Source organism: Panthera tigris, chromosome D3, assembly GCF_018350195.1.
Source record: "Panthera tigris isolate Pti1 chromosome D3, P.tigris_Pti1_mat1.1, whole genome shotgun sequence".
NCBI classification, from domain to species: domain Eukaryota; kingdom Metazoa; phylum Chordata; class Mammalia; order Carnivora; family Felidae; genus Panthera; species Panthera tigris.
Genome location: NC_056671.1, coordinates 17,861,369 through 17,922,757, shown reverse-complemented (window position 1 = coordinate 17,922,757; position 61,389 = coordinate 17,861,369). Strand labels below are relative to the sequence as shown.

At 50.1% G+C, this 61,389-nt stretch overlaps 3 protein-coding genes across 5 annotated transcripts; 1 reads left to right on the top strand and 2 right to left on the bottom strand.

Annotated features, from left to right (window-relative positions):
• Positions 1–16,411: 16,411 nt before the first annotated feature.
• UNG (uracil DNA glycosylase) lies at positions 16,412–26,411 on the bottom strand. The gene is made up of 7 exons (XM_042961613.1): positions 26,212–26,411; positions 25,365–25,571; positions 24,685–24,780; positions 22,335–22,432; positions 21,581–21,669; positions 20,094–20,272; positions 16,412–17,466 (listed from the first exon to the last, which is right to left on the bottom strand). The coding sequence occupies exons 1-7, from the start codon at positions 26,341–26,343 to the stop codon at positions 17,326–17,328; spliced, it is 942 nt and encodes a 313-aa protein (XP_042817547.1). The 5' UTR covers positions 26,344–26,411; the 3' UTR covers positions 16,412–17,325.
• Positions 21,666–32,404, top strand: ALKBH2 (alkB homolog 2, alpha-ketoglutarate dependent dioxygenase). Its single transcript, XM_015542125.2, is given in 5 exon segments — positions 21,666–21,835; positions 29,329–29,760; positions 30,743–30,941; positions 31,985–32,109; positions 32,112–32,404. Coding segments are annotated over 4 exon segments (780 nt in total). The 5' UTR covers positions 21,666–21,835; positions 29,329–29,483; the 3' UTR covers positions 32,291–32,404.
• Positions 32,405–32,480: 76 nt separating this feature from the next.
• USP30 (ubiquitin specific peptidase 30) lies at positions 32,481–61,136 on the bottom strand. Of its 3 annotated transcripts, none has more exons than XM_042961611.1 (13): positions 60,581–61,136; positions 56,922–57,031; positions 55,615–55,797; positions 50,650–50,753; positions 46,983–47,081; positions 46,133–46,178; positions 45,065–45,159; positions 39,291–39,350; positions 38,721–38,807; positions 38,034–38,114; positions 37,719–37,938; positions 35,450–35,570; positions 32,481–34,900 (listed from the first exon to the last, which is right to left on the bottom strand). In XM_042961611.1, exons 1-13 carry the CDS (start codon positions 60,661–60,663, stop codon positions 34,636–34,638), a joined length of 1,554 nt encoding a protein of 517 aa, XP_042817545.1. In that variant the 5' UTR covers positions 60,664–61,136; the 3' UTR covers positions 32,481–34,635. The 3 variants fall into 3 exon arrangements, with proteins under 3 accessions (XP_042817545.1, XP_042817544.1, XP_042817546.1); XM_042961610.1 differs by lacking the exon at positions 60,581–61,136 and adding an exon at positions 58,360–58,634 and having other exon boundaries at positions 46,133–46,175; XM_042961612.1 differs by lacking the exon at positions 60,581–61,136 and adding an exon at positions 56,553–56,703 and having other exon boundaries at positions 56,922–56,988.
• Between the last annotated feature and the right edge of the window lie 253 nt (positions 61,137–61,389).

Genomic DNA, 61,389 nt, shown 5'->3' with positions numbered 1-61,389 from the left:
GGGCCAGGGCACTGTGCTGGTGAGAGGTCATGTTTCCCTACCCCGGGGGGAGAAATGCCCAGGGAGAGCGAGAGAATTGTAACCTTCGTCTCAAACAGAACCTGCCGCCTGTCACTCTCTAACCACAAACGCTAAAAGCACGGCATGCTGATATATAACAACGCCTTCCGTCGTCGTGACTCTTGCATTCGGGTTCTCATTTACTCCTCACAGCCATCCTGTGGGAGTAGTATTCTTATCTCATTTCACAGATGGGGCATGAAAATCCAGCGCCCAGAGAGCGGGGCGTGACCTGCCCAAAGTCACACAGCTTGGAGCTACACGGAATTCAACGCTGCTCTGCCTCATCCCAAAGCCTACGTTTAAAAAAATAAATAAATAAATTTATTTATTTTTGAGAGAGAGAGAGAGAGACAGAGCACAAGCAGGGGAGGGGCAGAGAGAGAGGGAGACACAGAATCGGAAGCAGGCTCCAGGTTCTGAGCTGTCAGGACTGAGCCCAACGCGGGGCTCGAACTCGCAAACCAGGAGATCATGACTTGAGCCGAAGTCGGACATTTAACCGACTGAGCCACCCTGGTGCCCCCAAAGCCTACTTTTGTAGTAAGTGGAGGTGAGCAGGCTGCTGATTCGGTGGATGAATTGGCTACCCTACCTTCTGGGACGGCTGGAATCCAAAGCCTAGAAATGAGAACCAGAGCGGTTCTCAAACTAATCACTCGTCAGAACATCTGGGTCTCCGGAGAATCCCGTGACCATCAGAGTAAGCACACGTTACCTACATGTTGGTGGGTTTGTACCAAATCCCACACTGCCTTGAGAGTCGAGCAGGTGTGCAGCATTGGGGGCCACCAATTTGGGGACAACTTTGGGGAGGAAATCCCTTTTATGAAAAGCCTGTGAATTTCAGTTTTCCCTGGCAAGCCACCCGTGCTCAGTTAACACCTGTCAGCCAAACCCAACTTTCGTTGGGGTTAATCTGCTGGCCCAGGCACAACTGGCCTGAATGGTTCCCGCTGGGCCCCCACCCTGGAGAAACGTAAGAGGGGCACGTCCCCACCTCCAGTGGAAAACCTGCTCCGCGGTCTCAAAGGCTCACCGGGCTCACCTGTCCCGCTAGGGTCTCACTTGAGCCATCTTGGTAGAAACTGCCAAAGTCAACTGTCACACACGACCTAGGTCTGCCTGCCCAGGCTGGAAAATCAGTTCTCCGCAGGCAGACCGAGGAAGCTGTTCTCAGCTCTGGGCCCTGTAGCTCCCCGCTGCTCCAAGAAGGAGGCGTGCATCCCTTAAGTGTCTCATGATGCTGCTTAGTAATTTGTCCCTGTCTGCTGCCCCACCCCCTCTCCACCCTCTCCCCAGCGCCAGGCAGGCTGTTTGGTTCCTGGAAAGTTCCAGAGTTCCTGGTTCCTCCTCCGTTGAGGCCTTTGTGGCTCCTGCACCATAAGCCTCCGACACACTTCCTCCGCCTTCCTGCATCAGCCCCTTTGCCTGGCTATGTCACACCTCCTTCCAGAAACATCCTTACCTGCAAGACCAAGTTGTGTGCTTTTTTTTTTTTCTTCTTTTCTTTCTTTTTTTTTTTTTTTTTTTTAGTGGCACAGCAAGGGCTTCTCCTAGATGTGCCGTGAGATTTTAAACCCTGCCTGGGAGGGCCCCTCCTTCCTGTGCTGTCTGCTCCGAGTCTCCTGGAGCCAGCAGCCACATCTGGCTGGTGCTCAGCAATTACCTGCTGATGAACGAGTGGATGATGGAAGGAGACAAAATCCCGGGTCCAGAAGGAATAGAGAGGATAGAATTCCATCTGCAAAGGTGGCCGGGGCCCGCCTCCTTCTTGGAGCAGTGGGGAGCTACAGGGCCAAGAGCTGAGAACAGCCTCCGCGGTCTGCCTGGCTGGGCTGGAAAATCAGTTTTCCCATCTGTAAAATGGGGACAATAACCCCAGCGCCCCGAAGGGCAATTCAATGCACTCCCGTAGGTTGATTGCTTAGCTCGGCCTTAACAAAGCGTGCGATCAGGAGCGGCTGCTGTCATTCTTGTAGTTCTTTTCCTCATTAGTGTTGCTACTTAGGTGCCGAGCGGCCCCTGCCTTGGAGACCAGCGGGCTTTGTGCAAGGCTTCTCCTTGATATTGAACCGTGACGTGGTGGGTATCTCCTCCCCAAGTTGGCTCTGCTGGCTGAGGCCTCCCCGACGCCTAGTGCCCGGGCGGGGCCACGGCACCATCCTGCCTTAACGACAGTGTGACGTGACTCCTCCCAACCTGAGTCAACTTGACCTTCTGGGGACGGCTGCTCTCCTTCAAGGCCGGCCCAGCGCCTCCCACCAGCTTTGGAAATCTGGTTGCAAATGTCGGGAGGAATCAAGAGAACCCCACATGGGTGATTTGCTTCTCTAAAAAGGAGCAACCTCTCCCCTGTCCCGTCCCTTCCAGAAGTCAAAGCGAAAACTGCTCTAGACACAGAATCAGAGGCCTCGGCACCGTCAGCAGCTGGGAAACTCCGCAGCGTCGGTTCCGTATTGGAATCTTTGGACCTCAGTTTTTCAGTTTTGAGTAACAACGCCAACCTCACGAGGGCTCCTGTAAAGACTAAGTAATGAGAAGACGGGCTCAGAAGAACTTATAGGTTGTGTGGATAGAGGGCACCAGGAGCAGTCTCGAGGGCCATTTTAAGGTTCCGCAAACCTCTCCGGGCAGGGAGAGGGTCTGCAGGGTGGCCCAGGCCCTCGGGAGCCTCGCCAGAATCCCAGCTGACAAGCACAAGCAGGCCAGCCTCGCTGACAGATCACGTTTTGTGCCAGAAACTAATCTAGGTTAGTTAATTAAGTTAAATTAAGATCTTGTGGGGGTGCCTGGGTGGCTCAGTCGGTTGAGCGTCCGACTTCAGCTCAGGTCACGATCTCGCGGTCCGTGAGTTCGAGCCCCGAGTCGGGCTCTGGACTGACGGCTCGGAGCCTGGAGCCTGTTTCCGATTCTGTGTCTCCCTCTCTCTCTGCCCCTCCCCCGTTCATGCTCTGTCTCTCTCTGTCTCAAAAATAAATAAACGTTAAAAAAAAAAAAATTAAAAAAAAAAAAAGACCTTGTGTACCGGTTGGATTACAGAATCTGGAGTTGCTAACTCCAGGTTCTATTTCTGCTCTTTATTTCCTGTGTGACCTTCGGCAAATTCCCTCACCTCTCTGAGCCTTGACTTTCTCGTGTGTTCAACGGGGATGATAAGAATGACTTCCTCAGAGAGATCTGGTGGGGTTTAAGTGAGCTAATATAAACAACACAAATGAAGAGCGTTCTAATCACTCTCCATGATGCACCCGGCTTTGACCTGAGATCAAGGTCAAGCCACTGCTGACACTTATTTGAACCACTGCATAAGTCTCCTGACCCAGCTCCCTGACCCTAGTCCATAATGCACAGAGAAGCCAAGAGGAACTTGTAAACCATTTCTTGTCCCAGATTATGATTTTTTTAAGTTTATTTATTTTTGAGAGAGAGACAGAGAGAAAGAGAGCATGAGCAGAGGAGGGGCAGTGGGAGAGAGGGAGAGAGCGAATTCCAAGCAGGCTCCATGCCACCAGTGCAGACCCTGACGTGGGGCTTGAACCCATAAACCTCAAGATCACGACTGGTGCCAAAATCAAGAGTCCGACGCCTAATCAACTGAGCCACCCAGGCGCCCCCACATTGTGATTTCTAAGTATATTTCGCCTTAAAAGGAAGCATGACTATTGGGGAAATGAACGGCTCATTCCAGAGCTGGGGCAGAAATGTACAGAAATGAACTGTAACTTCCTGTCCTGCCTGAACGCGAGGACCCGGTAGCGGCTTGCTCTGCCAAAGATAAGATACCTGGGCCCGTAAAACGGTGATCACGGCAGTGGACTGAAATATGTCAAAGCAGTTTCAAAAATCATACGGTCCTAATGTTCCTCAAAACAAAACCTCACAGACACCTGGGGAACTCCCAATGGTAGCACTCATGACTCTGAAATTGACTTACAAAAAAAAAAGGACACAATCAAGCATTTATTCTGCCTTTCCTGTACTTCGGGGTTGCCAGACGGTGGGTGAAACTTGTCCATTACAGAACAATGACAGCTAAGAAGGGAACCGGGATGGAGGGAAGTAGGAAGCCACATTTGCAGCCAGTAAGGAAATAATGTTGACCTGGGCTCGGATCGCCCATGGCTTGTGAACTATTCAGTGAAAGGCTGGCGAGGACTTCGCAACGGGGGTCAGGCTAATAATGTTCCCACGCTCACTGATGAGTGAGCATCACTGAAGGTGGGATAACCCAACGTTAGGTTCTTCTTCACGTGACACAATAGAAAGCCAACAGCGGGGGCGCCTGGGCGGCTCGGTCGGTTGAGCGTCCGACTTTGGCTCAGGTCATGATCTCGAGGCTCATGAGTTCGAGCCCCACGTCAGGCTCACTGCTGTCAGCCTGTCAGCACAGAACCCGCTTCAGATCCTCTGTCCCCTTCTTTCTGCCCCTCCCTCGCTCACGCTCTCCTGAAAAATATTTAAAAAAAAAGAAAGGAAGGAAGAAAGCAAGAAAGGGAACGGCACCACCTGTGAAGTGGTCTTGGACCAAGGATTTGGACCCGAATTGATTCAAGCCTCTACACCTATGTACTTATGTATAGGGACAGAGAGACATGTTAAATTGATGCTTGAGAGATGCGTAATCAGGATGTGGGAAGTTCTATGGGACAAACGACCTGTTTTCCTAAGTAACTGGCACTCAATAAAGGAGGGGGGCGGTTATTACAGACGAAGTGAGACCTAAGAGGACCTTTTGTGGGTCCTGATTGGAACAGGACAACTGTTCAAAGACTTCTCTGACACAGTCAGAGGGCACTGAGCGCAAACTGGGGACTAGGTTAAGGAAACACCGTTAACTGTGTTGGAAACAATCATGGCAATGGTTTTGAAAAAGTCCGCCTCTCTTTTAGAGATACCTACTAAAGTATTTATCCGGCTCTGAGATTTGCTTGAACAACTCCAACACCCTCCCCCCCCCCCCCCACCGGCCTCCAAACTCTAGTTAAAGGGAAGTATGCCGAAGTACTCAGGGGGAGAAGGTACCGATGTCTGCAACTGATGTGGAATGCAGTGGGTGTTCGCTCTACTGTTATTTCAACTTTGTTGTGGGTTTGAAATTTTTTTTTAATGTTTTTATTTATTTTTGAGACAGAGAGAGACAGAGCATGAGCAGGGGAGGGGCAGAGAGAGAGGGAGACACAGAATCCGAAGCAGGCTCCAGGCTCCGAGCTGTCAGCACAGCGCCCGATGCGGGTTGCTCGAACTCACAAACCATGAGCTCATGATCGGAGCTGAAGTCAGTCGCTCGACCGACTGAGCCATCCAGGCACCCCAGCGCCCAACTCTTGGTATCAGCTCAGGTCATGATCTCGCGGTTCATGGGTTCGAGCCCCGCGTCGGGCTCTGTGCTGGTGGTGTGGAGCCTGCTTGGGATATTCTGTCTCCGTCCCTTGCCCGCTCCAGTGCACATGTGCTCTCTCTCTCTCTCTCACTCTCAAAGCAAACATTAAAAAAAAGTTAACTTTTTTCTATAGCAAAAAGTTAAAAAATATACCCCACAAAACGCAAGGCACCCTGTCTACTGATTAAAACCTGTATATTAGCACCGATAGTTAAGATTTGTATAGTACTTCCTGTGTGCCAGGCTCTGTACGAAGCGTTTTATAATCATGATCTCATTCTACTCTGTGAGATGAGTATCATGAGCAGCCTTTTGCTTTGTTTTTAAATGAAAAGGAATCTCAGGGCTCAAGAAGTTAAACTTGCCCAAAGTCACTCTGGCAGTGAGCAGCTGAACTGAATTTCACATTCTCAGTGGCTCCTTCATCATACTCCTTTGTGGTCCACATGGCCCTGGGGATCTGGCCCCGGCCCACTCTCTGGCCATTGGTCCCTGTTCAGCCCATGCTTGTGGGCCCGTGTTCTGGAATGTTCTTTCCCACCACTGCTCCCTGGCAGAGTTATCTCTTGCCCCTTTTTCTGTCTTTGCTTCCATGTTCCCACTCCAGACCCACCCTGACACCCACGGGTCTTATTCTCAATGACCCGTCCCTTTCCTTCGTGTCGCTTACCATATGCTGAGCTGACACCATGTGTCCCTGTGAGCTGACGCTATGCTGATATGCTCACTCATACCCCTCCGTGGAATGTAAGCTTCGTCGGGACGAGGGCTGGCTGTGGCCTGCCCCCGGCTCCGCAGTGCAGCGCCTAGCACCCAGAAGGGTAAACCCACGGGATGCATCGATGCCTCCACCTAGCTCAGGTCCGTCTCAGTGTCCGGGCCGTGCTTCCTGCCTCCCTGGAGGGTCCTCCTGCCCCGACGAGTCTCAAGGGTGTGGGTGTCAAGGTCAGGCATCGGGCAACCACCTGGACAGGCGGCTGAATCCCCACCGCATCCTGCACTGGACGCCAGGCTCCTGCTCGATGCCCTCATGGCTCCCCGTCCTCTCCCTCTGCATGCGCCCTGGGTGTAGTTATGTGTGAGGTCACTTTTACACGCACCCCTGTCTTCCCCACTAGAAAGTAAACCCTGTGAGGGAAGGCGGGGCCTAAAACCCAGACCTGTTCGAATTTCGCAATAACTCCCGATACAGGCTCTCTGACCCCTTTCCCCAGCAAGCGAGAGTTAGAAAAAAATGACTCTGGACACAGGGCTCTTTTGGAAACCGAGGGCAGATACAGAGCGAGGCGTAAGCGATCGTCCAATGAGCCAAGGAAATTGCTTAACGATAATACAGCTTAACGTTTGTCGGGCACTTGCTGGACACCAGGTCTTAAGCCGTGCGCTTCAGGTTTGTCGTTCCTTCACGTGTCCACGAAGGTTCTAGGAAGTATGTGCTCCCGGTTTTGCCAATGAAGAGACGAGGCACAGGGGGCATCTGTTGCCCAAGGCCCCACCATGGAGTGGCAGAGCTGAGCCGTCCTGGACCTGAGCCGTCCTGAGGGGTCTGTGCGTTTTCTTCACACTCCCCCTACGCCCACCACCACCTCCCCCCACGGTTGAGTTAGTGCAATTGCCTGCTGGCAGATCTCCCTGAGAGCCTGAACTCTGACCACACACACACACACACACACACACCCGCCTTGGAACCCTGCACAAGAGCTCAAACCTGTGACCCTGATCTGTTGCAGGATCATACTTCCGGGACTTCGAAGGAAAATTGAGAAGGGCAAGAAATGAAACGGTTCCGTGCTTCTCAAGAGGTGGCTGTGGGACACCGGCCCTGAAAGACGGTCCCCATCGCTGCCAGATCCCAGAGTCACATTTTGGAGACTGCCACCGCAGCTTAGTGTATTCAGGGCTCTGAGAAGTCCCGCTGGAAAGGGTTTGGGCTCCCCACAGGCAGCCCAATGTTTCCCGAACCAGAGCCCCTCTTCCTCCATACGTGGGTTATTCCTCTAAACGGGAGGGCCCCCAAACTCCCAGTGTGTTGGGAATGTGGAAAAACCAGGCCCCGGCCTTCCTCATAACATGGAAGGAAGGTCTGCTAAGGGGAGCATTTCCAACAGCTAATTATTCAAGTTACTACTGGAGCCGGAGACCCATTTACTTCCAAATAGAAAGGAGAATGTGTACCGGGAATATCACTCTCGCCCATGATTTGGCCTGATTTGATCTGATTTGATTTGATTTGATTTGGGAAGGTGGTGCTCCAGTGAGCCCAACAGGAGTGGCACAATCCCAGGGCTAACTGAAGAGCGAGGCTGTTTCCCGGGGCCCCAGTGCAGGGAAGGGAGCTAAGGTACGCTGAGTGGCCCAGGGACATCCAGAAAGCAGCGCTTCTGGCATGGGGATCATCTGGGTGAGCCAAATGGACTCTGCCATTTGTCATCTGATTGCCCTGAGCCAGTCACGGGAATTCTCCAAACGTTGGTTTCCTGGTTTGAGGAATGGAGTAAACAGGGACTCCATCCTAAGATCGTCCTTGAGCGTAATTCAACACTTGACGCGTGCCAACCACGAAGTAACCTTGGGTTCCCTGTGGTGCCCGGCCCACGTTGTCCAGCAGGAGGGGCCCTGAATAAACAAACATGGCCTATCTTCCTGGAGAATCCTCTTACTCTATGGCAGGAAGTTTACTATTATTATAACAAAGAGATCTCTTAGAATAGAATGTGAGGGGCGCCTGGATGGCTCAGCTGGTTAAGCGTCCGACTTCGGCTCAGGTCACGATCTCGCGGTCCGCGAGTTCGAGCCCCACGTCGGGCTCTGGGCTGACAGCTGGGAGCCTGGAGCCTGCTTCCGATTCTGTGTCTCCCTCTCTCTCTGCCCCTCCCCCATTCATGCTGTCTCTCTCTGTCTCAAAAATAAATAAAAACATTAAAAAAAAAAAAGAATAGAACGTGAAACGTGCATGAAGTTTTCAGATAAAATGCAAGATTTCTGACCATGCTTCCAGGCGCGCCGATGCGTGCTTCTCTAAAGATCCTGGAGTCAAAACTCAGAGGAGACTTTAGATTAAGGTATCCCAAAGTTTACACAGGGACAAGACTTTGAGGGAGCCTCCATTTGAAAAGATAAAAATTTCTATTGCCCCCTAAAGATCAAGTATCTCATGTAATACTTTATGTCTCAGATTTAAAGGTGATAAAACAGAGCCTACCCGGCACCTGAGCAGGGGCAAAAAGAACTCCTTTGCATAAAAGAAACTATTGGGACTATATCAAAATAAAAAGCCTTTGTACAGCAAACTATCAGCAAAACAAGCAAACAAAAAACTTACTGAATGGGAGAAGATATTTGTAAGTGATAGAGTATCCAAAATGCGTCAAGGACTTATACAACTCAACGTGAAAAAAAAAAACAAAACAACCTGATTTTAAAAATGAGGAGAGGACCCGAACAGAGATTTTTTTCCAAAGAAGGGTACAGATGGCCGACAGACACATGAAAAGATGCTCAACGTCACTCATCACCAGGGAAATGCGCGCGGAAACCACATCACCTCACACCTGTCAGAATGGCTAACATTAACAACTCAGCCAACAACAGATGTTGGCGAGGATGCGGAGAAAGAGCTCTTTTGCATTGTTGGTGGGAATGCAAACGGGTGCAGCCGCTCTGGAAAACAGCATGGAGGTTCCTCAAAAAATTAAAAAGAGAACTACCCTACGACCCAGCAACTGCACTACTAAGCATTTTCCCAAGGAAAACAAAGACACTGATTTGAAAAGATACACGCAGCTCTGTATACACTGCAGCATTATTTACAACAGCCAAGATACGGGAGCAACCTGGGTGTCCGTCAACAGACAAATGGATAAAGAAGGTGGGAATATATACATATATGTGCACACACACAACAGAATATTACTCAGCCGTAGAGAATGAAGTCTTGCCATTTGCGACAACAGGGATGGAGCTGGGGGGTGTTGTGCTAAGCGACGTATGTCGGACCAAGAAAGAGAAATACCGTACGATTTCACGCCTAAGTAGAATCTAAAAATACGAATAAATCAAGAGCAGAATCAGGTCAATAAGTACAGAGAACAAGGGGATGGTTGCCAGAGGAAATAAAATGGCTTCCTCCAACTGAGGAGGTCGGCACGTCCGGTCACATGACCGAGGATGGGCTGAGTCTTTCCATTTAAAACCCGAGTCAGTAAAGTCGTACCTTCACCTCCCAAGACACTGTCAGAAGGCAAAAGCCATTTATAAAACAATGTCTCTACTTTGCAGTTTTTAACTGGAAGGACTGGCTTCCCAGGAGCTCCCCCTCAGGCCTGGGCCAATGTTGACGGTTGGTCACCCAACTTCTATGGAAGCCCACTGATGTTAGAGTAATCATCATCATCACTGAGAGATAATTGAGTACGAGGTGAAGGCACAAAATAGGTCTTTAGGAAACTATATGGGAAGTTTTATACCAAACTGTGCATAGTGGCTCCCAGCAGGGAGGAGGGGCAGATGGAAGGGTGGTGGTGCAGGGAGACCTTTTTACTCTGTGCCACTTGACTTTTACTCCCTAGAGCCCTTAAAAAAAAAAAAAAATGATGCCTAGGGGCGCCTGGGTGGCTCAGTCAGTTAAGTCTGACATCGGCTCAGGTCATGATCTCATGGTTTGTGAGTCTGAACCCTGCGTCGGACTCTGTGCTGACAGCTCAGAGCCTAGAGCCTGCTTTGGATTCTGTGTCTCTCTCTCTCTCTCTCTCTCTCTCTCTCTGCCCCTCCCCCGTTCATGCTCTGTCTCTCTTTCAAAAATAAACATTAAAATTTTTTTAAAAAAATAACATCTTTCTAGCAATGTGGGACCACTATAAATGCTTGACTCTTGGAGTATGCTTTCTTTCTTTTAATTTTATTTATTTTGAGAGAGTGCAGAAGTAAGGTAGGGACAAAGAGAGGGAGAGAGAGACTCCCAAGCAGGCCCCAGGCTCCGAGCTGTCGGTGCAGAGCCCGACATGGGACTCGAACTCACAACTGTGAGATCGTGACCTGAGCTGAAGTCAGACGCTTAACCAACTGAGCCACCCAGGCGCCCCCCCTTCAGAATACACTTAAAAATATACATAATAATAATAGTTTGAGAGATTGGACATCTGTGAGAAACCGAATGGTTTTCCTTAAGGACAGGAGTCTTGAGGGCAAAAAAAACCCCCAAAACAACAACAACAACAACAAAAATCACAGAACTACCTTTTCAGTAAACCTAAGCCCAAACCTAACCCTACCGTTTCGGTTTGTGGAACGGATGGAAGAGTTCACGCAGAGATTCCCAACAACGTAACCATTTACAGAAGCAGAGAGAGGCTCTTCTCCTTGATCTGTTACATTTCCAACCCTCACATCAGGTCCCGGTAAACAGGAGTGACCGTCCCCCTCTGGAAAGCCCGCATGCACACTCCTGCACAGGGGCTCAGCTCGCCGCGCGTGAAACCCCCATCCACGTGGGCGCCGGCTTTATGGTCAGTGACCCCACGGAGGGGTGAGCTCACTTACCCCCTGTCCCTCCGCCTTTCCCGTGTCCTCCCAATTACGCGCTCGGGGTTGCATTTTCCGGGTTCCTTGTCTGCCGTGTGCCTGACTCTAAGCCAGCTAGCTTCTCACCACCGTGACTGTAAGCGTCACTTTCAGAGGAACTGGCCTCTGCCGTTTAAAAATGATCCCCGGAGCACTTAACCTTCAAGGCACTGAAGACCAGGAACAGCCCAGGTGAAGTGGGGCAAGATCTCGCACCAAACCACTCGTGTGGCCCCCTGCCACTCCGGGAGGGACCCTGCCGGCCACCCTTCAATCCCAGCCCTCGCTGGGTTTCACAATTGTTACGTATCTAAGCCATCTAAAGCCCAAGATGGGGCATCTAAAGTCCAAGTTGTCGTAAGCAATACGGACAAAGTCATCCCGGCCCTCCTGAGACATGCAGGAAATTAATTGCACACGGGTTGTGGGGTGTTTGAGAAAGGGCTTCTGGAGCCAGCCTGCAGCGAAAGCTCTGATGGGTTTGCACAACTGCTGTCAAAGGACCACCAGGCTTCTTTCCCCAGATAAAGATTTGGTAAAACCTTCCGAACGAAAATGCCACTCACGCTCAGGGAGGAAAAAAAAACCCAAACACCCCAACAGCTGGGTCAGCTGGCTCTTGCTAGGGCCCGGCGGGGAAGACGGGGAAACCCGGCACAGGCTGTTACGGAATGTTCCGCGAGGAGGGGAGGGCTGCGGGCATATAGGACAAAGGTCGCCCCCAGGTCCAAACCAGAGCCGGTAAGGCAGAGGCCACACGGAAGGGCGTTGTGCTCTGACAAGAGGTAAGGGGAACAGCAGCTTGGCGGGCCTGATCTCAGTAAACCAGGAGGGAGCAAGTGGAAAAACCCGCCAGAACCCGAACTTCTGCAGAACAGTTTAAATGGCAGGGGGACAGGGGCAGCCAGAGAGACTTCCTCTGCGGGCTTGTTTTCCAAGAAGGAAAAGTGGGCAAACGGTGGACTTCTTGGAACTTTCCCCCCCGGACTCGTAAGCGGGAAGCCACTTTGTGCCTGTCCTCTGGAAGCCTGGGCACCGTCAGCTGTAAGCCGGGCCAGCCCCACCTACGTTTTATAGGAGCGGAGGGCGAAACAATGCCGGTCAGGGGCTTGGCACGCTGCCTGCCCGCCTGCAGTCCTCCCCAGACCGCAGCCCCTGCACCGTGGGGCTTCGGTTATCGATCCCAATGACTTCACTAGAGGGTAGCTCGTGCAAAATTTTCAAAGAGGCACATTTCAGACTCCGGACACATCCTGGTTTTTTCCTGGGAGAGCCGTGACTCCAGGACGTTCTGTAAACTCCATTTGGAAGTCCTCCCTGATGACAGCCGATAACCGTGATCTGGGCAGAGTGTAAACAGTGGCAAGACGACGCGGCTTTGAAATCGGGCTGCCGTGGGTTCGAATCCTAGCTCCGTTACCTGTGGCTCTAGGCAAATGGCTGAGTCTATTTGTCCATCCAGGTACTTTACCACGTGGCTGGGAAAAGTGAAATCAAACGACAAACACCGAGCTTCTAGCATAGTGGCTTGTTCGTGACAGGCACCGAGCAACGTCTTTCTTTTTTTTTTTTTTTATTTTTATTTTTATTTTATTTATTTTTTTTTTTTTAATGTTGATTTTTGAGGGAGACAGGCAGACAGAGTGTGAGCAGGGGAGGGGCAGAGAGAGAGGAGGAGACACAGAATCCGAAGCAGGCTCCAGGCTCTGAGCTGTCAGCACAGAGCCCTACGCAGGGCTCGAACCCACAAACTGAGTTCATGACCTGAGCCAAAGTCAGATGCTTAACTGACTGAGCCACCCAGGCGCCCCCCTCCGAGCAACGTCTTTCTAATGAAACTCCTTACTTCCAAAGAGACTAGAAAAGTTCCTCGCTACCCCTACTCACACACACATGGGGAACTCGGTTCTGGTGCCTCAGCTATCCTCTGACACTCTCTCTCTACGGCCACAAGTAATTTCCAGAAGCTGAATGGTTGGCTGGAAACCAATCGTTCATAAACTTTTCCTACCCAACATAATAGAAAAAATAGATTCCTTCAAATACCTCTTACATGCAGAAAATCCTATTATCTGCCGAAAAGAAAAAAAAATGAAGTGACCACATGGCGTCAATGTTGGAGAAGTGGATAAATTACGCCAAAGATGGCTGATGGGACTAAAACAAACTCTGGTCTCTAGCTTAGAGATGCCGCCTCCGGTTTCTTCTTCCTTTGTTTGCTGTGCATCGCAAACCGCCCCCACATATGGAGGCTGTTGGCTATAAATTACCCTCCCCACTGGCATTCCGGGCTCAGACCTTTGGAGAAACGGTCTCCTCTGAGCCCGCCAGCGTAAAACCAATCTGCAATCCACCAAGATCTCCGAGGGCCGCTTGGTTTTTCTGCCAGCGTTCCAGCCTGGTTCCGTAACATACAGAACACAGGGCATCTGGTCAAAGAAGCTGCTGGTTGGGCTGCAAACCTGACCCTTCATAAAAACGCCCATGTCTCCTTTTCACCCCAAGAACCACTTAAATCACAATTTCTGGGAGCGGGCCTGGCATTCATGTTTTTGTTTCCCCAGGAGACAGGGAAATGAAATGGACCCCATGAAAGAAAAAGCTGGGGTTTTTTTCCCCCCTTACTTCTTTTCCGGCTTCTATTCTCGTTAGGACCTGCACCCCCACCCTATCCATGGCTTCATGTATGTCCTCCTTGCAAGGGACAGGGAGTTAATGATATCTCTGGAGTCTTCCAGCACGACAGAGAACCTCTCAGGCGGGACCGGGTGAAGCCTTCATGCACACATTGCAGACCGCTCGTGTTGGACATCGATGCCAAGACCCCCTGGCTCCAAGGAATAAGTGATTTATGAGGGACACCTGGACCCTGTCCTGGTTCTGACCGGTCCCCAGATGCCCGGAGGGACACGCGCACCAGACCACAATCCTCAGTAAAAACCCCAGGCCCCAGGCAAAGACGAGACTTCATGCTCTTCCTTCCCAAGTCTTGCCAGATGCTCCCTCGGTCTCTGCTCTCGCTTCCTGCGGGCTCACGTTTGATTTCCAACTTGCCAAGAACCCTCTTGGCTGGTCCCCAGGGACCTCTTCTGGGTCCTCAGACCCAGTCTGCCTGCGTCGCACAGGTAAGCATCCATGGGGAGTCTTAAGGCATACAAAGGGCTTGTTTGAAGCCTGTGGATACCACCCCCCGGACCACAAAAGCCACTAGCTGAGAGGGACAGGAAGACACAGGAAATATACAACTGAGTAGCAAAGACTGCAAAGTATCGAACTCCTGGTCTGACCTCAGGTTGTGAGACTCAGATTCAAAGTGTCAGAAGGACTCTAAGTAGGAAGAGAGGCCACTGAAGTTCCAGACTTTTCTCAGCATGCGTCACCACCAATCAACATGCCAGGACCCTCTGAAGTAGCCCAGAGCCTCCTACCTGTTCTCCCTTGTACATCTCGAAGGTTTGACAAGGATGAAAAGTCTGCTTTTCTGCCAAACACTGAACTGTTTGCTTCCCCAAGTCCGAAACTCTACTTTTTTATACTAGGTGCAAACTGAAGCAGAAAGCAAATTTTAAGATGGACAGAATGTCCCATGTAATAATGGGGGCATCTTAACAACATGTCTAAAAAAGCAAAAACAAACAAACAAAAAAAACCCCACATTCTCTTGACTTTGCCCTGCTGGACTCTGTTCAGATAGTGACTTTCACATAATTAGTTTACAACTCGGGGTTCCCAGGTCATTTTGCATTGCGGACTTCCCGGTTTCCAAAAGCCCTCGACAAATACTCTTCCCCTTGCCTGAGAAGGGAGACAGAACCATTCTGGCCGGGTTCTCACCTGTTCCCACGGTGAGCCACGCAGAACTGACCGGTGGCAGGATGCCACAGATGGGCACTGCCACTGCAGACATCTGAGTGGGAGTTCCTAGGACAGGTGTCTTCGACCTGTTTCCCTATGGCAGTCAAACTAAGAGCGGTCTTTACATGTTAAATGCTCAAGGGGGGGAAAAAAAATCAAGATTTCGTGACACGTGCAAATCATATTCAGCTCCAATTTCAGTGTCCGGGAAGTTTTATTGGAAAACAGCCACACCTGCTCATTTACATTTATCACATGGCTGCTTTGTCTGCAAAAGAGAGTGGAGTGGTTCTCACGGACGGAACCAGGGCAGACCCTAGAATACGGACTACCTGACCCTTTATATAGAAAAAGCATGCTGACCCCTGACCTAAAAGGCCAAGATTGCCTTTTATCCATTTCTGCAAACCTAGTGCTGTGATCATAGCAAATCCCAAAACGTGAAGGATAACGACCACTCCAGAAACCAGTGATCAAATCTGCATTTCCTTTGGGGGAGGGGCGGTCATAAACCACTGAACCCACAGCTCTGTGTTCTGTTTAAAGTATCACTAGATGTCTAAGGCTCACTATTAAACAAGAAAAAGCAAAGGAGTTCACTTTTTGAATGATTTACAGTAACCCAGAGTTCACCGCCTCTCCCCTATGGACAGCATTGTGTCGGGAGCCAAGCATCAAAGCCTAACTGATGTAGAAATATCACCTCGTCATTCCTCACTTGGATAAGGGAGCCGCCCCCCCCCCCACCCCAAGTTACCAGAGGGCAAACTGAGAACGCATCTTGGTTCTGGATCTTCCTTCTGTTGAAAGCCTGCTTGCCCATGGCAGTGTGGGATCACATACCCTCCTTCTGAAACGTTTAGAAAACGAAGGCCTAGATGGGAAGCAATGTTCTCGAGCAAAAGGTTTCCAGATCCCTGCGCAGAGAGGAGGTGGGGCCGTGAGCACTGGATGCGTTCTCGCCCACTTAAATACTAGCACGTGTTAACCAGGCCCTTCCGTGTACTTCTGGCTTCCTTCTTCATCAGACACCAGGGGAGTCCAGGCTTTGAACGTGAGGGTCCACCCTCCACCCCGACTGCCAGCCAAGTGCTGGCAGGTCAGTGGGCCATCAGGGCTTCTTCCTAGCGCCCTAGCCTCACACCTCCAGTCCAGAGTCCCAGGGAAGGGTCTGCAAACACTAACGGGATGGGGGCGGGGGAGCTCCCCTTGCGCTGTCCCAAGGCTTGGCAGGACTTGGCAGCCACGATCCCCGGAGAAACGCTTTTCCGGCCCCACTCGGCCTCTTTAGGGTCTCCGCAGTTCCTGACCGCGTACCTACGGCCCCATCGCCATCTCCCGGCTGGGGTGAGGCCCAGCGGTCGGTGACCCTCCCGGGAACCCGCCCAGGGCTTACCCGGCCTGGAGAGGTGGGCGGCTCCATCCGAGGGGCGGGGCGGAAGGGTTGTGTGTGGGGGGGGGGGGGGGCAGCACTTCCTGCCCACAAAGGTTGCTGCGGGGCAGCCGGAGCGCGCCGGCCAGAGGGAGCTGACAGAAAGGGCACTGGGCACGGAGTGAAACTTCAACTATCTTTTTATTGCCAAGCTCACTTGGAGTTAACGCCCCCTTTCCCCCAACTAACACAGCAACGGCATCTCTAACAGGATGGAGGACGGAGGTACAGACCTAACAAAAGACCGTCTCCCCGACAAAGGATTAAAAAATATATATATACATCTGCAGAAGTATTTTTAAAACAGCAAAATTCACCAGTGTTGAAAAAAAAACCCCCATGTGATTTCAGTCCATAAAAAAACAGCAAGTGGCACTCTGTGCTTCCTGAAATCCCCCAACTCGAGATACTCCAGAGAAGAAAAGCATTTCCTCTTTAAAAAAATAAAAAAAATAAAAAAAAAAAACTCCCCTTTCTCTTTCTTCCAGTTCAACTTCCACTGTTTATTCCTAGGAACACCCATAGAGTAACTAGAAAACAAGCCCCAGTTCACTTCCCTCTCCTGATCTGTTGAAGGCTCACTCAGAGATCAGTCCTCAAGAACTTTCAGCCCCAAATTTCTGGGCACTTGCAAAATGTCCCGCTTCCTGCAAGGAGGGGCCTCGGGGCTCTCAGAAGGATGCGGGGAGCAGTGTACTTGGCCAAGAACGGGAAGCCAAGCTGGGCAAAGGAGGGCCTTGCTAAATAAACACACCCAACGCTACAACCTAAAGTCCAACTAAAGTAACAGCTGGCTGTACCACAAGGTGCTTCTGTTTCCTGTCCCCTTTTACCATAAAGGTGACACAGAGAGCAGTGGTCTGGAGTATTTGACCGCCTCTCTCTCCCAAATACCGTGAAGGTATATTTTAGTCCAAAGGCGTGTTGCAAAGACAGACATGAGGTCCCAGAGTAGAGCCTTTGCTGCCACTCTTGGCGAGTAACTTCACTAGCAGCTTCTAAAAGCCGGCCCAGGGACAGCCTCCCCAGTTTAGGGTCACAGATCCTTCCAGTTGATGGGCTCCTTGCCAGACTTCTGCAGCAACTCATTGGTTTTAGAGAAGTGTCTACATCCAAAGAACCCTCTGTACACCGACAACGGGGAGGGGTGAGCGGTCTGCAGCACGTGGTGACGTTTCTGAAAGAGAACGAGAGAATCAAAGTCGGCACGTCTGGGACCGGAGGCACCGCCTACGCAGCGGTCACGTGCCCGTATCTTAGGATCTAGCGATCCCACTGCTAAGAATGCGTTTGCCAACGGACCCCACGGGGCATAGACCCACGTGGAGATGCAGGCATGAGGTTCCACGGCTTGGGTCAGGAAAGACCTCACATCATAAACCCAGGGTTAGGCAACTGGCTGCAAACACTTCCCTGAACTTCTTACAAGGGGACACCACGAGGATATCAGAAGAACAAGGTTGAGCTAGTGGGCTGATGTGGAAAGACCTAAATATCGCAAGTAGAAGAAAAAAGGGATAATTACACAAAAAGGTTTTTTTGGGAAAATATCTAAGACACTATAGTTCCTTTAGGGAAAAGAAATAGTGGAAGGCATTTATCTACTTTCTATTTTACACTTTCCTGTATTACCTGAACTGTCAACAAAAACAGAACACTTTGATTTTTTAAATGTCAACTCTAGTTAATGGAGCAGGAAGACCAGGGACGTTTGTTTTCTTGCTTCTTTTCTGTATGTAAATAAAAACCTTGGGGCACCTGGGGCGCTCAGTGGGTTGAGCATCCAACTTTGGCTCAGGTCACGATCTCACGGTTCCTGAGTTCAGTCCCCGGCATCAGGCTTTCTGCTGTCAGCACCCAGCCCGCTTCAGATCCTCTGCCCCTCCTCTCTCTGCCCCTCCCCCATTCACGCTCCGGCAAAAATAAAAATATTAAAAATAAATAAATGCTACTTCACAAGTGTTTTCACAACATCCCTGCCTTCAAACACCTCCATCCGGGAGGGGCCATCATTAAAGCCAGGCGGCGCAGTGTGGTTAAGAACCAGAGCCCGAAGGGGCACCTGGCTGGCTCAGTCAGAAGAGCACGCGACCCCCGATGGCAGGGTCGGGGGGTCAAGCCCCACATTGGGGGTAAATATTACTTATATAAAAACAAAACAAAAAAACACGGAGCCGGGAGCCAGATGGCCTGGGTTCAAGTTCTGACTGCCGTGTCGTGTGGCCCCAGAGAAGTCAAGGAGTCCAGCCCGCACGTCAGTCTTCATCTGTAAACGGGGAAGAAGAGTGCCCGACTTGTGGAGATGCCGTGCAGGGACAAAGAAGGCCCGTGGGTCTTGATGCAGCCTGACAGGTAACTTACGCAGGTTAAGTGCTTACTAGCCTGGCCCTGAAAATGTGAGCCATGCTGGGCTCTGAAGGAAGTCTCTGGACCGAGGAGGCACGATATTCAAAGGCAGGCAGGGAAGCGGGACACAGGGAAGAGGTGGGGGGGGCGGGGAGGAGTGGAGAAGGTGGGAGCTGCGGCTGAGAGGCAGCCCGGGGCGTGCTCGTGCTCAAGACCCCACCCAAGGCAAGGCCTTCCACGGGGGGACTCCATGGGACACTCTGGCCAGATCAGGTGAGGGCCTGGGCCAGGCACAGACAGTTAGGTGGGGAGGCATCTGAGAGCAGGGGAAAGGCTCTGAAGGCCTGACACCTGCGGGATGGGGAGGAGGGAGGGACAGTGCGGGATGGGACTTCTGTTTGCACAAGTGCCCGGCGGCGGCGGTACCCTCCACCCTTGGGGAGTACGCGGCAGCAGGTTCAGCGAGGCCGGCTGAGGAAAGGAGAGCGTTAACTCGGGAAGCTCCGAATGTGATGTGCCTCGCGGCAGCCGGGACAGACAGACCCGGCGCTCAGGAAAGCCACTGGGCTGGACCCGCAACTTGCTTCTAATGACCAAGCTTTTACAAGCGCCTCCCGTCCAACCGGACCATTGTCGATAATAAAGATTAAAACACGAAGAGCCACGCGGCCCTTCAGTCTCCCCAAGGCAGAGATGGAGACGGCTCGCACGGACACTTCCTACTTGCCTAGAGAATCAGATCTCAGCAGTTAGTTCACTCATGCCAGATTTTATTATGCGCTGCCTCACAACACCTGAAAACGTCTGCTTCCTTGACACAGACCCTCTGTAGAGAGAGAAGCGCCTTCGCGTGGCTCCTACTCGGTTGCCGGTCACATAAAGGCGCGGGGAGTAGACCCCAGAAACAGAAAGCCTTTGGTGGCACCGTCAACGGTGAGCGGGAGGAGGACTGGCATCAGGGGAGGCAAGGGGACAGGATTTAAGGCCAGGAGGGCAAGGGGAGATTCAAGGATGGCGTCTGGCTTTTAATCTCGGCACCAGGTACGCTGCTCCTTCTGGAAACAGAGGGAGAAGAGCAGAGAAGGAGCAGGTGGGGGGAAGCCGAGGGCGGGCGGCTCGGTGGTCGCGGGGTCCTTGGCCTTACTGGCCACTTCCTGCATCGCTTGCACCGGACGGTGCCCGCATCATTCCACGTATGTGGCAGGTCCACGCCCGCGTTACTAACGCTACTGAATCAGAAGTTGGGCCGGTGCTTTCCTCTCACACAAGTCATCATTCTTGTAATTCGTCTGAATTTTGCTTAATTTTCAATGGCAAACCTGACCCTAACTCTTAAGTCTTTAGGGAGAATAAGCTTCATCTTAGGACATGGGGTTTTCCAAGACCACACAACGGAAAATTCCTAAGATTTTCTCAACTGGCTTAAAGTGTTTAAAAGACAAAACACAACAACCATACCCTATCGATGGCACTGCCTTTCTTCTGAGCGTAAGAGCCCCAGAGCAGGAAGACGAGGCCGCTGGAGTTGTGATTTAGCCAGGACACGACCGCATCCGTAAACTCCTCCCATCCTCTCTCCTTATGCGAATTAGCCTGATGTGCCCGGACGGTGAGGACTGCGTTGAGTAAGAGAACACCTACAGACACACAGCAAAGAAACGGCTGAAAAGACAAACGAGCCAGCCCAGACACCTGACAACAGGGGCTGTGCCCGTGGAACCGTTCCCGTGTCGGGGTCCAGCACAGCTGTCTGAAACCGGCTCCCAAAGAAAGCAATGCAACATGACTGCTGGGCACCTCCGGGCAAGACCAGAGAGCATTTTATTTTCACCTCTGCAATTTCAACATCTTCTAAGTTTGTAACAGTGAACGTGCCTTTCATCAGTCATCAGGGTTGTTTCAAACATCTGTCTATCCCAAGTGAGGCGCCTGGGTGGCTCAGTTGGTTGAGCCTCCAACTTCGGCTCAGGTCACGATCTCAAGGCTTGTGAGTTCAAGCCCCACGTCGGGCTCTGTGCTAACAGCTCAGAGCCTGGAGCCTGTTTCAGAGTCTGTGTCTCTCTGCCCTCTCCTGCTTATGCTAGGTCTCTCTCTCAAAAATAAATAGACATTAAAAAATTAAAAAATAATAAGAGAAAGAAAAAAGAATCAGATGGTAAATATTCTTTCCTTATCTGGTTATAGTTTATTTGTTAGAAAGGGAGGAAGGAAGAAAGTCCGGCCGGCTGTCTGCTTGGTTCAGTTGGTTAAGTGTTCTATTTTGGCTCAGATTATGACCTCACGATTCACAAGTTGGAGCCCTGCATCGAGGTTTCTGTGGCCAGCACAGAGCCTGCTTCGGATCCTCTGCTCCCAGCTTGTGCTCTCATTCTCTCTCAAAAATAAACGTTTAGGCAAGAAAGAAAGAAAAGAAAGAAAGAAAAGAACCAATGAAAGGAAGAAAAGAAAAAGAAAAGAAAAGAAAAAGAAAAGAAAAAGAAAAGAAAGGAAAGGAAGAAAGAAAAAGTCCTGTAAATGGTATTCAACAGAGAAAAAACACAACCCGAGTGCTGAAATGAGAAAGGTAAGGTCACCTCCCAAGTGGTCAAAGTTAGCAAATATAAAACATTAATTACAAAGGGCACCTGGCCGGCTCAGTCGGTGGAGCGTGCAACTTTGATCTTGGGGTTGTGAGTTCAAGCCCCTAGTTGGGTGTAGAGATTACTTAAAAATAAATAACAAGAAAGAACAAACTTCTCTCTTTCAAATTACAGTTAAAACACGAAAGAAAACACTGGCTGGAGGATAAAGAGGAGACACATATTTTGACTTGTATAAATGCAGTCAGTCTGTGAGAATGTTCCAGTGCTGTGTTCTTTTATAAACATAAGCAAGCAGTGCAGGACAAGGGAAGACTGTGCTGAAATCCATCCAGGACACATCTAGCAGCCAGGTAGGTGGCTTACCTTGTTTGGCCCACCCGGATAAATCTCCGTGACCAGGATGAACAAAACCATCTATGTCTGTAGACAGCTCTCTATAAATGTTTTCCAAACTGAAAGTAAGCCAGGAGAAAAACAAAAAACAGATCTCGAGCACAATTCCGAGAATCCAGTAGCCTCCAACATACACGTGGATTCCAGCCTGCACCCCAGCCCGTGCAGGGGGAGGGCCGAACGGACCCGGCGGATTCGTGAGGAAGCATCACACTCCTCTGACCGGTAACCTTGCCAAAGACCTTTCCTTTGGTTTAGGCTTGAATTTAAGGAATAGCACTTTGGATGACTTAAGTAAATCAGCCCAGGAGTTACCACCTCCCTCCCAATTAATGCTTCTAGTTTTAGATCTTTGTGTATTTGTTATGTTCTTACATTTTATACGTCAAATTCTCCAAAGCAGTGGTTTTTAATCAGGGGTCATTTTTGCACCCCAGGGGACTTTGGGCACTGTCCAAAGACATCCATCACTGCCATTTTACCAGCACCTCTAGTTCTGCGGGGGGGGGGGGGGGGGGGGGGGGGGCGGCAGCGGGTAGAAGCCACTACTAAACACCCTTCACCTCTCCCATAAAAAGACCCAACCCCTGATGTTGACAGTACCAAGATGGAGAAATCCTACTCCAATGGCTATTGGAAGTCTCCCAAGTGCATGTATGATCCACAAAGCACACACCTGAAAGTTATCACACTTGGACCCGAGCCATCTGTGAAGCAATCGTACCTGGGTGGAGGTGGAATGGGTCTTTGAACACTAAAGCAGAGACCGTGGGCTTGATTGGGTCCGTGATATGGATCCTGTCCCAGGATGACAACCTTCACCTGTGAACACCAGGTGGCAAGAGAGTAAATACTGTCGCATAGGCAGTTTACACGAACACCTGCCTGCCTGATAACCTGTACAAAGGACCGTGATGAGGAGACAGGCGGCTCTCCAACCCAACTAAGAAGCCCCAGAAGGGAGAGGGTGACCCGGCACCATTACTTTCCATTATCAAGTTAGCCTTCACTCAGTCACCCTGCTGCACGGCCCCACTCCTTCTCTGACGCAAGTGTGTGAAAACAGGTTCAGGTCTTTCTCATCCCCTTCGTTTTTCAAATTTCAAAAAACGTGCCCTTGGCACAAGTACAACCATCCAGAAACACACAGAGTGGTTCGGGGCCTCCTGCTCTTCCTTATCCCCTCCTGAGTCAACGTTGTAAAGTGACCTATACAATTGGGGTTATTGTAGCCATCACCCTACATCGTGCCTTTTACGCGTCCTCCAATCCCCAAAGCACTCAGCCACTAATAAGTAGTTGGCTTGTTTCCTAAGTTTTTTCTGTCACAAGAAAAATACTGCAGCAAACACCCTAATATGTGTATCCTTATACACTGTTTCTCTACATATGGAACAGATTCAGAAGAGCGGAGGCGCTGGTCCCAGGACAGGTGTATTTTACAAATTGCTTTTCAATGAGGGGAGGCAATTCAAATTCCCTACCAGCAACACAGGAAGAGGCCTGTTCCCCCATATCCCGAGGGATGGAACAGAAGAAGGTCAAAGGTGCTGGAGCAGGTGGCAACATGCAATTTCAAGTAATGAGGTCACTGTCACAGGCAGTATTAAAATACAGCTAGTCGGTTCGATCTGGTGCCGGCCCACCTCCTCATTCTCATGTTTCTGGCCCTGCTGTTCCTTCTCAGAAGCTTCTCTCGTGCCTAACATACACCGCATCCTTCACAACCCAACCTTCAGACATCGGGAAGTTTCTGAGGACCCCCCTGCTCCTCCCATTGGTGCACACCCCGTCCTCAGCATATTCTCCCTCGTGAAGCAGCCGGTCCCAGCAGGGAAGCCTTCGGTTCCGGTCCTGGATAAGGGACGACCCCGAAGGAGTCACTAAACCTCCCCGTCTGTCAAGACAACTCCCTGAGCCACCTGATCCACAGAACTGTCACGTTCTCCTTTTCCTGTTGACAGTGGTCACTGGCATTCAAAACAGGACCCACTGTTCAAACAAGGCACAAACTCGTACTGAGTTAAACAGGACTTGGTTTCTTTAACTTTAGAAAACCGGGAGCTCTATTCAAAGCTCTCGCTCTAAAGTGAAAAACTGTCAAGTCTGCTAAATATTAGGTGTGACAGCCTTATCTAAATGGGTTATTCACCTAATCTCATTTCTACGAGATTTAACAGAGACAGGATTTACCAAATCACACATTCCTGCCCTTGGCTTACAAGACGGGGAAGGGAACAGGATAAGAACAAAATATAAAATCTCAAGCCCCGAGCTGAGTGTAGAGAGTACTCCAGCATGAAGAGACACTAAATGTACTGGAGAGGAAGCCCAGATCACAAAGGTAGTGGGTAACAGGCTTCCAGGAGGTGCCATAGATGGATCTCATCGAGTTTTTCAAAAGACAGAAGAGAGGATTCTTGTCACACTGTCCAACTCTGAAGCAAGAGGGTTGGGGGTGGAGGACAGGCCGGGCAGCAGGCCACGGCTATTTTCATGTTCAGCTTCTGTCGTTCGTACAGTATGAAGCCATAAACAAGCTTCTGAGCAGGAGACTGAAGTGACCAGACCAAGCCAGTCAGTAGATGTTGCACGGAATGAACCAGAGCAAAGGGGTCTGTTAAAAGGGCAGCAGAATTGCTGAGGCCGGATGAGCTTGAAAGCATCACCTATGAAAGACAGTGTGGTCAGACAGAGTACTGACCTGCAGGTCAAGGTGGATGGACAATAACCAACTGAAAAAGACCTAACCGCTTCCTGCCTCAGTTTCCTCACCGCCACCACAATAAGATGTGATGCTGGCATGGAGCTGCTTTCAGGATTAAATAAAATCCAAAAAATTAGAGCACACAGACCCAAAGTCTACGTATAATTTTTTCTTTTTTGCTGCCTTGGTGGCACATGCTAAAAGTTAGAAAGTTAACAGGCTACAAAACAGCCAGCCCAAAACTCACCATTTCAGCATTTATCACTCAATGATGGACAGTGCCTTAACTCCAGAGCCATTCACAAATAACTACTGGATTCTCACCCTCCCCCCCTTTTACTAAAACTCACCGACAACTTGTACTTACATGTCTTATGTCACACATTTGCGTCCAGGTGAAGACTTGGTGTGGGGGTGGGTACACGGTGTAATGTTTTCTTTCTTCTGCAACAAATCCCATGAGCTGAGGTAAAGGCAAATTAGATTTAAAATCAGATTCTCACCGGAAAGCACGAGAATTCATTAAGAAAACTTCCAATGTAAGCTAACAGAAGCACCACCTAGCTCCTCGCCGTGTTTTATATCCAAATTCTTTTGAAAAACAGCAAGGAACAACTGTACTTGCGGGTCACCGAGGATGTCCCACTCCAAAGTCAGTACCCTTCCCCTCTGTTTCCACTGGGTCAGAGTTGATGGGCCTGGCTGCTTTGACTTCCTCTTGGTGCCAACCCCTCCCCTCTTTTTGTAAAGGTTGAACCGGGTGTCAACGCAGTCAGGGGTTTGCGATTTTACCACGCAGCTCTTGCCTGGAGAGTAGACCAACTGAATGGTTAACAAAGACCCCGATCATCTTACAGTAAGCTCTTAAGGCGTGCAAATGCAAAACACATGGGTGTATTTTACTTTCGTAGCTCACAAGGACGTTAAAGGAGGGAATACAGAAGCCTACGGAAGCAATATCCTACAAACGCGGAAGCAATATTCTACAAACGCGGACTCCGCAAGTTGTACGAGCAACACAAAGGGCCCCGCAGCCTCCAGGCTTACCTTTATGAAATACGGTTTCCCGAACTCGGCGCTGAGGTGCTTCTTCCAACTCTCACCGAAACCCACGGGCACGTTGCGCGCGGCGAGTCTGAGCAGGGCGGCGGCCTTGTTCCTCTGGATGCGGATCAACTGTTCGGGGCTCAGCGGCGAGGTGGGGGGCGTGCCGGGGTCCTCCTGTCCGGCCCGGGCCTTCTTGGCAGGGCTGGCCTGCAAGCGATCCCCGCGCAGGCTGGTCAAGAGCCGCAGCGGGCCGCGCCCGGGCGCCCGCAGCTGCCGCCCCCATCCCCAGGGCCCATTGAGCAGCACGCCCATCCGCGGGGACGCAGCCGCCAGGGGGCAAGTCGCAGCAAAATCGGAGTGAGGGAGCCCAGCCGGGAAGGCAGGCCGCTGACCCCAGTTTTGGGTTGCGTACCAAACTGCGGCTGGCAGAGGGGCAGGAAGCAAGGCCCGCGACACCTCCGGAGGGGTACAAGGGCTGGGAGGCCGCGACCCAGGAGCCCCGCCCCCTCGGACCCGCCACCCGCGTCCCCACGTGGTCTTTTCGCGGCAAAACCCCTTCGGGCTCCCGCCCCGTGTCCTCTCCGATTGGACGGCGGGCCGAGCGGGGCGGCCCCCTCGCGTCTGATTGGCGCCGTGGGCCCCGCGATCCATCCCCATTGGCTGGCCCCTCAGAATGGCCGCCGATAGAAAACTGCCTGGGCTGTTTTGAACACGTGCAGGCGGCTTTGAACACTAGGACCCAAGTTAACGGGTCAGCGGTGCATCCCTGTTACCCCTCGGTCGGGCGGGACCCCGGTCCCTCCTCCCGGTCCCTTGCTCCCGGTGCCCGGTCCCCGCCGCGCCTCACCGCCGCATCCCCGCTCTCCTCAGCTACCGCCGCCACGCCGGTCCCTGGGTCGGCCGGCTCGGGGCTGCGGGTACGTCGTTTCCCGGCGGGGTTCGGGGAGAAGAAGGAGTAGAGGGTCTTCTGGCCAATCATCCCGGAGCCGGGGAGAGTGAACGCGCGCCGCCCGGGAACCCGCGGTATGCGCCGGCTGCAGCGGTCCGAAATTGGCGCCAAACGCCCCGCGCATGCTCCGATCGGGGGGGGCTGGGCAGGGGGCGGTGGGGGGTCTAATGCGCATGTGCCGGAGGGCCCGCGGAGCAACGCCCCTGGCTCCTGGCGGGGCTTGGAAGCCTCTGGCCGGAGGGTGAGTTTTCTTAGGTGTTTTAGTCTTTCATTCATTGTACTCGGCAGTCACACCTCTGCCTTGGGGCCCGTCCCTTCACCTCCCCGCAGTGGAAAGGAGCTGGAAGTACCTGCCCCACTGGGTTGTAGTGGGGGTGCAATTAACATTACAATAGTAATTTGTTTTGCCCTTAGGTCCGGGTGCACGCCCCAGTTTTCACAACCTACTTTACTGGTCTTAAACTAGGGCCTAGTGCGGTCCCGCGTTTAGCCTAACCTGTAAGATTTGGGGGAGACTGGAATTGAGGTCTTGAAGAGTAAATTCCAGAAACTCTTCCCAATACACCTGCGATTCTTCTTGTTCCCTCCCTCCCTCCCCGCGTCCAAACCATCAACAGGCCTCTTGGCTCTATCTCCAAAACAAACCCCAGATTCAACTGCCGCTGTGCGTCGCTTGGCTACTATCCTGGCCGCTCCCCTCTTTGCCGCCAGAGTGCTGCTTTTGAAATGTAAATGAATCGTGGTAATCCCCAGGTAAAATCCTCCTGTAGTTTTCAAATCGGTTTTAGAATAAACCCCAGCTTGTTACGCTGCTGGTAGAGCTGTTTCCCCGCTCGGACGGGAGCCCCTACTACTGCGAGGTGGCCGAATCTGGCTTTCTCACATTGACTGGACAGTCCAGCCTGTCCCTTGCCTGGCCTGTACGGCCTTGCACACGCTGCCCACCCCCCCCCCCCAACCTGGTAAGCTTTGGGTCTGAGGTCCCTTCCTCTGAAAGGCCTCCTCTTCCCCCACTTTCTAGCTGGTCACTCTATAGCTTCTGTACTGTCTATACTTGTTTATTTCCTTGTTGGTCTCCACCTCCAAAATTGAACCCTGCTGGGGGCAGGGACTTTTATCTGACTGCTGTTGTGTTCCAGCGCCTGGGGCAAGGAGCCCGGTGTGTCAGGAGAGAAGCCCCTAACTCAACTTCATTTGCGCTTCCGGCCACTTTGGGAAACAGTTCAGCAGCTTGCGTATCAAGTGAACCAGACGCTTACCACGCACCCCTGCGGTTCACCCAAGTGCAATTAAAATCTGCATTCACACAAAAGTTCATGCGTGAATGGATACGGTGACTTCATTTGTAAAAACGTGCCTCATGGGGGTGGGGGGTGGGTAACAGACTGTGGGGCATCCATACAATAGAATGCTACCTAGCAGTAGAAGGAACAACCAACCAATACGAACAAGGGGTGCGTCTTGACAGCTTTTGGACTAAAAGAAAGGCCAGACCCAAACGGCTGTATATTGTATAGCCTTCCTAAGAAAGTCTGGAAAAGACAAAACCATAGAGACAGGCAACACCTCGGTGGTTGGAAGCTCAGGGGTGAAAGGGAGCTGATAAGAGGCTTGGGGGGGGGATCTTGTGGGGAGACAGAACCCCAGGGAGCCTCTGGAGATTCCTTGTGCTGGTGGTCACACGACTGTGTGCTTTTGTCCAAACCTGCACAACTGTGCGCCGAGATCATTCAAAAAGAGGGCTCCGGTCTCCCCGAGCGTTCGTTCACTCCACTGGGGGAGACAGAGAGTAAACCAAAATTAGGAGCACTGACGGAACCTACCATTTATTTATTTGTTTTTAATTTTTTTTTAACGTTTATTTATTTTTGGGACAGAGAGAGACAGAGCATGAACGGGGGAGGGGCAGAGAGAGAGGGAGACACAGAATCGGAAACAGGCTCCAGGCTCTGAGCCATCAGCCCAGAGCCCGACGCGGGGCTCGAACTCACGACCGCGAGATCATGACCTGAGCTGAAGTCGGACGCTTAACTGACTGAGCCACCCAGGCGCCCCTCATTTATTTGGAGCACAGAAGCATTTCTCACACATCTTATCTAATAACCCTCATGGTGCTCTCAGGGCATAGGTTTTATAGCCCTTACTGCATAGATGAAGCAATTCAAACCCAGAGAGTTTTAGCAACCTGTAGGAGCCACACAGCTAGGGTGGTGGAGACGGATAGAGGAGCCATGGAATCGTGCTCCCACCTGGTGGCCCAGCTCCCTACCTGGACGCCCAGTGGCCCCTGAGGAGAGGCGACACCCAACAGCTGCTCCCAAACCACACGGGATCCTCAGCCGGCACAGTCCAGGCAGTCAGGCTGAAACCCGGCAGTGAGTGCCGCGCGCCCAGAAGGCCAGCAGGTGGCGCCAGGAAGCCGCCACCATACTGTTTGTAGGCGCCTGCATTTCCCGGCCGGCGCCGAAATCCGCCCGGAAGCAGTGCGGCTGCGCGGGTGTCGTCCGCTTCCCGACAGCCCTGCCTCCGGTGTTTGCAGGGCTCAGGGCGGCGCGGGTGCTCTCTGGGGTTTCTCAGGGCGCCCTCGCCTCCCCTGGCCCCACGCACGGGCAGTTCTTTTGGAGTTGGGCGTGCGGGTGATCTTTTGGGCCCCACGCAGTTCTTTTGGAGTTGGGCGTGCGGGTGATCACGCTTAACTGTTTTACATTCAGACTCTGAATCGTAGCCATTTGCGGATCGCTATGCTTACCCGAGGGGGTAGTGGCGTCGGAGGGCCGGTCAGCAGTGGGTGAAAAGGAGACAGGGAATCTGCTTTTCTGAGTGACTTTAGGCGAACCCCTTCACCTCTCCAGGCGTCCCAGGAAAGGCGTCCTTTCTTTATAAGGTCAGGTGCTTGCGGGTGGAATGCAGGCTTTGGGGGTTTTGCAAGCAGATTGTGATTCATAGCCAGGTGTGGGAGACCCAGGACATCCTGAGGGACCCTTCCAACTTCAACATCCTCTACTTCTGTGCTAGAACATGGTGTTAAAAGTGGGAACTTGAAAGCACCGCGGAGAAATGCAGTGGGACCACTTCTCCACCAAGCCGATTTTTGGATCTGGGACCGAGCCTGGGCAATCTCTCTCTCCGCCCTGCCTCCGGCGCCCAGGTCTTTGCTTCGTGGAGACAGGATGGACAGATTCTTGGTGAAAGGGGCGTTAGGGGACCTTTTGGGAAAGAGGGAGCGAGAGGTGAGCGGAGAAGGTCCAGCAGGCCGGCAAGCGGACCAGGAGGGTGGCAGGAAAAGGCCGAAGGCGGAGACCCCGGGGAATGCAGGCCACCAGGCCGGCCCCAGCTGGCAGCACATCCGGGCTGAGGGCCTGAGCTGTGATTACACAGTCCTGTTTGGCAAAGCCGAAGCAGACAAGATTTTCCAGGAGCTGGAGCGGGAAGTGGAGTATTTTACAGGTAAGCAGAGGACCGTGTGTGTTGAAGACTTGTTTCATACAACTAGCGGGCTGTGTTTGGAGAAATAACGAACTCGGGAGCCATTGGTTACGGGTGACTTCATTTACTGATTCAACACCTATTCTCTGGGCCAGGCACCTTGTTGGGCGCTCGGGACACAAACTGGAGAAAAGTTTGCCCACCCACCACCGGGAGCTGGCAGATGCTGAGAGTGACTTGCCACTTGGCCACTGATTAGAATCATCTGGGAAGGTTAAAAATAAGAAAAAAGATGCTGCGTTCTACCCGGGACCAACTGAATCAGAGTAGGGTGGGGGTGCAGCCTGGGCATCGGTGTTTTTAGAAAGCTTCCAGGTGATTCTGAGGTGCAGCTGGTCTCGTAGGAGACACAGCAAATAACCAGGTAGTTCCTCCCAGCGGCGGTTCTCTGCATCACCTGGAGGACCTTGTTGCTCCTGGAACGTGGATCACCGGCCCCTCCCCCACGCTCTAGCGGCTGTTTCCGGGTGATGCCGGGTGACCCGAACGCACACTGAGAACGCCTGCAAGGTGGCAGAGCACTTGCAGGCATAGAAAAGCCCACGGAGACCCCAGCCTACAGCCTTGGCTGCATTAATTTCACCTTCTTGGGGGCTCCACACCCTCGGTCCCCGCGGTTGGCGGGATCACCCTAGCGTGCAGCCTGACTTCAGCTTGCTTGCGTTTCAGCCTCTTGATACGTTCCCACTGTAGGCAAGACAATGAAGTCACGGTATTAAAAAAAAAAAAGAAAATGGACAAGACCGTGTTTCTGTAAGTGTAGGACAAGAATCACTGTTCTTACATGAACATTTTGGGCTAGCAACAGGGAGTTTTGTCCTTGGTCAGGAGACTAAATGTTACTTCCTGATTTAGTCCCCTTTCGATCCTGAATACTCAGGGAGCCAACGTGTGGGGTCCTCACCTGCCTGCCCTCCTGAGCTGCCATGTTCTATCTGCACAGGCGCGCTGGCCAGGGTCCAGGTGTTTGGGAAGTGGCACAGTGTGCCCAGGAAGCAGGCGACCTACGGCAACCCCGGGCTGACCTACACGTTTTCGGGCCTTACTCTGTCTCCAAAGCCCTGGATCCCAGTTCTAGAGCGCGTCCGGGATCGTGTTTCTGCGGTGACTGGAGAGACCTTCAACTTTGTGCTCGTGAACAGGTAACGTCCTACCTGCGTTTTACTTTTTCTTCTTTAGGTTGCTGGACTGAATTGTATAAATCTTCTTCTTCTGAAGGCATGAGTTTAGATTTCACCATATTTTACTCATTTGTACAAGTAATTCCTTAGTGCAGCAGGGACAGCACCAGCGGTCAGTCTTCGTGGAGCCCGTGCTGCACTGGGAAGCGAGAGGGGATTGTCTGATGAACAAACAGTTGAACAAGATCATTCGAGATGCTGACAAGTGTCTGAAAGAAAATGAAACAGGCTGATTTTGCTAAAGAATGGCGAGGAGGAAGGGATCTGGGTTTAGGTCAGGGTTTCTCAGCAGCGACACTGATGTTTCAGGCCAGGTGATTCCTCTTGGGACTGCCCTGTGCATCACAGGATGGGAGCAACATCCCTGGCTTCCACCCACTGGATGCCAGGGGCATCCCCTTCCCAGTCGCAGCCACCAGAGTGTCTCCAAACATTGCCAGGCGTCCCTTGGGCGGGGGACAGAATCGCTCCGCTTACGAACCCTGAGTTTAGGGGAAGGTGGTTAGCAGAGGGCTTACCGAGATGCTGATGTTGGAGTTGGAGACTAACTGGAGAGAGGGCATGAGCCACACACACATCTGGAGGAAGAGCAGAGGGGGCTTGGGGTGCGTATAGAACGGGAATCCCACTGATCTGGCTGGAGAAGTGAGGGAGAGGGGGGTACCAGGAGCTCAGAGATGGGCACTTACGCTATCTGTGCAGAGTCTAAGTGTAGGGAGAAACCATCTTATGTTATACTGGTTTACATACACAAACTGGGAGGAGTGGAAGACGTGTTCGTGGCTTCTTTTGGTGAGGTGTGTTTTAAGGTGAGGGATCAAATAGGAAGAGGTCAAATGGAGACCAGGCGCGGCTCATCTGCGTACCCGGAGGAGGCCCCCCCGCCCCTGCAGAACCATGAGCGGGGGCTGCTCCTCGCACCTTTCACGCAGTAGGACAGCAAGGGTTCTGGCACGTTCCGGGAGAGAGCCGTTTTGTACATCGTGCTTGTTTTCTCGTGGCAGGTACAAAGATGGCCGTGACCACATCGGTGAACACAGAGATGATGAAAGGGAACTGGCTCCCGGGAGCCCCATAGCCTCGGTCTCCTTCGGGGCCTGCAGAGATTTCTTCTTCCGGCATAAGGATTCTCGGGGAAGCAGCCCTCCCGGAAGGTGGAGGTGGTCAGGCTTCAGCTGGCCCACGGAAGTTTGCTTATGATGAACCACCCGACCAACACTCACTGGTATCACAGTCTCCCCGTCCGAAAGAAGATTCTAGCTCCACGGGTCAATCTGACATTTCGCAAAATTCTGCCTACTAAAAAGTAAAAACTTTGTCAGCAGTTTGTAAGTCTAATTTCTCCTCCCTCTCTACTCCAGGAGGGAACTGGCATCCCCTTTCTGAAAAGGGAACACAGAAGAGGTTTAATCCAAGCGTGGGGCTTATTGCACAGCAATGCAGGATTCCGAAAGAGGATGGCTTTATCAAATTGGTCAAGTATGAAAGAATACCAGTTGATTTTTTTTCCTAACAAAAAGATTCTTTTATTACTATAATACACAGCAGATACAAAAGGTACCTTTAGCAAATACATAAATCAGCAGTTATTATGGCATAAACTACTAGTTTAACTTCGGTTTTTTGCCAAGAGAAGCCACTCTGTAAATAACTTAAAGCCAGAAATAAGATGATGTGGCTGCTACTCAATGCCTAATAATTTACGAAATGAGGAAGTCAGCTTTAAGTCAGGTTAAGAGACTGCACAGATTATCATTCACATTTACAACCTTGGCTCCCACCCTGGCCTCTGACCAAAGATCTGCTGACAGCTAAACGTTCAGAGGATCATCCCCTTTTGTGCCCAGCGAGTCTCTTTAGTGGCAGGCTTCAAAGAGTAAGCGGTGGCAGGAGAGCAGTGACTGAAAGCTGCGACTTTGCAACGCCGCGTCAGGTCACATAACTGGGGGTTTGTTCCACCAGACCCAGGCAAAATAGGTGGACTGGGTTCAGTGTCAAAGCCAGGGCCTGCCACGGAATCAGGAAGGGGCGTCAGCAGTGAAGGCCTCAGATGCTTCGAACTGTTCCTCTCTCCCTGATGCCCGTGGCCTGGAGAACCTTCACAGTATTTTCAATCGGTAGTGAGTCTGGAGTCCTCGGGGGTGAGTGCCGGGCCAGGCGGGATGGTGATCACCTGGGCCACTTCCGCTTTTAGCCAACACCCAGGCATCGTCTAGAAGTGTCTGCCAGCCTGCCCCCACCAGAAGGAGCATGGTCCTCAGCCTTACCTCGGGGGACCTTTTAGACAGCTCTGATTCCAAATCTTAACTCTGAGGAGTCCATTTGAGTTTGGTATCTTTTTTTTTGTTTAAATAAAACTAGCTAAAACATAGATACTACTGTGTGTCCTCAAACTTCCTGTGGTCCTGAGAGGCATTCATGAGACTTATCCAAAGAGGGAAGAGAGTGCTCAATACAGTCTTTGTATCAGGCTACTAGAAACCAATAAATTTAGAGTACGGACCTGTAATGAAATGACAATACTAGATGATCAACTGTAATGATACGTTTTTAAAAATTGAAAACTTTCTCTTTTTTTTGTGGGAAAGGCTGGGGTTTTGATGCTCACTGAGTCTTAACTGTTCACTTTACAAATGAGGAAACGGAGGCTCAGAAAGAAAGACTGCGGCCCCACGGTCGGTGCCCTTCCTTCTGAACCCAGCTCTCAAACCAAGGCTAGGACTGTCCTTTTACACAGCCCCCAGCTCCACCTGTAAACCTCAGGAGCTCTGCATGAGCCACGGAGTTAGGAACCACCGTCCGGAGCGGAGCTTTGTCCAGAGCAGAGGAGGCGCAGATGCCAGCACGGAGGCAGCCCCGTCCCGGCTATTCGCGCAGTTTTAGGACGTACCGTCATCCTGTCTCTGGCACGGTAAGCAGAGAGTTAAGAGCGACCCGGGAGTTCACTACTAACAGAGCAGTGAAAGAATTTCCCCTGGGGGCAGATCTGGCAGGTGCGCTTTTACTACATATAAAGAATCCAAAGATTAAAAAAGACCCACAGAAAGAGGAGGTGGGTGTTCTTGAGGTGTCTCGTAACTGTCCTGTTGCTATCCGTTGAGAAAGTTGGAAGGAACAGAGCTTTCCAAAAGTTCTTTATAGGACTCTTGGACAACGTATATTTTCCCAAATGGACGTGCTACAAAAGCGACCGAAAGGGAAAGGCACTTTTTCTTCTAAATTGTTGCCTTTAACAATTTCACCAATTCTCGTGAACGATTTTCATGGGCCTGCTTATTAAAAATAAAAGATCGGGGCTGAAACCAATCGGAGGATTAGACAAAGCTACCTCCCCTCTGAGAACACCTAATGTGGCCGAATATAAAAAAGGTGGCTTCCAGAGTTGGATTTCTTTTAATTAGCAGGTGAGTAAAAAGACGTTCTAGACAGAACGAATGCTGTCCCAGCACAAGGACACCGTCCGGTGCGCACCATTCAGGGAGCCTGATCCGGTTTGAACTGGGGCCACTGGCTCCTGCACGGAGCCTGCTCTTAGAACACACCAGAAGGCTGAGGACTCTAGTGGGGCCTCTTGCGTGCACACACACAGTCTGATTTTGCCTTGTTCCCGGCCCGTGTGGACAGTGCCACGGCTCTAGCTCCGGAGCCGGGGTGGTCACTCCTCCGACCTGTACTCCCGGCCCTGGTGCTGCATCTTGGAAAGGACGCGCTCGTAAAACAGCAGGTAAGCGCTGGAGGACAGCACCTCCTGCAGGCTCGCCTTGCGGACGGTGTCATCGGAGATCCACAGCCACTGGTTGCTGGTGGAGAGAGGGTTCTTGGCCGAAGGTGGGGACCGTCGGTAAGTCACGAAGTGTCCTGAGTGCATGTCTCCATGGTGGACGACAACCGCCATCAGCCGGAAGAGGTACGTGGAGGAACTGAATGGGAGGAACGGATGCCAGTGGTTTACCGACAGGAAAAAGGGTTCCGGGCAAAAACAAAAAGAATCCTAGATGTTCAGTGACAGGGGACTGATTCGATGGTACATCCGTACGAGTGATTACTACACAGCCACGACAATAGGGACTGATACTTACTGGCATGGGAAGATGCCCATTCCGTGAGTGTATGTACCCTGTGTGTAAGCACACGTACAACTTTAGAGCAGAAGGCTTTAGGGATTTAACTGCTGATCTCTACGTGGTATCCTGAGAAATTTGAAATCTCCTTCTTCATACTCTACATACATTCACACGTGTATACACAGAAGACATATATTTAAATTCTACGTACTTTTAGAATTCTTATTTTTAAAGTGATTTCCGTTTTGGACGAAAACAGGAATGCGTAATAGTGAAATCACACCTTAAGATGAAAGAAAAATGTCCATCCACATTGGCATTCATTTCTGTGCTAAGCTAATTTTGGAAACCAAGAGAAACAGCAGCGACAACGGATGAAGAATGTGCCCCTGAAGAGTGGCTCACCTGTAGTCAGGAACAACTGGGAGGGGGAAGGGCATTGGGGCTGGCAGGGTAGGCAATAAAGATGGGGAGCAGGCGCCATTCATAAAAATTTGTGTTTTCGGACCCCCTGGCTGATTCAAAACTGCAAGAGAAAAAGGCCCAAGGCAATTACAAGTCGCAGTAGCTGTGGGTAAACAAAACATGGCTTCGATTACCTTGAGCTTAACTCCCCAGCAATGCTACAAAGAAAGAAAACCAAGTATTTCATTTTGTGTGATGTTGATTGATAAAATGTCCTTTTTGTCCTTGACTGTTTAATCCCAAGTAGAAAACGTGTGTCTAGCTCCTGGTCTGCTGTTCACTTTGAGAGCTCTGTGAACCTTAAAGCCTCCTATCCCTGATCCCTGTTTGCTAAAGACGCGCCAGAGTTAAGCTGTAGCTAATTTACTGACATTTCGACAAAGTCAAGCTTTCTCAACCTGGACACTACCGACACGTGGGCCGGATAATTCTTGGTTGTGGCGGGGGCTATCCTGCGTGTGGCAGGATGTTTCTTGGCACCCCTGGCCTCTATCCACCAGATGCCAGTAACACCGGTCTCCCATTTGTGGCAACCAAAAACGCTACTAGCTACTGCCCAAAGTCTCCTGGGGGACAAAATTCCCTGGTGAGAACCACCGATCTAAACATTCTCTCTTCTTTAGTTGCCAGCTTCTAAAGAATACCAACGTGTAACAGCGTTAATAAATGTTTATGGATGCAGGTAAAATAATGAAGGAGATGCTGATGTCTTTTTTCCTTTCATGGGTCATTTTTGGGGGCCTGTAAGTACCAAGTCAGTCACTGTGGGTCATATGGTGGCCATAGCCAGCATGCTGTGACGACTAGCAGACCTGCACCCCGCCCCCTGCTCCCCCCAGGAAAGGAAGAACCCAGAGTGAGGCAGCCCTTGATTTAAAACAGAAGCTAAGGGGCGCCTGGGTGGCTCAGTCGGTTGGGCATTCGACTTCGGCTCAGGTCATGATCTTGTGGCTTGTGGGTTTGAGCCCCACATCGGGCTCGGTGCTGACAGCTCAGAGCCTGGAGCCTGCTTCGGATTCTGTGTCTCCCTCTCTCTCTGCCTCTCCCCCTGCTCAAGCTCTGTCTCTCTCAAAAATAAACATTAAGAAAAAAATTTTTCAAACAGCGGCTAAGACTGAGCCCTCTTCCCACTACAGCTGCTTCTGACGTTCATCTATTGATCAACTGAGGAAAGGCAAAATACAGTCTTCCTGTGAATGATGTCCTGCCAGGCCACACAACTATGGATGCAAGAAAGAATAAAAGCAGTAAAGGACGCTGAGTCAGGAGCATCTGGGGTGCGGGGAAGACAGCCCTCTGGCTTGACTGGGAGCAAATGTGGGGGCTGAGTGTGGGCTCAGAGCCCTTAGAGTCTATGGGTTTTCCTCATCTATTTAATTCTAAAGAGCTCAATGTGTTAGATAAGATAGCTTTTAAAAACTGCCCAACACTGGGGCAGCTGCGTAGCTCAGTCGGTTAAGTTCCCAGCTCTTGATTTCCACCCGGGTCATGATTCATAGTTTCATGAGTTCAAGCCCGCGTGAGCTCTGTGCTGAGGATGTGGGGCCCACTCAGGATTCTCTGTCTCTCTCCCTGCCCCTCCCCCACATGCATTCTGTCTCTCTCAAAGTAAAACAAATTTAAAAACCTGCCCATCACTACCTCTGGTTCTCTCCCAATGGACTAGCGCTTGCCCTCCGACCAGTCATTTCGCCTCCTGGGGCCTCCGATTTTCCCCTCAGCGGGGCTGAGGGTCCCAAGAGCTACCTGCGGTACTGGGACCTGACTCCATTATTCATCTCTGGTGAGGACAGCAGTGGAACTAGATCAATAAGGAATTCAGTAACGAAGAAGTCAGTGATCATTAGCCAGGACCCTCCCTCCCCGTGTCACCCGTATAAACGAGATGACCATACTGCGGGAAGAAATTCACTGGACTGCTCAGAGCCAACGAGCATTCAGTCAAAAGACCAGAAGGCGATGTTAAGGTTGTCTTCCCAAATTTTTTCAACTATGATTTATCGTTTTTAAAACCATACATCTCATTACTATGGACGTTTGACCTCTTTTAAAGGGATCTTCCCCCTCACACTCCCAGTGCTGCCGTTCTCAGGTATTTAAGCCACCACCGGACAAGCTCCCTCGCAGCATAAGGGTCCCAGAAGGCGGTGACACCAAATCCCTTTTCTCTGAGCCGCACGTCCCGTGCGTCGGCTCCTGGGGCACGCACCTGATCTGGGGGCGGCCGGCCCGTCCTGCAGGTCGAGTGAGGGCCCCGCGCTCTCGCCGGGCTTAGGGCTGTGCTGCCCGGGTCTGTGCCCTAGGAGGTGGTACTTGTAGATGTCCATCATCAGGAACTCATTGAACTGCACGTGCTCATGGCGCTTCAGGGGCGTGCCGTGGCTGGACCAGCTCAGCCGCTGCAGGTGGATGCACAGACACTGAGGGAGCTGCGGGCGAGAGAAACCGAGGCAGCAGGCTGTCGGGGGCGGGACACGGCGGGTCCCTGAGAGCTAGGCCGACAAGGTGTGTGGCGTGGGCTCACCTTCCCTAGTTTCAGCTGCTTGACAAAGGTGGTCCTCTGGTGTTCCACCTTCTCCCCATCCAACGTCCCTTTGGCTTCAATCTGAAATGAAAGAAACCTCTCCGCAGAATTTCTTGTAACGCAACATCTGCGGCAAACCGCAGGGCCGACCGGTATTCCGCCTGGATTCAGCTGGCACCCGACTTTGACCTGCTGAAGGAGCTCAGCCCCCCAGTTAATTGTGACCTGTTGTCAGTTTTAGTCGTCAAGTGACAGTGACAGAGGGGCAAGAGAAGTGAGGCAGCAACGCTAGAACTCTGATGTGGGCACGTCGCCTGTTCTGTGTCTTCAAAAATTCTGCTCCACACGGTTCCTCTTCTTCAGAGGATGAAACACAAATGCTTATGGGAGTCGGGCAGGGCAGGTAAGCGTCAGTACAGCAGGGCGTAAGACAAGGGGGCTGCGGGGGGGGGGGGGGGCGGCATACGTCCTGTCTCAAAGCACAGCAGAGTCTTCCTGTAAACATTCTGTGGATGAAGTAAAACTCATCCAGAAAAGAGGTTTGGTCCATGGGCTACTGATTTCCCAGCCAAGTTACGTGACTGTGGCTAAAACGACCATCCGGGCATAGTCAGAAGAGCTCGCTGTGAGAGGCGCTCTATCAGGACACACAGGCCTAGGGGGTGACACTGGGGCTTAGGGGCATACCTGCGTACAGTTGTCACATACGACGTCCCGCACTGATTCTGATGAGATAAAGTGGTGAAGGCAGTGGTCCAGGGTCAGTGGATGCCCCTGAAGCACCAGAAAACAAAATTCACGATTACAACTTAAAAGAGAGCTATACTGAAACTCTTAACAGATGGCAGTGTGATCCCAGAGCTTTATTTGCTTTATGGCCAATAAAGCTTCACAGATACTACTGGACATTCCCTGAGCAAAGTGGAGCTCAAGGCACCCTAGGCCTGCTCCTACGAGCTATTACATAACATTGTAGAAACTTAAGGACTTCTACACTGTTTTAGATATCTTTGCATTTGAGAGTAACACATGTATGTACACTCAAAAAAGCCAAAATTCCTGCAGCCAGAGAAAAACCATCCACTTTCTTCTCCCCCCACATCGGGCCATGGTACCACACACGACAACTAAGACAGGTTCAGCCAACCAAGCGTCTGAGTAATGCACAGCACCTCAGCTACACAAAATGCCTCAAAGCCCTTTCAGACTTAAATGTCTCCAAGATAGACCCCAAATAAACCATCGCTCAATACGTACCCATGTGGCAGCTGGAATACTCAGTGAAAGGCTATCGAAGGTATCGAATCGAACGGGACTCTGAAACAAACAGTGCAGAAAATCCAGAAAGGATGCAGGTTCAAGTCAAAGCTTTACAGATGGGAAGACACATGCCTATGCAACAGTTTAATATTTAGATGCCCAACATTTCCATAATGGAACACAGTGTACTTACCCAGAAGCAAATTCTAGGACAAACAACCTTGTCAACGTAACGGGCACAGTAATACCGAAGCACAGCTTGTGAGGTAACTACAGAACATGCCTGACCCAGCAATGTAGGGATTTTATCCTCAGGAAATAACCCTGGACAAAACTACAAGGATGTTCATCACGGCATCATTTAAATCGGCACAATGTGAATAACTGAAGTTTCTAGGGAATGATTAAATAAATTACATCATGTCCACATTAAAAACAGTATAGAAGAATCGTATGCGTAATCAGAAAGATGTGCCTGTTATGGTATTAGTTGCAAAAAAAACAAAAACAAAAACAAAAAACCAGATGATAAAATAGGGTAAGAGTTCCTGCTTTTGGTGATGACAGAGTAGCTTGGCTAGACTAGCTGTCCTGAGATAACGCATATAAATTCTGGACCAAAACAAAACACGGCAACTGGAGAGCTACCGTCAACGCTTGGGAAAACAGGAACTCCGTGGGGAGATTTCCACTGTGTGACTTGTTGCCCGGGGGTGCTCCCCAGTCTCGCAGTTCAGTGTTGAGTGGAAAAAAGCAGCAGTCTTACAGGATGGAGGTATCAGAGGACTGAGTTCAGGGCTGGTAAAGAGGCTGGAGGAAATCCCAGAAAGAGGACAGCCACAGAGAGGAGGAACCCCCAGATCAATGTATAAACCCTGCCCAATTCCAAGGCAGGCACACGCCCGTGTGCACACCCACACCAGACATGCGGGCAAACTCCAGGGGCCTGGCAAAAAGCAGAAGCTAGAAGCTGAAAACACTCAGCAGAGATTTTGCTGCCCGATGTGGGGAAGACAGTTGGGCTTTGAGCTCAGCCAAGTTAACTGTACGCCAGAAGAGAATTCATTTTTTAGAGAAACGTAACAGAATCCAAAGTCTCTACTACGACGTTAATTAATATGCAATAAGAAATGACTAGACATACACTACGAAGAAAGAAGAAAATGTGAGCCATGGTGAAGGACCCTACGGATTGACCTGGATACTGAAATGAGCACAAGGACCTTAGCGAGAACTATGACAAACATGCTCAAGGACACAAAGGAGAGAGTTATTTAGTCCTGGTGGAGGACAAACGGGCAGTCTCGGTAGATATCCAGCAACTATGAAGAACTAAAAAGAAATTATACAACCAAGAGCACAGTAACCAAAATGAAAACTCTGCTGGACAAGCACACAAATGGCGACGGCGAGGAGTCTGTGAACTTGAAGACAAGTAAACAGAAATTATCCAATCTAAAGGACATGGAGGAGAGAGGCTGAAGAAAAGCGAACCAAGCCTCAGTGAGCTGTGGAACAGTACCAAGTGAACCAACAAGCAGAGAAAGAGGAATAAAATTTGGGGGGAAATTAATGGCAAAAAATATGTACAAGTTTGGTGAAAGACATGTACAGATACATGAAATTCAGCAAATTCCAAGCAAATACAAAGAAAACCACACCTGGGCACAGCATGGACAAACTGCTGAAACTCAAAAATAAAGAGAAAACCTTGTAAGCAGGCAGAGAAAAAAAATGACACTGTACCTACAGGAGAACGGTATGAATCATGCCGACTGTGCATTAGAAAAACTGGAGACCAGAAGACCACAGAACAATGCCTTCAAAGTGGTGAACTGCAAGGAAACAAGGCATGCGTGGGGGCCGCCCCTTCCAGTTTGGAGGTAGGGGGCGGCAGGAGAGAGAATGGAGGGTGGAATTCGCGCTAAGAGATTGGGCCCTGGCTCTGCCAGTCTGTGAGGCTGGGGCACGGCTCATGTCCTCAGGGGGCTCTGACTGGCAGGGTGGAGGGCATTCGGTGGGGAAGACGGGTGGGAGCTCAAATAGCAGCCTACGATGGCTCGGCTCCGCCCCCCAAGGGATGATGTCACTCCCATGAATCCACTTCCGGGCCTATCTTTCTGCTTCAGTGGCTTACTCAGTTGTTCTTTGCCTGATGCTCAAGTGTACGCTTCAAACACCACAGGTGGCCGTGGCGGGATCAGAAGGGGCGGGCAGGAAGAGTGGGGAGCAAGGAGAGAGAAGGAGGACTCTGTTATCTAGAACAATTACTGGAAATTCACCAGCTACAGCGGGAGAGCCCAAGGTAAAGCCGTGAGGTTCCTTCTGTCCCTGTTAGTTGCTCAAGAAGTAATGCGGTTTTTTTTTTTCTTTTTTAATGTGTATTTATTTTTGAGAGAGAGTGCAGGAGAGGGGCAGAGAGAGAAAGGGACAGAAGATCCGAAGCAGGCTCCACGCTGACAGCAGTGAGCCTGATGCGGGGCTGGAACCCATGAGCTGTGAGATCATGACCTGAGCTGAAATTGGACGCTCAACCTACTGAGCCACCCAGGCACCCCAGTAATGCGCTCTTCGGAGCTCATCAGCAAGGCACAGAGAGACGCCACAGTAACGCCTCCTTGAAGGCCTTTCTTCCCCTACAACTCTTCACCTAGACCTTCCCCTTTTCCCTTCCTTTTCCTGGCATTGTAAAACAGCAAGTCAACTGTGGGAGGTATCTGGACACAAGGGTTTTCCTGCACCGTAAGCGGATGCGAAGCAATCCTTCGTGCCCTGCCCAGCTGGTCTTCCCTTCCACAGACTGAGATGACTTTGTGGTCATCCATGTCCTAATGAGACACCATGGCTGGAAACAGACGTGCCGAATTAGTTCAGTCAAAAAAGCAAACAAATCAACTCAAACCAAACCACAACAACAGCAACCCCAAATCTGTATCTAACAAAACTATTCTCAAAAAGGAAAAAAAAAAAGGCAAAATGGAAGCCTTTTCATGTAAATGAAAACTAAATAAACTTGTTGCCAATAACCTAAGAAATGTTAAAGGAATCTTTTTAGGCTGAAGGGGAAAAACATCCAATGGACTTGCATCTACAGAAAGGACCAAAGAACACTGAGAATGGTAAATAGAAAACATTTCTTCAAAAACGTCTTTTAAACACATAAAGTGCTTAAAGCAAAAATTATGACATTATCGTGGAGTTTATAATTTGTAGACGTAATATATATGACAAAAATACTACAGAAAAGGGGGTAATAGAACTCTACTTTTGTAAGTTTCCTGTATTTTACAGGGAGTATATTAACTCTGAATAGACCAGGATACATGAAAATTGCATGATGTAATCACACACACACACACACACACACACACACACACACACCCTCCCCACGTAAAAAAGTAGAGCTAAAAAGCCAATGGAGGAATTACAATGGAATACTCAGAAGTATTCAATTAACCCAAAGGAAGGCAGGAAAGGAAGCACAGAGGAACAAAAAAATTCTATGAGACAAACAGTAAACAAACGGTAAACTAACAGACTTAAGTCCAACCACATACTTACGTTTAAACATAAATGGACTAAGCACACTAATCAAAAGGCAAATTGTCAAACTGAACCCAATTATATGCTGTCTACAAAAGCTACACTTCAAATACAAAGGCAAAAATTAGCTCAATAATAAGAGAATAGAGGGGCGCCTGGGTGGCTCAGTCGGTTGAGTGTCCAACTTCGGCTCAGGTCATGATCTCGAGGTCCGTGAGTTTGAGCCCCACATCGGGCTCTGTGCTGACAGCTCAGAGCCTGGAGCCTGCTTCAGATTCTGTGTCTCCCTCTCTCCACCCCTCCCCCACTCATGCTCTGTCTCTCTCTGTCAAAAATAACTAAACTTAAATAAGAGGATAGATAGATAGATAGATAGATAGATAGATAGATAGATAAATTAGAGAACAAAAAGAGATATCCTATAGAAACACTAGTTAGAAACTAATGGGACGCAATAGACTATTAAAACAAGGAGGCTTACCAAAGACATAGAAGGACATTTTATCAGGAAAGTAAGAGTCAACTCATCATAACAGCCCATATGTATACACCTAATAGCAAAGCCTCACAAGAAATTCTATGAAAATAAAACTAAAGAAAGAAAGAAAAACATGGGAATGCAAGCTGGTGCAGCCACTCTGGAAAACAGTATGGAGGTTCCTCAAAACACTAAAAACAGACCTACCCTATGACCCAGCAATTGCACTACTAGGTATTTACCCAAGGGATACAGGTGTGCTGTTTCGAAGGGACACATGCACCCCCATGTTTATAGCAGCGCTATCAACAATAGCCAAAGTATGGAAAGAGCCCAAATGTCCATCGAGGGATGAATGCATAAAGAAGATGTGGTATATATACACAATGGAGTATTCCTCGGCAATCAAAAGAATGAAATCTTGCCATTTGCAACTAGGTGGATGGAACTGGAGGGTATTATGCTAAGTGAAATTAGTCAGTCAGAGAAAGACAAAAATCATATGACTTCACTCATAGGAGGACTTTAAGAGACAAAAGAGATGAACATAAGGGAAGGGAAACAAAAATAATATAAAAACAGGGAGGGGGACAAAACAGAAGAGAATCATAAATATGGAGAACAAACAGGGTTACTGGAGGGAGGGGGGGGGGCGGATGGGCTAAACAGGTAAAGGGCATTAAGGAATCTACTCCTGAAATCATTGTTGCACTATATGCTAACTAATTTGGATGTAAATTAAAACAAGTAAAATTAAACAAAAGACAGTAAAGAAAGAAAGAAAGAAAGAAAGAAAGAAAGAAAGAAAGAAAGAAAGAAAAACAGATAATTCTAGCAAATAATTAAAGAAGAAACAATACCAAGCTTAACCAAAGTCCTTCAGGAAACAGGAGGAAGGAACACTTCCCAGCTTATTTTATGAGTATAGTATAATCCTCATAACAAAACCTGACAAAAGACATTACAAGAAACCGTAAGACCAATATTCCTCACGAACACAGACACTAATCTCCTTTAGATAATATTAGCAAACCAAACCCGGTAATATATGTAAAAGAATACATCACAATAAAGCGGGGTTAATTCTGGAAACACAAGGCTGGTTTAACATTAGAAAAATCAATCACTGCAACTCACCATATTAAGAGAATAAAAGAAAAACATGATGCTGAGTGAAAGAAGCTAGTCACAAAGGACCACATATGGTACGATTCCGTGTGTATGAAATGTCCAGAAGAGGCAAATCTATAGAGACAGAAGTAGGTCAGTGGTCGCCAGGGGCTACAAGTGTGGGGGAGATGGAGAGAAACCGCTAATGGGTACGGGCGTTTTTGGCGGGGGTTGAAAATATCCTAAAATGGATCAAGGTGCTAATTACGCAATTCTCCATTTTTGTATTGATGTCAGAAATTTTCCAAATAAAAAGTTATTTTAAAACATCAAAGCAAAAAAACAAAGACAAAAAAAACCCCAAGCGAGAGACTCTATCGTGCCTACCATCCGTAGGGACCCAGCCTTGAGACTCGAATTCCTGCCAATCCACAATGGGTCTGCCATCAGTGCAGAAAATGCCCCTGAGGGTCAAAGGACAGCTTGACACTGACTAAAGGGAGGCGGTCAGTCCACTCTGTGCGCAGAGCCCAGGCGATCACAAGCGCCATATACCAATGTCAGTCATTCTCCAGATGCTTCACGAATCTTAACTTGAAAGAAAACCATAGAAAATACCAAGTTCTGCTATTGTAGTTACCTGGTGCTCACAGTGTTTGCAGACCATGTTGCTCGTAAGTCTTCCATGGAAGGGATGCTGGGATTTCCAGTGATTGGACGTGGGGTGAGGTGACCCTGGAACACAGAACGCGTCTGGATATGCCACCTCCAGCCCCTTGGTACCAACCTCAAAATTCACCCTCCTTTTCAGTACGTGGTAGGAACTCTCCTCTTTAGAAAAAAAATGTTCCTGGAAGGTAAACTGAAATAGCTTTCCTTACTGACTTCCATCAAAAAAAAAAAAAAAAAAACAAAAACAAAAAAACCCGTTCCCTTTCACAGGAGAATTGATACAGGTCCTTAAATGTGGTTTCCGTATAACGGGTACAGCCACATTTAAAAAAGGAATTTGTGTTGAATAATGGATTTTCACATTCACTTTAAAATGTTTGTGACGTCCAAAGATAAGCAAGTTCTGAAAAACCGGCACTTTTTTTGATAGGATGGGAGTTAGAGGAATAAAGAGCGTGGTGTGCTAGTCAGAAAACTCGCACCCTAGACTCAGGCAACCCTGGGCTGGGTCCCAGCTGTGTCACCTCATCTCTGTGAGCCTCGTTAAGATGCTGCAGCCACTGGCACCCAGTCTTGGGCTCAAAAGCTAATCGTTATTATTACTTACTGACGCACAAAGGAATCAGTTTGTCTTATTTTCCCCCCTCTTAAGTTTAGGTCTTAAGAAAACAATTCCTTCTAAGGAGGACTGTGATCATTTGCCGAGGACATGACAGTTTCAGCTTTATTAAGTTCCTCGAGTGAGATCAAGGCAAGAAGGTAGAAAGAAAACCCTTGTCTGAGGTGGAAATAGGTCCGTTACTTTTGTTCGGAGCGGGAAACCAAGCAAGGCCCTGGTGTGAGGGGAACGATTCAAGATGGTCCGAACGAACAATGGAAAGCTGTTTCCAAAACACAAGCTCCTCTGCAAGTACGCACAGTTCGAGCTGGATTGGATGTCACCAGAAAAAAAAACACAATTTGTCTTCAACAACAAATCGTTGTCACATCTCAAAAGTACCCATCTTCTGTGTTACAGTTCAAGGGGAATGATTACCTCTCGTACGGCAGGTTATTTGTTTAGGAGTTATCTCTGGCTGCTGCTGTAGGGAAAAAAGAAGAATGAAAACAGACTGAAAACCCAGCCGCAATCCCTTCTACCACCCTCACGCTGCTCCTAAAGCTTACAAGCTTCTCTGCTCATGGCCCCACTTAAACCCGACTTTTAACAAGAGTTCCTAAAAGCAGCCCTGGTGATCCTCTCTGGTTGGTGACTGTACCCAATCATCAAATGCAATCAAAACACGTTTCCTCTCTCTGGAATATTCCCTCCCATCCCTTTGCTAGTTAACTTTTACCAACTCCCTAATATCTATAGTGTTCTAGGGAAATGAGGATTCATTTAGCATTCCTATGGCTCCTTGTTCCCTAGATTAGATGGGGGGGGGCAAGGGGGAAGAAATACCTTTTCTTCTCAAAGCCAATACAAATCGTAGTAATGAATCATTTTAAAGAGGCTTGGAACCCTAACCAAAGTCACCAATTGCAAAGTTTACAGCTTAAGACAATCCCCCAGCCCCACTCCCACTAGTAATTTTTATTGAGACTTTTTTTTTGACAGAGACGGAGTGTGCGCATGTGCACGCACGGAGGGAGGGGCAGAGGGAGAAAGAGCATCCCAAACAGGGCCCAAGCCCAGCACAGTGCCCGACGCGGGGCTCGGTCCCACAACCGTGAGATCACGACCTTAGCCGACACCAAGAGCCGGATGCTTAACCGACTGAGTCACCCGGGCGCCCCGAGACTTACTGTGGAGTTGAAAGTGGTGCAAAGATTACACTTGTGCTCCCTATACCTATTAAATATGCACGAACCACATACGCGTATTGAGAGGATCAATGACTTACCTCCAGGGAGTGCACATCAAACAAATGTGTGACCCGGGGCTGCCGGTCCCGCTCATCTTCCAAGGACGAGGTAATGACGTGGAATAACTCGTGGGCATCCTGTCACGGGGCAAAGCTGCCTCAGAGAGGCCCGAGGAGGCTGGGGTCGCATCAGAACCGCCCTGCGTGGACCACCAGGCACACCTGCAGCCACTGGGGCAGAATCTGCCCCCCACCTTCTCAAGGTTCAGCCCATCGACAGCTACCTCCCCGACACCTTCCCCGTAAAGGCCCTTCGACTAAGGGGCTCAAGGGGAGAGAGGAGGAAAGCAAGCTTGGGGTACAGGGCTGCCTTCACACCTGCCACCTCCCAGCCTGTCTCAGCTTTGTCAACATGGCCCTGACCTCCGCCCCGCCTACTTTTGTTGTGGTGGTGGTAAAACAAACACATCACATAAACGTTACGGCTTTAACCATTTTGAAGCGTACAGTTCCATAGGGTTAGGTACGTCCACACGTCGTGTCACCGTCACCACGGCCCATTCTCCGAACCGTCCCAGCTTCCCCAACTGAAACTCTGTTCCAGTCAAATATCAACTCCCAGCCCCTTCCTCCCTGGGCCTGGACACCCACCATTCCACTCTCGGTCTCGCAAAATCTGGCCTCTCAGAAACTCACAGAAGGAATCACACAGTATTTGTCCTTCTGTGACCGGCTTGCTACACTCAGCACAATGTCCTCAAGGCCCGTCCACGCTATAGCCCGGCTCACAATTTCCTTCCTTGTTTCCCATCTCAGGCCTGTCCTTTGCACTCTGGCCTGAGCGGCCGGCCCACATCTTCACACAGGGCCCCTTCTCATCCTTCACGTTTCTGCCGGAAAGGCACCTGCGCAAGGAGACCCTCCCGCGGGGACTCTCCCCGACTCAGCCCCCTCCCCCCCCAAGCCGGTGCAGCGGGTCCTCTACCCGAGACACAGCCCGAATCCCAGAGGACTCTGTCTCCCCTGCCCCAACCCTCTCTGCCTCCCCTGCCTCTGAGGCAGGCCATCCCCGGCCTAACACCTGTTCTGGCCTCTCCACTTCCCTCTCTGCTCCCTCTGCCCGGCTCCGGTCCCTTGGGTACAGCACGTGCCGTTCACACATAAATCAGGTCACGGCGGGTGCCTATAAAGCCTCCAGTGGTTCCCCCACTGCACACCGAGTAGAAACCCCCCTCCGGCCCAGGGCACCAGGGGCCCTGCGCAACCCGCCCCCTGCCACCGTCCGAGCGCCCTCCCCTCCGCGGCTCTGCTGCGGCCGGCCCCAGCCACACCGACCTCCCTGTCCTTCCCAAACACCGCAGCCTCGAGGCTTTCGCCCCGCACCCAGGCTCTTCACAGGACTCACTTCGTTTCAGACTTCAGGTCCCAGCAAAAATCTCGGGTCTCCAGAAGAGTCTTCTCTACCTGAAGGAGTCCCCCCACTGCTCTTCTCTCCCCGCCAGCGCCAGGCCCCTGACACTCGCACGGTCACTGTCACATCGGCACGCTTATCTTGTGGTTAGCACATTTTGAAATGACCTCTTTACTGTCCACAGAAACCTGCAAGCCATGTTTGCCGCTACAACCCCAGGCCCCGCACAAGCCCTGCCTGAGGCAGGCATTCGATAGGTATTTGTTGCAGGGGACGAACCACTGGATTCTACGCCTGAAATCATCATTGCGCTACATGCTAACTAACTTGGATGTAAACTTAAAAAAAAAAAAAATATTTGTTGCACGTATAAATGAAGCCCCTCCTAGGCTATGAATGGGCGTGATGGAGAGTGATGGAGGTACAAAGCTAAAGGGCAAGGCCCTCGAAGGACGCACAACCCAGGGGTGGACGCGGCAGCCTGGCTATTTATCGAGTGACGCTGCCGCAGCCTGAAAGGGACCAGCTTTTCCAGGGCAGCTCACAGACAAGGCGTCTGGACCAACCCTTGAAGCTGGAGCAGGGGTTCGCCAGAGGGAAAAATCTCAAGACAAGATGCCGTCAGACCCAACCCTATCGGGTCTGTGAGCCACGGAGCTCCTCGGCCTCGAGGAAAGGAAGGTATCGCAGACGAGGGCGGGGCTTCGGCGGGCACTTTAGCACCAGCGGGGCTCCAGCCCTGGCTCTGCCACTCAGAGAGCCGTGTGACTTCGGGCAAGCCACCCTGCTCCTCCGAACCTCGGTGTTCTCATCCGCAAGACGGGGACAGTGACCGTGAGTCCTGACGGGGTCGTAGTGAGGATTAAATCAGAGAACTCAACGGAGGCACACTGGCCCAACACAGCTGCCACAGCCCTGGCTCTAGACCCTGAAGAGTGGTTGACGGTGCGAGTCTGCTGCTGACCGACTAGGTCAGTAAAGCGGAGATGCGGACAAGGCCCTGGGCCAGTAGCTCCGGCTGCCTCCAGAGGGCAAGAGGCTGGCGGCCAGCCATGCTTGCCTCTTTCCCGTGCACAGCGCAGGGCTCAGTGACTGCTACCTGCTGAAGCTGCTGGAAATACATCCAAGGAGTAACTGGGACTGCACTCAAGGGTCCTTGACAGACAAGCACGACTTAGCAAAGGTATCCGATGTCCCTGGGACTACATCTCAGCCATTCTCTCGGGTTAGAGAGAGGAAAATGCAGCTAAATCGTGCCAGTTACCAGAGGAGGATTTAGTAAGAATTTTCTAAATGGAGAAACATTTCAATGTACAAGGGATTCGTCGAGATGCGTTGTAAGAAAGTAGAAAGCGTCAACACCCGGTTTACAAAGTAATGCCCGTGCAGCTTCAGACTGAACTGGAAACAGAGGTAGTCTTTAAAAACAAGGGGGGCTGGGAAGCCTTCCCCCCTCACTTTTCAGCGTTTTTAAACGCATTTCACTCCCGCCCCACCCTTGTGAGGACCCACGGGCTGTCTCCCATTTCTTGGGTCTATTATCTGGATGGTGGAGGCAGAAGCCGCCCACGCAAAGCTGGTCCCGAGACCGTCCTGGAAAGGTAGCCAGGGAGGCCGTACCAGCACATCACCGGAAGCTAAACGCCCCGTCCCTAAAACTTAACTCTCAGCTTCGGTCTCAGACTCACCGTCGGCAATAGCAGCGGTCTGAGGGGGTGGGGTGTGGTCAGGACCAAAAAAGGCAGTGACCCTGCAGTTGTGGGAAAGGGAGTACGAGTGGCTGGAAGAAGGCCCTGGGGGTGCATATGACAGCTGCTCAAGGTCTGGGGCTACTTCAATTCATCTAGCCTCTAAAAACGGATTTCTTTTTAAAAATGGGGGTGTGGTTCAAAAAAGCCCCTCTGAGCCCCAAAGGTAAAGCCACCCGCCTCTCTCTGAAAGGTCCAGGTGGCCCTGGTATCCAATGACGTGCAAAGTCACTCCAGAACAAAAAAGAGGTTGGCTCTTTGGCAATGAGGTGTTCCTGCCCTATCCTGCTAACCTTTCCACCCAACGGGTAAGAAACAAAGAAAACCCGCTGCATTTCTCCTCTGATCGCGAGAATGGGAACAGAACTTGCGATCTGGTCCCAGAATACTAAGGCAGGCTAGAATGCCACAGAAATGTACACTCAGGCCAGGCGAGCACAAGGTCGATACTGGCATTTTTTCTTCATGCCTTAGCAACGAGGCTACTTTTCAGCCGTCATCGCGAGCTCAGGCCCCAGCGCGTTAGTGGGCAGAATGGGAGGTTCACCTGTTCTTCAAATGAAGAGATCTGCCATCTGTACATTCTTAAGACATCCAACAAGCAGCTCGCATCTAAGACCTCATCGTCAGTAACTTCTTGGCAGGACAAAGCTGGAAACCAAAAAGGTGACGCCATTAGTAAATTCACTAGCCTAACAACAAGCCAGGAAACCTGTCCTGCACAACATATCAAAGCTAATTAAGCCTCTCGCTGTAAAATCCACCTTGAGTTATAGTTCTTTCATTATTCCTCTTTGTAGCCTCAACCAATGCACAGAGGGCTGTTAGGCACCGTGTATTTGCTGAAGGAATGTGATCTTTCATGAGGCTATAGCATTTAAATGAAGTACTTGATTTCGGCTATTTGAATTATCGTCATCGATATAAATTGTTGCGAGATTCCTCCTGAATGAAATGATTTTAACTCACAACTCTGAGGGCGGGAGGCCCCTCAAGACTTCATCTAGTCCAACCCACACTCAGTGCTTAACCCCCTCGCCCCACCCCACCCAACAGGACTCTCTCTGGGGCCACGGGGCCTCTGCTAGTATCTGTCTGCACTGGAGTTTCTGATCATCACGGGACAAGCTCTACGGGGCAGCATGAAAGGGTCTGCTGAGTAGTTCACTTTTCAGTCATATGTAAAACCAAGCCTAACAAACAAAAATGAACGTGTGACGGGCTCACGAGTCTATACTGTCATCACAGCTAGATCAAGGGTTGGCAAGCTGTTTCTGTAACGGGTCTGACGGTAGGCGTTTTAGGCTCTGTGGGCTCTGCCGCGACTCCTCAACTCTGCTGCTGTGGCACCAAGGCAGCCAGACCGCAAGTAAGTGGGCATGGCCGTTTGAATAAAACTTTATTTGCAAAAACAGGCCGCGGAGCAGACCTGACCCACGGGCCAGAGTTTGAGGACTCCTGATCCTGACGGCCCCCTTCCATCGCATGCCTCGCCGGCCCAGCGCTGCTAGACAGAGTGTGGGACATAAAAATACAGGGGCCCGCCACCTCTGTGCAGTTTCCCGAGTTCAACTACCTCCAGACCGACTAAGCCAGCCTGTTGCTTCTCTTTAATTTGCAGTTGGTAAACTGGAGACAGTCCTTTGGACACTTCGGGCTCTGACTCAGGAGGCTGAACGTGGTGGGGACTTTGGGGGTGGGTAGCCTGTGGAGAAGCAGCAGCCCGGGGAGCCAGTGCTAAGTCCCGAGGCTCCTCTTAGCACTGAGGACCCTGGTGTCACATCTCTACCCTCCAGAACAAAGGGTGCCCATTAGGACAGCAACCGAACCTCCTTCTTCCTCTTACGCCCCTCAAGCAGCCTGTGTGGTAGCTTTTTTCCTCTCAAGGAAAATTTTAATGTCTCCTTTAGCCTAATTTTGCTTAAAATCCCACGAGGTGATTTAGCAATATCTACTAATTTTCATGTCCTATGATTCATGTCCTAGCAGTCTGACTTTCTCAGGATCTACTGCAGGCAAACACAGGCCCGTGTGCACTAGGGGCACGTACAAGACCATTCGCTGGGGCCCATCTATGACCACAAGGCACCGGAAGCCAACAGCTAAATAAACTGAGGTATCCTGACGTTCTGGATACTGCACAATTGTGAAAGTGAATGAGGTTTGCAAATCACATATCTGATAAGGGACTGATATCCAGAACGTGTTAAAAGCTCCCCAAACTCAACAACAACAAAAATACAGACGACCCAATTCAAAAATGGACAAGGGACTTGAGTAGACATTTATAAAAAAAAAAAACAAACGATCAAAACAACTATACAAATGGCCACACAAAAACTTACGCGCAACATCGCTTATCAGTAGGGAAATGCAGATCAAAACCACAATGAGAAATCACTTCACGCCCATTATGGCTACTATCAAAAAGACAGACAATAACGAGCGTGAGCGAGGAGGTGGAGAACTGGAACCCTCTGCACACCTGTTGGTGTGAATGCAAACTGGTGCAGCTGCTCTGGAAAACGGTATAGTGGTTCCTCAAAAACATTAAACGGAATGACCATTTGGTGCAGCAATCCCACTTGGAGGTATACAACCAAAACAATAAAAAGCAGGGACACGAGTAGGTAGGTATCTGCACACCGGCGTTCACAGCAGCATCATTCACAAAAGCCAAAGGTGGAAACAACCCACACGTCCCTTGACTTATGAATGGATGAACAAAATGTGGTATGTACATACAATGGAGCATTATTCATATTTAGCCTTAAAAAGGAACAGAATTCTGACACCTGCTACCACACGGATGAACTTGAAGGACGCTGTGCTGAGTGAAACAAGCCGGACACACAAGGACAAATATTCTATGACTCCACTTCTATGAGATACAGAGTCAAACTCAGAGACACGGAGTAAAATAGTGGTTTCCAGGGTCTGGGGACAGAGGAGAATGGGAAGTCACTACCTAACGGATACAGAATTTCGATATGGGATGATGGAAAAGTTCTGGTGATGAAGAGGGGTATGGTTGCAGAGCAATGTGAATGTACTCAGTGCCACATAAATGTGCACTTAAAAACGGTTAAGATGGTAAATTTTATGTTATGGGTATCCTGCCGCAATTTTTAAAAACTGGGCAACGGAGGGGCGCCTGGGTGGCTTAGTCTGTTAAGCATCCGACTCTTGATTTTGGCTCAAGTCACGATCCTGCGGTTTGCAGGTTCGAGCCCCACCTCGGCCTCCGCGCTGGCAGTGCAGTCTGCTTGGGATTCTCCCTTTCTGTCCCTCCCTTGCTCTTTCAAAAAAATGAATAAATAAAAAAAATTTTTTTAGTTAAAAAAAACCCCAAAAACAAAAAACTGGGCAAGGGAAATGAGTAGGCAATTCACAGAAGACAGAAGACCAATAAACTCACAAAAGAGAAAAAAAATGAAGGAGGTAAAGCTATATGTAGGGACAAGGACATTTCTCCAATATGTATTATATTATTTGCTTAGGAAAAAACATAAATGAGACAATATATAATTTTTGTGGGTACTTAAAAACATATTTCAACGCGTAGAAAACAGCCTGGAAGGATACACTTATATTTTACTTTGTGAAGAAAGGAGGGGAACAGGATTGGGGCAGTGATAAAGGGAACTATGGCCTTATGTAATGGTTTAATTTTTTACAAGGAGAATTTGTTCATGCATTACTTGCATAATTAAAAATTACCTCTAAAAACCAAAATAAAAAGTCACTGAGAAGCAGACACAGAGAGGGGAGAACAGACTGAGGTGGAGTGGCCCTGCACGGCTCTGGCTCCCAGCACAGCATCACGCGTGTGAAAAGGGGAGACCGGAGGTCACGCTAGGACGGCTCCTGAACCTGCATTATACTGCCTGTAGGGACATTTCAGCTTTTCACTCTGGAATGGTATTTATTTTTAACAGGGTAGTAGAAGATTTTTAAAAATTTTTTTATTTGTGTTTATGTTTGAGAGAGACAGAAAGAGAGCGTGAGCGGGGGAGGAGCAGAGAGAGAGGGAGACACAGAATCCAAAGCAGGCTCCAGGCTCTGAGCTGTCAAAACAGAGCCCAACGTGGGGCTCAAACCCATGAACCGTGAGATCATGACCTGAGCCGAAGTGGGACGCTCAACCGACTGAGGCACCCAGGCACCCCTAGAAGAAATTATTTTCAAACTGCCTGTTATACAGAACAGTAGAACTCGCTTTCCGTGTCAGGCTGGGCTCGCCGGGGAAAACACCCCAGTGAAGCAACAATGAGCTGTTTTTTAAATCCATTTTCTTCCTGACTGTGAGAGTAAGCTATAGAAATATGGTTGTTTTGTTTTCTCTTAATGTTCCCAAACTGTCAATTGCACAAGACCAAAACGGCCTGTCCGGCCTTTATCTGTGGACATTTTTGCTTTGCTGAAGTCAAATTACATCGTATTTTGAACACTGCTCTTTTTAAACTCGGTATTATAGCCTATGCCTCTCCCAAATTAAAAAAACAATACAACACAACACTTTATAAAGATGATTCATAACAGCTACGTAATATTTTGTTGACTGCTTAATCATTCTACTGCTGGACATCGACATCTTCTACCCCCTGCCCTCCTTTGTAACAACGTGTTGGGAGATCTTTGTACATACAATCGCATTTCCCAAATCGTGTTCTGTGGAATGTCCTTGGGATGTTAACAGATGTTATGGGAGGAAAAACTCGTTCTACAGTCAAAAGAACTGGCCTAAAAATGAAGTTGGACTGGTGATTTCCTTTACCGATACACCCTTTACCAAGACTGTTATATATGTGACTTCCCAAGCTCGGGGTTGCTGTTCAGCCATTCCTAAACTGGCTTGCTCTCAGAATTCCATTTCAGGCGAGTGCAAATCACGGTCGGCAGAATTATTAGGTCAAATGGAACCGGGCATTTTGCAAGCTATCACTGTGTGGTTCCAAGCTGCTTTCCAGAAAGTCTGCCCTACGTTACACCACCACCAGCACATGTGAACACGTCACCCATCAGAACTGTGGATTGTTCAGTCTTTGCTGACAAGCAAAACGACGATAACCCCTCCAGTATGCTATTTATGTTTCTCCGATGATGGCCACGTTGAATATTTGAGGGTCTGTTAGATAACACTGTGAACCTGCATACAATCTGTACTATTTCTTCTGCGAATTACCTTACCTCTTAGGCTAAGACACTTCTTTTCTTTAAACTTTAATAAACCAGAGTACTTCTCACCATCAAAATGTTTAAGTGGCAGTGGATGTGTTTTCTTCCCTAAAAAAGCTATTAATAAGCTGACGATAATTTAAAAATAAATGGCTACATCTTTAATTAAAAAAACAGCTGTTTGTATCTACTGGACCCTCCGTGTTTTGTTTGTTTGTTTTCTATAACGATCTGTACGATCTTTTTTCACACAAAGGCTATTAACCCTTTGCCTGTCACCTGGGCTGCTGCTTTCAAAACGCACACAATCCCCTTTAAATTCCCAGTTAGATACCTTTGAGGAGGTGCAACAAGGTTAAGGATAAATACTGGTGTGGGGGGGGCTCCTTCTGATCCCTGGTGTACTGGGTGGTAAACTCTTCCAGCCACTTGATGAAGGCGGGGCAGGCAGACAAGCCTTGCAGCAGGGAGTTCATGAAGCAGGTGTTCCCTAAGTTGACCAGCCCGGGCACCAGCCCTGAAAAAGTCGGGGGAAGAAGACAACAGCACATCACATGGGACCGGCTCTTTTTTTCTCTCCCATTTGGGAGCCAGAGTTTCTGCACTGTGGCCTGGAGTTTAAAATCCCAATCTCACAAAGTCCGTGCCCACTGACATCGGGGGCCAGGCATTCGATCCGCGCCGAGGCCCGGTCCTAGTGTGGCTCCTTCAGGAGACTGTAAGCGACAGAAGGAGGTCCCCCGTCACGTGTTACATCTGAAGGCCGCCACGGTGTCTGGCACAGTTTGGTTTACGCTGAGTGTACAAAAACACTTAGTAACAACATCTCTCTCTTTCGCCCCTTTTCTCCCTCCTTTGATAAGAAAGCAACGTTTCTCAGAACAGAAGAAAACAATTGTTCTTTTGTTGCTCCCCAGGACAATGATCTTGTTCTTAGAATCAGTTCGAAAGACACCACCATAGCAACTGTGATCAGTCTTTCTGCAAAGAGATCAACAAAACCTGACGTACTTCCCTCTTCTGCTGAAACCTTTTTAAGAAACTTTTCTTTAATGCAAAGTTCTCAAACTTTTGTGCACAAAAGAAGAGAGGATACGTAACGGACTCTAATTGGAACCACCCCCAGATTTAACAACGATCAACATTTTGTTCCACCTTATCCCCTTTTTGGTTTGCTTGTTGTTGCTGACTTTTAATCAACACAGTGAGAGCAGCATTTACAAGAGGGGGTACTTTTTTAAGGAAAGAGAATTTTGTATTAAAGACACTAACTTGAAACGTTTACTCGTGACTAGCTGCTGGTCGGTGAACCCACAAACGCGTCACACAATGAGTCAGTTGTGGCACTGAACAACACGAGTACCATGTTAAGGAGAACAGCCACGTGAACTTTTTCATTACGGAGCACGTCTCAAACTCGAGACTGTAGAGGGGGTGAAACAGAAATCTTTTCACTACAGGGTCTAAAATAATGAGTCGTTAAAATGAACTTCTCTTTAAAAGAAAGTACTGTTCGGAAACCGAAGATACAAGAGAACAACAACAACAACAACAACAGAACCCTCCCTTTTTTGTACTGTTTTGGGACGGGAAGGGCTGGGGTCAAGTGCACAGACTAGGCTGCGATGACCTCATTCTTACCTTTTCTACGCTTCTTTCTTTCTGTAATGGGACCCCAAATCACATAGATCCCTGCGGCAAGGGCAGCAGCAAGTCCCCCTATAACACCCCAGTTCTTCATGACTTTATATCTAAAAAAGAAAATAGGCTTACACTCTTCCCTCATCATGGACACAATACGTATGACTATAGACACAGGTGCACAGAAATAACATTTCATCAAAATAACCCAATGGCCCACCAAACACCTCACTTTCAAGTTGAAGTAATGATACTGTTAGGATTATGTCTTGAAAATCAGCACGTTCAGACGTCAGGATTTAAAACCGAAGTCAGAGCACAGAAGCCCCATCTCCCTCAGGGGGCATGCCAAGGTTCTCCCCTTACTCTGCCTCCCACGCTGCTGTCACACCGGCCACCTCAGGACCTTTGCACTGCTCCTCCCTCTGCCTAGAATGCTCCCCCCTGCCGGATCACTGCATGGCTCTCTCTTACCTCCCCTTCATCTCTTTTTTTTTTTTTTTCATTTTTTTTAATGTTTATTTATTTTTGAGAGACACAGGGTGCAAGCGGGGAAGGGGCAGAGAGAGAGGGAGACAGAATCCGAAACAGGCTCTAGGTTCTGAGCTGTCAGCACAGAGCCTGACACCGGGCTCACGTGGAGCCGTGAGATCATGATGTGGGGCTCGAACTCAAGAGCCATGAGATCATGTCATCTGGGCCAAAGTGGGACACTTAGCCAACTGAGCCACCCAGGCGCCCCCCTCCCCTTCACTTCTAACCAACAATTAGAACCTGTACTCCTGGTTCCTTTTACCCAGTTCTGCTTTTTCTTTTTACCACCTTCTAATGTAACATTCACTCATTAACTAGGGCTATTGTCTGTCTCCCCCCCTGGAATGCAAGTCCCCGTGGGCAGAGATCTTTGTCTCTTTTACTCACTGGCATATCCCAAGTCTCTAGATCATGCCTGGCAACTAACAGGTTCCTAATAATATTTACTGAATGACTGGATACTGGAGACAACATATAGAAATACTAAATAGGGAAGGGGCATACTATATATAGCATAACCGATCTACTAAACATTTACTAAATTAAAAATTTCTTAATTTGAGGCTTGGCTTAAACACTGAAGTTATTTTACTACAAACGAAGACATTTCAGCAATTTAAAACACTGTTTTTATGCAAAGTTATGTATTTCCACCAAATAAGACAAACTATGTGTGTGTGTGTGTGTGTATACACATACATACAACATATACTGGTATATATGTGTTAGATATGTGTATATATGTGTGTGTAATATATTCTTATGCCAATATTTGGCTCCCGTGAACATTGTTTTGAGCTCAGCTCAGTCAACATTAACTCGATGAGGAGTCACTAGTGATATGAGTAACTCTGTCTCCAACAACCAACACCTCCCTAAGGTCACAACTAATACGATACATAACTGATAACGGAATTCCAAATCAATCTTTGTTCTCCTAAGACAGAGTCCATAGAACATGCACAGAGCTGGGTTAGGAAAGGACAGGTGCATTAATCTGGCTCAATTCTGGTTTTTCTATTCCTCAGGGCGTCATTCCACTTTCACAGCCTCGGTTCTGTTACCTGTGCAATGGGCACAATCACGAGATCCAGCTCATGGAATTCTCAGAATCAAACAAGCACTAATGCACAGGATGCAAAGTAAGGGCTCGGGGAGCCTGGGTGCCTCAGTCAGTTAAGCATCCAACTCTTGAGAGCAGCTCAGGTCGTGATCTCACGGTTGTGAGATCGAGCCCCGTGTCAGGACTCCGTGCTGAGCGTGGAGCCTGCTTGTGATTCTCTCACCTTCTGCGCCTCCCACGCTCACGTGCTCTCTCTCAAAGTAAGTAAATATTAAAAAAAAAAAACCAGAGGGCTTAATAAATGTTAGCTGCTACAATTATTAAGTATTATAATCTCAATTTCATTTGTGAAAGCTATTCTTGAATTTCTTCGCGCACTACTGTGCTGACTTCCACACAACAGGTGCGTTAACGAAACTGCCCTGAAAGGTTAAAAAGAACCATCACTGAAAGCATAAAAAAAGTTTTTTTAAATGTTTATTGATTTTTGTGAGAGAGACTGAGCATGAGCAGAGGAGGGCAGAGAGAGAGACAGACACAGAATCCGAAGCAGGTTCCGGGCTCTGAGCTGTCAGCACAGAGCCCGACAGGGGGCTCGAACCCAGGAACGGTGAGATCATGACCACAGCCGAAGTCGGCCGCTCAACCGACTGAGCCACCCAGGCGCTCCTAACCAAACACCAATATTTAGGGGTGCATACTCTATGCCAGGCACTGTGATGATCTTATCCCATCAGAACAATCCCACAGAGGTAGATTTTATTATCATCTCCATTTTCACGGATGAGGAAACCAAGAGACGAGCCAACTCCGTCAAAGTGAGAGAGGCCGCGGGGATCTGAGCGCACACCCGTAGGGCTGCCGGGTCTGTGCTGGAAACCACAAACCTCGTGCGGGAACCTGAAGGACAGAGCGTCGAAGGGATGGGAGCGGGGGCTTGCCCAGGTCCTCCGCAGGGTATGGACAAAAACCCCAGCACATGGTGACTCCGGAAACCCCATTCCCCTGCAAAATGACAACCCGAGGAGAGTAGTGGGGTCTGGGAGTAAAAAGACCTGTCTTCTCCCCCAGCTCTACTGTGAGGTCAGCTGTAGGCAAAGCCGACTCGGGGCCTGTTTGCCACCTGCAGAATGGGGGCACTGGACAGGACGGCCGCTGAGGGCTCCCAGCCCTGGGAGCTCCCTAAACCTGCTCCAGTTCCAGAGGAAGGAAGCTGAGATGAGCGGCAGGTCTCAGTCATTTAGGGTCAGGAATGGGGGTGCAGCGCTCAGCTCTCAAGCCTGGAGCCTGTGGGAGGATGAGTAAGAGAAGGGAAATAGGGACCCTGACACGATTGGGGGACCCATACTATTGGGGTTCCTAGCAGGAATGGGAGACCATACCAGGACTGGAAGCCTTCACAGGTTAAGGGGTGCTGATCGGTTCAGGGACTCTTGCAAGATAGAGATTCACTAATAAGATTGAGAATCAGCGATCCCTGGCTTAACTAGGCGGTGGAGGGTGGGGGGCAACAGGAATAGGGGTACTGCCCAAATGAGGAAGACCCGGGGTGCTTTGCAGGGCGTGAGAGCACCGTGGCAGGATTGGGGAGCGCCGGCAGACCAGGAACTGACATGGCTGGGGAGTCCGGAAGGACTGGGGGTGCCCTGAAAGGATTAAGGGGTCCTGGAAGGCCTGTGAGGCCCTGAGAGGTCTGAGGGGCACTGGCAGAATTCGGGGCTTTGACGAGCCCGAGAGTGTCTGGAAGTTCTGGAGACAAGGACAGGATTGGAGGAGGCAGTGGCGGGCGGGGATGGGAGGGCAGGGCGCTGAGAGAATTTGGGGCGCTAGCAGAACTGGGGAGGGCTGACAGAACTGCGTTGCCGAACAACTGGAGGCCCTGGAGGCCCATCCCCCGTCCCGCCTCGGGGCCTGGGTCTCCTACCAAGCCCGACGCAGAAACCTCCAGAATGCTCGCTCCGGCCCCGGGGACCCTGCCAGGGCCGTGAAAAGGCCGCCACAGGCCCAGGCTGGGGACCCTGGCCCCGGCCTCTCCGGCCGCCCCCCCCCCCCCCAGGCTCACCTGACGGCCGCCCCGGTCCGCAGGAAGCGCTGGATGGCCCTGTCGGCCGCGGTCATCGCCGCCTGGGCCCGGGAGCTCAGCATCGCGGCCGCGCGGGAGACCCGCCGCCGCGCCCCCCGCCGCCACCACCTCGCTGGACTGAGGGCTCCTAAGGCTCCCGAGGCGGCGGAACCCGCGGCCACAGTCCCAGCTCCTCCGGGGAAGGTAGGCCGGGGACCGGCTCCCCGGAGAACCGGAAGCAGCCGCCGCCGGAGAACAAGAGACGACGGACCACATCCTTGTTTTTCTTTTTCCCCCCGCTTAGCAACGCGCGCGGGCGGCGGTTACCGAGGGAGGCCCTGCGGCCTGCTTGGTTTTTCAAGTTTTGTTCGGGCTCCGTTCGTTTTACATACAGATGTCCCACTAACAGCCCCAAGGGTCATTTTAATTTTCTTCGTTATGAAGAGGGCAGCCCAGCCCGAAAGCGGGGATCAGGCCTCGGCCACCAATAGTTATTATTGTCGTCAGAGTGGACATAGGTTGCAGAGGAAGGGCCTTAGTGAGCCTGTGGTCCGTCTCTGACGGCATCAATGGAGAAACCTAGGCCTTTGATAACAGCCACCACACATAAGGTGTACTTGCGTGCATTGCTGAGTACGTCACGTGCATTACTTTCAGCCTTCACAGCACCCGTATCATGACCCACACTTCACATCCCAGGAGACCCACGATGCTTACAAGTAGCTTGTAAATGGAGGAAAGGAGATTGGCAGGGAAGTCTGAGTGTCCCCAGAAGAGCGCTGTACGGTTGAAATATAACCAAGGTCACA

What these genes read in the sequence shown, in the direction of transcription:
- UNG (XM_042961613.1), bottom strand. Translation starts at nt 26,343, where the DNA reads ATGATTGGCCAGAAGACCCTCTACTCCTTCTTCTCCCCGAACCCCGCC. An exon ending in AGGAGAGCGGGGATGCGGCG is followed by an intron (nt 25,572 to 26,211) that starts GTGAGGCGCGGC and finishes GATCGCTTGCAG; the next exon opens with GCCAGCCCTGCCAAGAAGGC. An exon ending in AAATGTGTGACATAAGACAT is followed by an intron (nt 22,433 to 24,684) that starts GTAAGTACAAGT and finishes TGGTGTTCACAG; the next exon opens with GTGAAGGTTGTCATCCTGGG.
- USP30 (XM_042961610.1), bottom strand. Translation starts at nt 58,448, where the DNA reads ATGCACCTGTCCTTTCCTAACCCAGCTCTGTGCATGTTCTATGGACTC. An exon ending in CTTGTTGCACCTCCTCAAAG is followed by an intron (nt 50,754 to 55,614) that starts GTATCTAACTGG and finishes TTTGGTTTCCAG; the next exon opens with CTTTGTCCTGCCAAGAAGTT. An exon ending in TATGTGACAACTGTACGCAG is followed by an intron (nt 38,115 to 38,720) that starts GTATGCCCCTAA and finishes CTTTCATTTCAG; the next exon opens with ATTGAAGCCAAAGGGACGTT.